Here is a 72089-nt window from a genome sequence, read left to right as displayed (position 1 = left end):
ATAAAAATAATAAAAATAAAATATTTAGGAATCGGGCTATCCAACACTGTTTCCTGCAGAATCAGTTGGTTCCTATCAGGAACTGTTGGTTCTCAATATATCATGGGAACCGTACCAGTCCTCTTAGAAATCATTTTGAATCTAGCAATTCTTATCCAAACGTTTTTCAAATCACTGATAAAATTAAGTGAAGAAACAACCCACGACAACCATCTATTCCTGACATCAATCGCACGAGGAATTTTAGCATGGAAATTTAACAAGAATTAATATCATATTTGGGCTTGATTGGTCAAGCCATGGAGGACGGCAACACCAACTTCTGAAGTTTGAATTTAGTGTTGAACTATTAGTATTTTTTGTTTGAAATTTGGCGATAACTTGATCTTGAAATAGTTTTATTTGTGCGACGCAAACTAGCGAGTCATAAGATGCTCCCACTATCTTCAAAGTATTTGTTTCCCTCGACACAACATTTGTATATAATGCAATCGAGTTTATGGCACATGTACTTTTAGGATAAAACTGAGCCAAGTGAATAGTTGTTCTCAACATAGAGCTTTGTGGAGACTATAGAGCCATGTATCAATCTGTCTTTTGGCTGAAACTGACTAGTGTTTGAGTTAGAATTATGGAGAAACATTGGTTTCTAAATTAACCTTGGTGACCACTCATGGGAGTAGAGCCTCCGTTTTTTTTAAAAAAAAAGCCGAAATTTCGATTGAAAAATGAGTTATTTATAGATATCAGATCCATTATTCATCTATTATGGCTATAGAGAAGTAGGACTGGTTCACAATCATCAGAAACTGAAAATACATAATAGGTGGGGTCAGGCCACTATAACCGCAAGAAATAATAAGAGCCCTTGTCATAATGATGGTTGATCATCATCAGTGACATTTTAATGTTCTAATTGCTCTCAGTGACTTTTAGGTGAGAAATTTTGATTTTGAACAATTCAAACTTCCTGTAATTCACTGAAAAACTAAAAGACTGATCAAAATATTTGTTTATGTTACAATTTGAAATCAAAATTATCAAGTTCTGTTTAAGTTTGGGTAATTCCTTTGTATCTATTCCCTCTCGAAAGCTCATAAACTCTCGAGCAAAAATATAATCTACTCTCCAGGAAGTATACCATCTATTTGGGTAAAACCCACCTAGGATTAGTTTTTGGACCTCAAATTTTCAGGATATAACGTCTTTAACGCATAGATTGACCTCAATAACCCCTTAATTACACTGTTGAAAATATACAACTAGTGAAATATGATACACAGATGATATGGTTACCCAAATCCCATATTTTGGGTAACTAGACATGAAGAATATCATGATGATATATTTAGGAGATATTTGGGGATATCAATTTTTTTTAGTTGTTATCTTGTATTTTCTATTTAATACTTGATGAATGAAATTATGGCACAATTGAGTAGCCCTTCAACTTTAGCTACAGTTCAATGAGACAAAACCACGTAAACTTGGTTTTTATTCTTCTTTCTCTTCTTGCCTCTTCGTCTTAATTTTTCTACACCATTTAAGCACTTCAAATAAAAAAAATCTCAAAGATTGAATAGAAATTGTCTAATTTTTAGAGAATGAGATCTAAAGTTTTACAAAACTCAAATTTCAAATTTTTTTAATCATGTAGTGATTATAACGTGGTTACCAAAATTTCATATTGAAACTTTTTTTCCAAGTATGTCATGTGATCAAGGGAGTAGAAATAAATTGTGCTCCCGAGGGAGCACAGTATACGTGCTCAACTCTCAAATCTCATAATCAATACATAGGAGGGAAAAAATGAATATTTGTGAGGGGGGAAGTTATAGTGTCGTTTATAAATTTGTGAAGGAAAATTTATAATTTAAAAAGAAACACACTCTTTTCTCACCAAAGGATAAGAGCCCAAATCCCGGACTTAACCTTTTACTTTACCCAAAAAAAACATATAATATGTTAGCGTATGGATATCTTGTTAGTATTGATTTATCTCATTATGAATGCATATCTGTATGCATATATATCTGTATGGGCATATATCTTTTAATTAGATGTTTTTTATTATGATAAAATTAGTTAGTAATTTTTTATAATCATTAGTATTTATCTTTAATTGTTACTGACCGTATATTTATACGGGTCTTGTATATTCTTAATTAGTTAATAAAGAGAGTCTTTGAGTTTCTAATAAGTTTGCTTACTCATATATATATATATATATATAATTGTCTTCTCTTCAAGATCCATATTTAAATGGATTTTTGCCTATTTTTTTAGGAATACACAATCACTGACATGGAAATTATTAATATATAAAAAATAAATGTTTAAAACTAAAATTTATGATATTTTTAGGATATTTTTTACCCTTGGTTTTTGGCTTTTTCTGAGGAACCATCACCATCAATATTTAAGATGCAATCGCTCGATGCATAATACACTTGCCAATGCTTTTTAATGTTGCCATGCAAGGGAAGTATAAAGAAAAATTTTGATGGTCAATTTTTCTAAATATTGGGTTATGCCTATTTTAAGTTTTCAACGATATAGCAGCTGAATACACCGTAGTGATCTAAAATGGCAGAGATGCCATATTTTTACTTTTAAAAAAGCTTTAAATTCTCAATTTCTTGCTGTATGTCATTTTCCAAACATTGCAAAGTTGGTCTATCGAGAATATAGTTTTATTTTTATTTTTTAAAAAAAGAATATGGTTTTAGATTTAGAAAGGTGTTGCTAGATTTAACATTCTAGTTATGAAAAAGGTTTCTATACTTCCCCTATTACATAGAAGGTACTTCCCCCTCATCCAGCTATCCAATTTAGATCAAATGAGCCATTGGCCGTTTGATCTATAGATCCGACGCCTCAGGATATTTTATTTTAAGTTTTTTTTTTACAAATCATATGAATATGAAATTCGGTACGTGTCGTCTTCTCATTGGGGTGCACTTAAAAAAAGAATTAAAAATATATTTTTGATAAAATATAATGACCAAAGTACGTATTGAATCTTTCAGGGGTATTTTGATTGTTTTATTTTACATATAATATTTTTTTATATTTTTTATAAGTGAGAGTTTAAGAGAGAAGTGGACGCCCAAATTTTGGTGGAAAAATATTTTGTAGAATAAAAAATTGAAAATAAATTGGAGTAGAGACGTGACATTGTGATTGGGGCTCTATTAGCTGTCCATTCAGAATGGACAGTTGGATAAGGGGAAGTATATAAGTTCTATGCAGTAGGAGAAGCATAAAAAACTTGCCCTCTAGTTATTTGCAGCCCAATAATTACTCCAAAGTCCGTTAAACATAGACTTCCTTATACAATATTTCAAGTTACTGATAATTGAAGCATAGAAGCATTATATGTTCACTGAGCTAATGTTAATTATTTTTGCTTATAGGAAACTCAAAAAGAATATAAATGGTAAGGGCGCTTGGCAAAATTCAATTGGAATCATCATCATTATTAAAGCCTTTTCCCAAATAATTCAATTAGCAAAATTCAACTGGAATGTAAAGTCCGAATATTTCACCAAAGAAATTTCATTGAAACTTAAACAAATTTTACATTGGCTTAACGTCTTTGAACTTGGTCGACGTGACCGAGCAGTACAATGTAACAACAGTGCATGACACACTAATACTTGAATTGCAATAGAATCAAGTAACAGAAAAATTAAATCATGTATTAATATTGTCAATCCCTAGTATAAGAAGGCTATAAGCACTCTTAGCCATCAGAATTGAAATAGGTGGTTGAGGTTGTGTTACTCACATTTGAGGCAGTCAGGGTTGCATCTCCCACATTTTATGGTTATTGAAGATAAACAATCTCATGACATACTTTCTAATAAAAGATAAAAAATATCAACTTTATTTGATAACTAGAAGCTGGAATCTCTTGAGATGTTGAAGATCTGTCTCTATGGGGGAGCAGGCAAATACGACGTTTGATAAGCTTTGTCTGGAATTTTTAACAAGTCTGGGAACCTCTGTTTGATAAGTTGTTTGAAATTTTTTTAGAGTCTGGGAAGCTGTATTCACATTCAAACAACATGCCATAGAGAGAGTCTAACTATAAAAAAAAAAAAAAAAAAAAAAAAAAAAAAAAAACAAACACGCTCACACATACAAAGTAGTCACATATCACCACAAAATAAGTGTGCATGAAAAATATCGCCAATAAAGAGACACCAAAAAATCAGAAACAATTTGATGACTCCAGTTATTGACATAGGCAGCCACATTTGTTATTTTGAAAATTAATCATTTTAACATTAAATGGGATGGTTAATGGTTATGTAACATATAAAATATGAGAGATATTCTTCCCAAAAAAAAATAAGTAAAAAAATTTTGATACTTATACGGGAGCACATACTATCTATTGGCTCCCCGGGCAAAACTCAAGCTATGAATACTTTATGGATCCCAAATTATGGGGATGTAATCTCTAGAACCCCATGATCAACTGTAAAGAAGAAAGGAAATTAATTAGCACCTTCTATGTGCCTAAGGGACCGTTTGGATCAATCTTGGGAAAAGTTAATCTTGGAATTTATATTTCTTGGAAATGTCAATTTCCTGTTTGGATCGCATCTGGTAGAAACAAAAAAAATGTAAATTTCCTGTTTGAATTATCTAGAATATTTTCTTTTTTGGAAATGCAAGTTCTTTCTTTCTCTCTCTCTAAAAAGTTTGAGATAGTTTTTCTCTCTTAAATTTTAATATACTCTCTTTCAAGAACTTAAAATTTGAAATAGTTTCTCTCTAAAATTTTGAGATAGTTTTTCTCTCTATAAATTTTATATACTTTCTCTCTAAAATTTGATATAGTTTATCTCTCTAATTTTTTTTAAGATACTTTATCTCTGTAAAACTTAAAATTTGAAATAGTTTTTCTCTATAAAATTTTTGAAATAGTTTATCTCTAAACAATTTCATATAGTTTCTCTCTCTAAACAATTTTCATGTAGTTCATTTTTCTATCTAAATTTTAAATTTTAAGATAGTTTATTTCTAACAATTTTAAGATAGTTTCAGTCTCTAATAAATTTTAGGTACTTCCTCATTCTAAAGTTTGATATAGTTACTCTCTCGAAAGTTTTAAGATGCTTTCTTTCTCTAAAACTTAAATTTTGAGATAATTTCTCTATCTAAAATTTTCAAATAGTTTGTCTCTAAAACTTAAAATTTGAGATTGTTTCTCCATTTAAATTTTTTCACATAGTTTCTCTCTCTAAAAATTTTAAGTACTTTCTCTATCTAAAATTTGATATAATTTCCCTCTAAAGTTTTAAGATATTTTTTCTCTCTAAAATTTAAAATTTGATATAGTTTCTCTCTCTAAAACTTAAAATTTTTGATAGTTTTTCTATCTAAAATTTTGTTAATAGTTTCTCTTTCGAAATATTTAAAGTACTTTCTCTATCTAAAATTTGATATAGTTTCTCTCTCTAAATATTTAAGATATTTCTATCTGTAAAATTTAAAATTTGAGATAGTTTATCTCTCTAGAAATTTTATGATAGTTTCTCTATAAAAAATTTGATATAGTTTTTAATCTCTAAATTTTTAATATCCTCTCTCTCTAAAACTTAAAATTTGAGATAATTTCTCTCTAAAAAAATTTAAATAGTTCCTCATTCTAAAATTTAATCTAGTTTCTCTCTTTAAAATTTTAAGGTACTTTCTTTATCTAAAATTTAAAATTTGAGATAGTTTCGCTATCTAAAATATATTTATATTTTCTTTCGCTAACAAATTTCATATACTTTCTCTCTCTAAATTTGATATAGTTTATCCTCTCTAAATTTTTAATGTGTTTTTTCTCTTTAAAATTTGATATAATTTCTCACTCTAAAATTTTAATATTTATTTTGTTCTTCGGTAGCAAAAAATGATTATTTCCTTGATGTCAAGTCTACCTATTTTGGTAGAATTGAGATTTCCAAAATTTAGGTTTAAAATGAGCACTATGGAATCCCACAAAAAATCTCAATTCCAATGGAAATGTCAATTCTAAGCGAACCAAATACTATTGTTCCAGCTTTTCTAGAAAAAGTGACTCCTGGAATCTAAATCCAATGAGCAAAATGATGCCCTACAAGAATATGATTTCCCAAAATTGAACAAGAACCATATATTTTTTTGAGGGAAAGATCTCGATATTCAAGAACCGAAAATCCATTTTTTCTTTAAAATAATAAACTGGTGATACTTAAATGAATCCCAAAATTTTGGATAAAACACAATTTCTCCCAAATGTCTATTTTGCTGAAGGGCGTTGTTGTTTAGTATGGTCCCTCAAAAACACACCATGCACGCTCAAAAAATAAAACACATCTATTTCTCTGAGGAGCATGTAAAGTTGGTCTTTAGAAAATGGTCAATGGAGCTTTATGCTTGGGTATCGCATGCTATGTATAACTGTTCTTTAAGAATATATTCCAAAAGATTTCATACTCCCACGAGACTATATGGTTCATTCAATCCCCAAGATAAAACCTAATTTAGGAGTAATTTTTTGACCTTGGGAATGTAATATTTGTGATGCATGGACAAACCCAATAAAAATAAATAAATGCTAAATTGCACTCCCTATGTACTTAAACAAATAATGTCTCGAGATTTAACATAGACAGTCCAAATTTTAAAGGGTGAGATCTAAGTGTTAGAAAACTCAAAGTTCATTTTTTCTTTTTTTAAAAAATAATCATCTGGTAATATTTAGCTGGTTTGAAAAATTCATATTAAAACAAATCATAATCTCCGAAGTAAGTCTTAGGACTGAGGGAGTATCTGTACAAGGCTCCCGTAGGTGCATATTATACGTGTTCAGGTTAAGCTATATATATCGGTCCCTTTTTGCTTTACTTGTGAATAGTGATTTAAAAAATGGATATTAAAATAAATATTTATTATATATTTTTTTGAAAAATTTAAAACATTATTAATATTTTATATTTTACATTCATATTCCACCTTTTAAAATCATGTTTAATAATTCAATTTTATACTTTTTTTCCTATGCATAAGATTGAACTCGAATTTTGTGTGGGTACACTTCTTACCAACACGCATTTGTAAAAGATATGAAAACGAATTAAACTAAAAACAAATGGCCAAAATATATTTACAAATCTTAGGGTATTTTGATTGTTTTAGTCTTTTTAAAAATTATTATTTCTGGATTTTTAACAGGTACATATTATAAGAAGTATGGACTCCAAAATTCGAGCTTAATATGATATGTAAAGGAAATAAATCTAAATAATAGATTTTTAAGAAGGGACTCATTTTTACAAATGAGCCCAAGGACAAGTAGAAAGCATGTCCAAATATAGTAGATATTTATATAACTTTGCCTTAAAAATGCCGATTGGGACAAAAAATCTCTGATTTGATTACGAACCGGTTGTTACTGACCCATCTCCTAGTATAAATGAGGAATCAGTTCGATCTTGATAGACTCGTCTAATTCTACGCAAGAACTGGTGGGGTCTAGTTGATTCAAACCAAATCACATGGTTTCTAAAATTTGTATTTTTATTAATATTTTAAATTTCAAATATAAAAATATATGTTTTACTAACCGATCCGGATGCGAACTAATCCAACCTCCATGTCCGGGTGTTGAATCACTGGTGGTGAACGACGTTGAGATCCAAAATTGGGAGTTTTTAGGATATCAATAGGGTTTGTATCACAACATTGATGATTAATTGAAGCAAGTCACGAGGTTTTGTTATGTCAAAAGACATGTACATGTGCCCAATTGTTGCAAATAAGGGACAAGATAAGAACTCGTGCGATATCCATGGGGAAGTGTGTAAGGAGCACATTGTTCCTTTACTCTGTCAAGGAAATGACCAAGATTTTTTTTATTTTTTATTTTTGAAAAATTTGCAGCAATATTATACATTACTCCACCTGTAAAATATTTGTTTGGGGGATTTTTTAGCTATAAATTTTTGGGATTCATCTCAATAATTTCAGATGGGCATTTCTAAGATACGAAATATATTTAAATTTCTCAATATTTAGATCTCACCATCTAAAAATTTGGGGTGCCGTTGGCATATGGATGCATCCTGTAGAGGTAAGGTGCGCCTTCAAATTTTATCATGGTATACAATTTTGATGTAAAATGTTCTTAGGATTATCTCAAAATCTATTTTTATATTTAATTATAAAATTTTAAATTTAAAAAATGATTAAAATCATGCAGATCTATAAACATATAAAAATCTTGAAAATTGACGGTGTATGTAATATGTTGTAAAATACACTATTTATGATACTTAAAATCTTTTTATTTTTTATGGTCATACATCTCGATATCGAGATGATCAATCAAAGGGTTTTTCAACATTAAAACTACCTTTTCTGATAGATTTTTAAGGGGCATCTGTAGTTCTACGTTATCAGGTCGCATCCTAATATAAACTTTTTCCAAGTATAAATTGAATTCGTGACTATGAAGAATTAACCTATTAACAATGAACAATGAATTGTAGCTCATAGTAAGGAAGAAAGGGAATAAAGTAAGGCAAGTGTGAGAGGACACGATAGAGCTAGGGGATAAAAGAACAAATGAATGTATCTTTGAACAGCTCCATGATCCTGTGGATTCTACAGGTAAGGTTGTAACCTTATTTAAACTTTTTCCTTCTAAGAATGCATATTATAAAGGATATGATTTTCGTAACTTTTCTATTTTTATGGTCGTAAGTGACTTTTCTATTTTTATGGGGCCCCTTATTAGTCAAACGTCTGTCTCTAAGATAGGAATGGCGCCTCCACTAAAAGACATAATTGATTGTGGACAAATTTTTTTTTTTAAATACCAAATTTATTTTTCAAAAAAGAAAAATCAAGATTCATGATTATCGTCGTGGTTGGGAGTCAGACTAACAAACCCTAAAACCTTGGAACCAAAAAATGTCTTTAAGATCAATTTTGGAAGGGGGACGCACATAAGTAGATGAGTCCGCTGAATACTTTTCCATTTATTGCACAAGTCCTTGTGATTTTAGCGAAATGTTGAATACCATGTGAATTCGAGTCTCGAAGAGTTATCACATTTATGTACAAAAGATAAATGGTTTAGTTTTTCAAATATATATTTCTAAATATATGGCGTCCATTCCTCTAGTTTTTATGCTCGAATGAGTAATGACTTGATGGTTTTCTTATATTTTTAGTCTCTCAAAGGTTTGGATAAGGTATTTAACATAAAAAGAGATCTTTTAAAAATGGTTTTATTTTACAAAATACTCTCAAATTCCATCTGCAAGACTATCATCATCATCATTCAAACCTTATCCCAACTATTTGGAGGTGGATACCATTCGATCCGGATTCATGGTAGGGATGTAGCAAAAGTTGGTTGCCAATCTAGCTCAACCTCCTCCATTCTCATCTAGACTTTGGACCAGCAATCGCGGAGTAAAATTCCATCTAAAAGATGAATTTTACATTTTAATTTATATTTAATTAAGCGTGATTTAAGCTAAGTGAAGTAATGAGTATGAAATATCCATTATCCCAAATAAAACCTCATAACCTATATCATTCCACATGTAATATATTTATTAGGGATTATTCATATGTGACTTAGTTTTTATCATACAATCAATCAATAATTGCCCATCATGCTTCATTATATGAAGGACAAATATCTAGTGGGTATATTTACTATAATGAAGTTAGATATTCAGGGCTCCATATCAAATTATCTAAATTTCTCAAGTTCATCTAAAGAGCAATATGTATGGAGAAATGATCCTATAGGACCTTCCCCCACCTATGTGTGTAGGACCCCAAAGGATCATCATTAAATTTGACATGGATCTATAGAAAAATTAAGTCCTACACCCATGTGATAACTTCTCTAGAGATCCGTACCAACTTTAATGGTGATCATTTAGGGCCTTACACACATGAGTGGGGGAGGGTCCTATAGGATCATTCCTCATATGTATGACATAAATATGTATTAAGTTACTATCAAGTTTCATAATACAACATATTTAGCCGATATGTCTGTAGTGTGTGTTTTGAACTATTAGTCTATAGAGAATATCAATTATACTCCACAAATGGGGTGTATATAGAAATAGCAGAACATCTATGGTCTATATATATATATATATATTATTTTATTTGAATAGTATAAAGGGCTATAACCCGGTGTTGGTCTCGCCTAAGCAGTATCACGAGAGGGATGGGCTGAAAACGCTCCTAATCGTTGGCTTATACACAAAGTGGCCGCACTCAAGACTCGAACCCACACTCTTGAGCCAGCTACCCGAGCCTTTTACTATTACACCAAGTGACGACACTTTTTGTTTATGACCGGCCTATGGTCTATAAATAAGTTATATATAATTTCAAGCTCATTTGAAGTAATGAATGTGAAATATGCATTATGTCCAATAAAACTTCATAAAACTAGGGAAGTGACTAGGGCCGTGGTGGTAGCACCCTGCATCCTAGTCATCACATTATGGTTTCCATTCCCAATACTAACACCTTCAAAATGCTAACTCCTATTCCACTTAAAAAAACGGGTAGGGGCTTGTCTTCTCCATTGAATTACCCAAAAAAAAAAAAACTTCATAAACCAATGCATTTTACACACAGTTATTGTATTAGGGTTTACTCAAATGTGACTCGGCTATTATCTTGCAATCAATTGATCACTGCCCTTCAATCTTCATTATATAATAGAATCTTCTAATGAATGAAGTGAGATATTTAGGGCATCCCATATCAAGTTATTTTAGTTTCGCATGTCTTTATTTACTAACAAATTTCATAACAAAATATAGGGAGAGATTTACAAAAATATCCCTTATATTTTATAGAATTAAAAAATATTCTCAATATTCTATACTTTATGTTGGAAAATTATCAAAGATATTCTTAATTATTTTTCATTATTTTAAAAATATGATATTTTTTAATTTACATCCATGCCCAAACTGTCATGGTTCTTTTTTTATACTAAAAAAGCCCATCATGGCCCTAGGCACCCCCTTGGGTGCTTCCTAGGAAACACCCATTAGGCATCATAGTCCCAATAGAGCCATGGTGCACTAGCACCCTAATGAGGACGTGATACCCAAGATGCCTTGGGGTACCTATTAGGGTTGTGATGCCCAAAGCACTCCATTGGGTGTATTGGGTGTTTCCTAGAAATGACCCTTCAAACATCATTACCTGATCAGAGCCGTGATAGTGGAGAGAGACATTAAAAAGACAATCCTACTCAGTAGCACCGCTCAACAAAAGGTGGTTGTTCCTTACAAATAAGTCACTTCAACTGCATGAAAAAACGCAGAGATATGCAATGATCCATCCCAACTTTTCATATTGATTGTGCTCAGGTCTACGACATATGGGACGTTGCGCAGGACGAGACATTCAGATGTTGGTTTTCTTAGTTTCCGAACTCAATGGCAGCTTCAGCTTCTTCGACGGCCTTCACTCATGGGGAATTTGACGAACAAAAGCGAACCCAACAATGATTCGCTCTAGGGCAAAAGAGTGTGATTCATTGCCTTGGGCATCATGACCCTAAGCATTTGGTTCTGATAGGGTTGTGATGCATAACGCAGGTGCAGTGAAGAGTATATTGGGGACGAAATTGTAAAAAATTGGACATGATATAAAATTCAAAAAAATTGCCGAATTTTAAAAAAAGATATTTTTTATATTTTATCTTTACATTTATGTCCCACTTTTTACGAACATGTTTAGTAGTTCAATTTTATATTTTCCTTATATTATATTGAACTAAAAAATCGTGTGTCCATAATTCTCATCACCATACATCTCTTAATTTATGAAAAAATATTATAAAAGTAATAAAGTAAAAATAAAAGGGAAATTTTATATGAACACCCTAATTTGGTGTATGATTTCCTCATAGACCTTGAATTTTGAAAACTTTATAACGGTATCTAGTTTATCACATTCTTATCTTTTAACCCCTTAAGCGGTCACAACCGTGATGTTTTTCATTTAACACTGGTTTTTTGTCCTAATTATAACCTATAAAAATGCACAGGTCCCAATCTCATTTCACTCTTTTGTCATCGCCTCCCTCTATGTCTCTCTCCCTTCCCCCGTTTGCTCTCTCTATGGCCTCTCTCCACCAACTCATTTCTCGCTCTGTCATTGAGCAAACAGAGCGATGGCAGCACTCCATCAAAGCTTGAATAATTTATTTATTAAGGTTTCCCGTAAGTCTAGGTTATAAAGACCATTCCTTTTCTCCAGATCACAGAGAGAAAGGGATAGATAGATATTAGAGAGAGATGAGACCACAAAAACGACTATAGAAAAACAAACAGGGATTTAAAGAGAAATGAGGACAAAGGGAGGTATGAAATAGAAACAAAAGGAAAAAAGTGGAATGCATAAGAAGACGAATTCACAAGAGAAATGACAAAGCAATACAAAAATGGAGCAAACTGCGAAAGAGGACATGGATTTACAATGAAAATGGAGAGGGAGAAAGAGAGAGAGGGAGAAGAAACAAGAGACAAAAGGGATAGAAACAAATAATAGAGAAGAGAGAGAGATATACCCTTAAAAAATAAAAATAAAAACTGATGCAAAAGAAAATTCAAAAGGAGTCTATAAAAAATTAGAAAGTTTTCACAATGAGGAACAATAGAGCGAATGAAAGGAAGATATGAATTTTTAGTTCCTGAAGCCATATTGATCAATGGGAAGAGAAGATATGTTATGATCGAACAAGTTTTTATAATTCTTTATAATGCAATTGATTGTTCCAGTCTAGGACTTAGAGATAGAAAAAAGAGGGATTTGAGAGAGAGAGACGTATGGGCAAAGTGCAAGGTGTGAGAGAGAGGCAGAGGAAGGCGGAGAAAAAAAACGTCTTTATTGATTTTGTTTAGGACGAAAAACCATTGCGATGAACATTTGGATAATAACCATCGAGGTTCGGAGCAGGAAAGTAAAAATCTTAATGGCGCGATAAAGTTTTTAAATTTCAGGGTGCATGGAGAAAATATACACCAAATTAGGGTCTATAGAGAGATTTTTTCAAAATAAAATAATTTAAAATATATAAAAATGATTTTTAAAAGTATTTTGATCATTTTATTTATTTTAAATTACTATTTTTAGATTGTTTATAATACATAATAACAGAAAATATAAGCACCTAAAATATAAGATTAAGCTAATAATAGAAAAATATAAATATTAAAACACAATACTCTGTACTTTATGTGAAAAAGTGGGAAATAAGGGACTGCCTGGGCAGTCCACACAAGTATTTAGGGTTGGGCCGTGTCCTAACTTGTGGCCTAGACCCAGCCAAACCTTGTGACCAGGCCTAGTTTTTGGTCCTACACCCGAACTCTCAGGCCTCAACTTGACGGTCTGGTCCTATTTGTAGAGTCGGCCCACTTGGTCTGTTGCCAGGTTCTCTTGCCATTTAAAATGGAAACAGTTTCTATAGAGCCAAGGTTCTAAACAATAAAAGTAGAGCTCACCTCAAAAATATCACTAGAATACATTGTTTTGATTTATTCTCAAATATTCTCAAATTGATCATCTCGACAACAAGATGCATGGACATGAGAAAGAAATATTCTCAAATTGATCAATTTTTGGAATTAGTGCATCTTGTAGTACATTTTTGGACCGTCAATTTTAAGATAGGCTCGATCTACATTATTTTTGAAGCTTTAAATTTTGTAATTAGAAATAAAAATATATTTTAGGGCTATCACAAAGATTTTATGTATTGAACCCACATTTCTTAATACTATTTGAAGGTGTGCTCTACTTTGATTGTTTAGAGCTTCAGCTCTATACAAACCGTACCTTTTGAATGATGGAAAAAGTTTATATAGAGCCAGGCTCTTAACTATCAAATTTAAACGTACCTCAAAAATTTCATTAGAAGTGGTTGTTTTGATTCCCAAATATCTTCAAATTGATCATCTCGTCATCAAGATACATGTAAAAAAATAGATTTCAAAGTTTTGAAAATAATGTATTTTACAAAACATTTTTGGATCATCAATTGTCAAGATTTTCAAATTTTTACATATATGTCCATTTATACTGTTTTTGAAATTTTAAATTTTATAAATAAATATAAAAATATATTTTAAGACAATCACATATATTTTTAGTAGTGAAACCACATTTGTTGACACTATTTGAAGGTAGGCTATAATTTGATTGGTTAAGACTTAAGACCCTCAAATATTTTGTTTTAAGGTATTACGGTGGGTCATAAAGTGTAGCCGCCCTCGTCTCCTAACCATGGTCACGACACGAGCAAATGTCCCTCTCTTACACGATTATATTTTAAAGGGGTTGTTGCCCAACCATCCCTGGTCTTCGGTTAAACCAAATGCAATCTCAGCCATTCGATCTTCTTGATCCAACCGCTGTCATAACCCAAAGGATGGATCCCTATAAATTGTCCAATTCCGCTATGATCGTTGTTAATTGTCTGGTTTCAGAGACAGAGGGAGACGGGTGCAATATCAGTTTTTGCAGTGGAAGCATTTCTCTCTATGAAAGATTCTCTATTGACGATTTTCGATTTCTAGGGTTTGCTTGAGCCAGAAATTGTCATAAAAAAGGTTGAATTTGCTAGAGAGATTTTTGGGTTTAATCTGGCAATGGTCCTGGAATTGGGGTTTTTTGCGCGCAGAGAAAGCTTATGAAATTATGGGCCTTGGAGAAGGGGAATTGACTGGAAAATTATCAAAGGGATCGCCCTCTGTATCTTGTTCGATTTGCCTAGAGGTAGTAACAGAAGGTGGTGATCGATCTATTGCAAAGCTCAGATGTAGCCATGAATTCCATTTGGGTATGGAATCAAACCTCTATTGATCTATTCGAACTCCCATCTTTAATTTCTGAAATTTTGCCTCTTTTTTGGTGCAATTTGATATTAATAAATGGAATCTTGATTGATAAAACGGGGTCCCAGGGCCTCTCACTGGAAAATTAGGTAACCTGGATTCATGGGCATTTTTTGCTCTGGTTTTTGGGGTCGTTTTTGTGTAGATATGAGAAATTCATCCACAAGGAAGGACTTATATAGGGAAGAGCAGGAAATTTTGGTAATTGGATCAGTTGGGCTACTTTTTATTTTCTCAGTGGGTTCATCTTCTGTGCACTTTATGGAATAGAGGATGAATTACTGATGAATATTTTGCAGAAGATGAATCCTTTAAGGAAGGATAGGTGCACTTCTGGAATGGAGATTGGGTTTTCGTAATAAGAATAAATGCATGCGTTAACAATATGGGAGTTTTGGGGTGTCAATAGTTGGAAAATGTTGCATTTTTTTTGGGGCTAACCTTATGTGACTTTTGTTGATTTAATAGTTGGCAAATGTTGCAATTTGTTTGGGGCTCGTTGTGGTGTGGGCGTCATGAAAATGGAGTTTGAATTCCTTCAATAGAAGAAACACACATGGGACGTATTGTGTGTGGACGTTATCAAATAGAGATCTAATTCCTTCAATATAATAGACACGCATGGTCAATATTGTTGTATGGACATAACCAAATAGAGATTTGAATTCCTTAAAAAAAAAAGAAAAGCAATGTGGGGAACATTGAGATGCTGGATATTCCCTCTCCCTCTCTCCCTCTATTGTGGAGAGTTAGGATATTTTGTGGGTATGTTTTTTATTGCAGGTTTGTTTCATGGTAGAAATCAAAGTCATGCTTACCATATCAACTCTAATTAGACCATGGGTCAAAACCATTGCAATAATTTTATAATTTATCATTATTGCAGTGGTTTTGAGGCCATTTAAAAGATTTCAATCAAGTTATAGTTTGTCATCATCCTAGAATAGGCTGTATTCTGGACAAGAATAAATTATAAGCTCCTTGATAGCTAAGCATATATCATATTTACATGTCACAAACATGGTCACCCCCTCCCCCACCCCCTCCTCCCCTCCTCCCCTCCCCCACCCCCCCCTCATCCCCCCATCCACTCTCCCAAAAAAAATAAAATAAATCACGGATAAGTGATTCACAATTTTCTTCCACCCTTAAATCAGATAAACTAACTTAACCTTGCATAAAAATTTGACAATTTTCCTTTGGTTGCTTCAACACCTTATCTTTGTCTACCAAATGACCACTCCTTTGGAGAAGGTGATGTACACTCTTCTTCTCTCTTCATTTTAGTTTTTAAGTGTTTTTATTTTAAATTAACAAAGAGGACGATGGTTATATCAAGTTTCGTGGTTTGAGATTAGAATCTTCCCTCCTGGTGTATGACAGTATCTATTTGGGCTTTGCTTGATATAATAAGGTCTGTTGGGATTTCTGAAGAACTGGATCAAATAGTGAATGTTTGTTATGGTTCACGTCAAGACTGAAAGTTTCTCATGACATGGATTGTTAATATTCTATTTTGATGCTCCTCACTTGGTATCCAACTAGACGTTGACAGATTGACAATTTATTCTTTGGGCTTGTCTGGTTAGTGGTTTATTTTGGAGGATGTTGTATCTCAAGGAACTATTGAACTTCATTTGCTTGTCCTTGTGCATATAATTTTCAGGCTAGTGCTTGTTTATTGCATATTTGGTCTATCACCTTAGTACAGAAATCAGCTGTTGTTCTTCCTAATTTTGAATAGCGCGCCCACACAGACGTATGTAATTGGAATTGTTTATTTATGTTTGTCTTTTATCTGTTTCAGATTGTATTGGTTCAGAATTCAATGCCAAAGGGGTAATGCAATGCCCGAATTGTAGAAAGGTTGAGAAAGGTCAATGGCTATTTGCAAATGGATACCGCTCTTTTGAGGACTTTGCCGTGGATGAGTGGGCGCATGATGAAGATCTATATGATCTAAGAATTTCTGAACTGGTACACAAATTCATATCATATAAAGATTTCATATGGTCGTAGATTTTTTATTTCCATTAAGTATGGGTGTAAATTTTGGAAGGTCGGTGTTGATTTCTTTGAGAATTCCTATATTGACATGGTCTTTGACTTGTTATGTGGTGAGTTCACTAGAAATGTTGTGTACCATCTATGCCAAATAAAAATTGGGATTTTGTAGGGAACTAGCATGCATGCACACTTGAAAAAAAGTCTTGCACACTTGAAAAAAAGTCTTTCTGCCATTTTTTTTTGTCTTTTGTTTTCTACTCGTGAGATAAAAAGCCTCTCTGTTATTTTCTTTGCCAATCTTTCTTAGCCCTCGTGACTACTGTCATAGCTTTGGTAAGTCACGCGTAATTTTTGTTGCCTAAGTTATTGTTGATCAAATTAGACCCTAGTTACTCATAAGAGTTATTTTATTGGAATTATGGGACAAGTATTAATCTTTTATTTTCTTGTTGGTACACTTCTGATATCTTATTACTTCCAGATAATAATAACGACATTATATTTATTTCCTCTTCATGGTTTTGCAAGGAGTGATTTTTTTTAAGGAAAATGTTTAGGGATACTCAAAGTACACCCTCCCCTAAAACAAGGTGTCCAAAACAGATCACCACTAAGACCCCAATAGGCTGCCCCAACTACTCCCACTAATCTTACATTCTAACCCCTCCGATACTTTCTGAGCCAGTCAAATTTTGATCACATACAGTTCTGTAGTTTTTGGTCCTAAAAGTCCCCAATCACATAAGGAAGCTCTCCCTGTCCTCTCTCTCTCTCTCTTTCTAATCTGTCCCCACTCCCTCCATCAAGAATTCTCTCTTATCTTTCTCGAAAACATGAATGAGTGATCCTATTTAAAAATGTGGGTACCAATGAGATTGAAATTAATTACTAGTAGAATTCTATTTAACATTTTAGGAGGTCTTTATAGTGTGGCTTACCTGGTAATCAAACATTAAAGAAAATGGGTTCTGAAGGATTATGGGTGAGACTCAATTGAACTCAGAATGACAGAAATTTACAAAGTGGTTGGAGCAGTCAGTGAAGAATGTGTGAGGACTGCGGTTTTTGTTGAGTTCCCAAATTTTATGAATTTGAGTACCACTGAGGTTCCCAACCCTGTAGCCTCAATTTCAACGGTTTTTTACGCTAATAATTGCTCATGCATCCTCCCATCTATCTTGTTACTTCCTGCAAATATCAAGCAATCATCATAACCATTGTCAGACAGTGTTTTCATGGTCATATACCTGCAACAAGGGGATGCCCAAGGTTTCAAAAACAAATTATAAATGGAAAAAAGAAGATTTCTTGGTCATGGCTTCAAGTAAAGGCCGAAAAAGAACATAAAAGATAGTTGAAGGCATGCTTCAAAAGAATCTTCATGAAGGAAATTTATAATTATGAAAAGAATGGTCCTTAGTTATTTGAAACATTAGGATATCATCCAAGAAACATTAGGATATCATCTAGGAAAAATGCAAAAAGACAGAGAGGGTGAATAAAACCTGAAGGCCTCCATAATTACACCAAAATTTACTAGAAAAAGAGCACAACTTTGTAAACTGAAAACAAATGACAAATCAATAAAGGAGAAAAGAGAAGTTGAAATGAAACAAGAAAGAAGAAGAAAGAAGGGATGAAAAATAACCAGACATCCTGCACCAGTGAGGATCACTTTGGGAGAATTTGCAATAACATGCTGATGTTGGGTGAGGAAGAGAGAAAAAGTTAAGAAGAAGAGTGTGAGAAGATGGCCTGACACCATCGATTATTTTCTCACTCTTCTTCATGGTGAGTTCAGTTATTAGGTTTAGAAGAAGCAAAAGAAGGTACAATGAGGGAGGGAGGGAAGGAGGGATTTGTTTTGCAGTTGGGAACTTAGTGAATTTGGAACCAACAATAGGGTACTTTATGTCAGTGTTTTAAAATGCGGGATGCGGCCAACAGCGGTAGGGGGGTCGATATGGTGATGCGGCTCGATGCGGTCAGGATGCGGGTGCATCACGACGATGTGATCAATAAATATAAAAATATTCTAAAAAATCTAAAATAATAAGTTAATGCATAAAAAAAAATATGGAGGTGATATATGTGATAGTAAGTATTTTAATTTATTAATTAACTTCAAAAGTATTAGCTGTCGGAGATTCTGTATCCACTATCCCCGAATAGAAACTAGAAACTTGAAACTAGCTTAAAAACACATTCAACAATCAACAACCATAAGCACAAATTTGCAACCACAAACTTTAAACTTTAAAGTTACAAAATAGTGATACTACAAACCAAAAGTCCATGTCTCCATGAAGATTAAAGAGTTTTGAAGTCGAGCTCAAGAAGAGTTAATACAATCATCCATTCATCATAGAAGTCGTCTTGAGAGTTTGCATGTGCATCATCATCAATATCATCCTCGGTGCCCTACATGTATTCTTCTTCCTCGGTCCTCCATGTATTCTTCTTCCTCAGTCACCTTTGAGTCAGCCTCCTCCTCGACCTCTGAAGCTGATGTGCGAGTGCGACTAGACCCAGCTCCTCGACTCCTTTTAGCTCTAGTGTTAGGTCAATCTTCTTCATTAGCCCCTGTTGCTAACTCGACATAGAGCTATGTAAGATCCTCACCCTCAAACACACGCTCTAGTCTTGGATCTGTGGTCCACTCACTTGTGGAATCACCATCTGCTTCATACAATTGAATAGGGTTGAGGTTCATGCGATTTTGATGCCTCTCACTAAGCCGCTCAATATACCGCACATAAACCAAATCATTCAACTTCTTCTGCTTCAACCTATTTTTTTTTTTGGTATGGAGCTGTGGTAGAAAATTGAAATTAGATAAATTAGATTTTAGATTAGAAAATTGAAAATTGAAATTGAAATTCAAGAAATAAGGATTAAGGAATAAGGACTTACATGTTCAAATGCACTCCAATTGCGTTCACAACCAGATGAGCTACATGTGAGATTCAACACTCGAACAGCGAGCTATTGTAGATTTGATGTCTCGCTTCCATATAATGCCCCCCATGTAGCTGTATAATATTTTATAATTTAGGTTATAGATAAAAATTAAGGTTAAACAAACAAACAATTGAACTATACATAAAGTCACAGGCAAGTACGGGTACTTTTGGCCTTTACCTGGATTTGTAGTATCTCTATTTTGAGTAGCAATCTCTCTCCCAAAGTTTCCCAAGCCTAACTTGAATTTAATCAATTCATGGCTCTGGATCTCATCTTGGATATCTTTATCAGGCACCAACCTCTCAAGAACATCTAAGAACCCACCATTTATTATACGATTTGACTCAATGGATCGGTGCTTGTAGTAAAGAGATGGGTTTAGAAAGTAATCAGCTGCATGGAGGTGCCTGTGAAGCTGGGTATCCTATCTCCTATCAATAATTTCAAGTATAGATTTGCGTTATTTTCATCATCCTTTAAACATTTTTTTATCTCTACTCTTGCCCTAGTCATTGCCTCATGTATGTAGCCCATAGCGGGCTTCACATCACCATCAACCAGTCGAAGTACTCTCATTAAAGGGCGAGCCACCTCCAATGCAAGAATTATTTGACTCCAAAAAGATGTATTAATTTGTTTAGCTTTTCTTCCATCCTTATGCTTTGACCATTTACTTTGACTCCATTGCTCTGAAGCAAACATGGTTCTCAAGGCACTTTTTTTGCTTGGCTAGGCTTCGAAGAGTGAGAAATGAAGTGGCAAATCTAGTGATACTCAGTCTCACTAATTCTCTCTTCTTTGTAAAAGACCTCATTGTGCTTAGCATTATGATGTGATTGTAAATAAATCCAACAACAAACATAGCTCTTGAAATCACCCCACTAAATATGTTGTACCTATTGCCTTAAGCATAAGATTAACACAATGAGCTGTGCAAGGAGTCCAAAACATATCCGTCATCTTCAAAGTCAAGAAATGCCTAGTTGCAGCATAATTGGCACCATTGTCATAGACAATTTGTACCACATTTTTCTCTCCAACAAACTCTACAATCTCATCCATCAAGCCACATAAGTATGTAGCATCATGTGACTTATCTGATGCATCAACATACTTAACAAAAAAAATACCTGTTGGACAGTTAATTAAAAAAATTAATGAATGTCCTCAACTTCCCTTCAGACCAACCATCACACATAATAGTGGCCCCATATTTCTCCTACCCTTCTCTTTGAGAAATCAAAATTTTGTTGACATCAAATACAACATCCTTCAATAAAGGGTTCCTAACTTCATGTAGTGAAGAGGCACAAGTCCTGGGCCATATTGCTCAATTGCCTGGACCATACATGCAAAACTTTTGAGGGTTATAGTATTGAAAGGAATGCTGGCCATGTAAAACCACTTTGCAATATACTTACATACCGACTTCCTCTGTTCTTTCTTGTATCTATTTTCAATTGTGGTTTGTTTTTTTTCTTCCTCTCCTGAACCACAATTTGGGGCTAGAGGTGAAAACAACATCCATTGGCCCCTTAGAGAGAGGTGTTATTTTCTCAACATTACCACCAATATTTATAACCCTCTCTCTTGAGATTGGAGTACCCTTTTGCCTTATCGCAACTTCTGATATATCATCATCATCATCAATATCATCATCAAATAATTGCATATCATCAAGTAATTCTTTCTTTTCATTTTTTTTCTTCTCTTTATCTTTTTTCAAGCTATCAATGTATTCTCTAATCTCCTTTTTTATTTCGTAGGTAGCTTGTGGGCATGCTCATACATTCCCAGAAATTCTAGCTTAGTGTTATTTTTGTCGAAAAATACCAACCATATAAGTATTTCCATAGAGCTTACAAATCACAATTTCGATCTTTCGGATTTTTTAGTTTGGCATATTTCCAAGACGGATCCTTATTACTAGAAGATTGGGAAGAAGACATTGCCTCAAAAAAAAGTGCTACTGTGGAAGGAAAAAAAAGTTACCGGTTTTGAAAGCAATTATCGATTTCTTCACGGCCTTTGAAACCTTCGATTTGTCGTCACAAGTTCACCTAAATTTTCCCAAATCAACAACCAAAAGGTTCAAATCAATATCCAAGTATCAAAAAATCTCCAAATCCAAGATCTCAACCAAAAAAGATTTCCGCCTAATTTTTTTTTTGCTCAATTTGATCACAAAAATTCCACGAATGTGGCTCAAAATGGTCATTTAGGGGGTTTAATGCCCCCCCCAAACCATTTCCCCCAAATTTCAATGGTCAAAAAGACCATTTTGCCCATCCCCGAGGGGCAAAGTTTAAAAAAAATCGTGGAACTGTATGCGGCTAGATGCGCCTAATGCGCTATGCGACTCTGATGCGCCGCATATGCAGGCGCATCCCTCAAAACTGCATATGCGGTGAATTCTGATGTGGTGCCCAGCGCATACCGCATGATGCGCCCGCATATGCGGCGATTTAAAACACTGCTTTGTGTGATTAAAAATTTAACTTTGGTTGAAAAGGTATGGAGGTTGTTGGATGTAGAATAAGGAGGAGTATTTGGGGTCGCCTGTTGGGGTTCTAGAGGTGGGGTGCTCTTTGACACTTTGTTTTTGCGGAGGGTGTGTGCTATGCAAATTTCCCAAATGTCTATTATATCTTTTCCTTCTGTGTGCAATCCATTTGGTGCTTTCTTAATATGAAAGATGATACCTGTGGTCTGTCTGTTAGATGCATATCATAATCTTCGTTGCTTCTGTGGCTGATGGTTCCCTCCTAATTTGTTGTCAGAAATGTTCATTATACAATTGTGAGGCTTGAAAATAAATCTGTTGATTCTAAAACATTTGATCTGTGTACTCTTTGGTATGCTAGAGCTCCACAATTTGATATCTAAAAAAAGGAACTGCAAATTGTAATGCACACAGGAGGACGAAATTTCTAAGGCCAGTCACATTCAAATAGGAGGACAGTTGTTTGTAAAGGATTGTTTGCACAGACTTGAATGTCTAGCTTGGGTGTATTGGCAACAATAAAGTTCTTCTATCTCAATTGGTGCTTTGTGTAGAAACTTATAATATGGCGAACCACGTGTATTAGAAATTTTTAGATATTCTCCTTTGGTGAATGGAGCAATATTGGAAACTTTTGCACTCATGCTTGTAAGGCAGTCATATTGATTCATGGCAGTCATATTGAATCATTAAATGAATAATGTGAATCGTGTCCTAGTTGTTACCAACTGGCTGCATTGAGTCATGCCAAGTTTGGCAAGCTTGGCTGAGTCATTGATCTTATGGTTGTACTAAAATGTATCTGAGCAAAAGACAAATGGATGGGTTAAGATGCACTTCAGACTACAAACCTTTTTTCATGTTTGTTATAGTCCAAAGACGAAAGGGATATTGTAGTTAGAGTGTGTTGGTCTTGCATTTTAGGCAAAAGGGGGCAAAACATAGCATAAGGATTATGAAGGTTTTTTTGTTTTGGCTGAATGTTAGCATTTGTATTCAAAAGAATGTGAGTTGTCAAATCTAAAGACTTGAATTGTTCGTTATCACAGGAGAAATAAAATGAGTGTTTACTAGAGGGTGGGGATTGATTGATATCCGTTATAAGGTTATGATGATTGTATATAGGGCTCAATAGATTGCCATAGAAAGTTCATGTCACATGTGATTGCAGTTATTCTTCTCTAGGATGCCATTTGATGGGAGCAAAGGCGCATCACGGTGAAGGAAACACTGATGGGTGTCGTGGGTGTTCATTGGTGATTTAGGGATGCAGCGGTGATGATGTTGCAATTTGATGATTCCCCTGGCATCCTTGAGTCTCATTTGATTAGCTGGTCTTTGAACTCAACTTGTAACAACTGGGGCATGTCACGAATAGAACATATCTATTTGGATATCTTTATTTCTAATATCCAAGCCCTCTTTTTTAGCCTTTGTACATGGGCCTTGTTCCATTTCACATCGTAAAAATCACTGATGCCATTCTGAGAATTAAATTGCTTACAGGTCTACGAATGTGTCCCTTCTATATAAGGAATTGATTAATAGTAGAAGGGGTTTGCTAAATGTCATAATATGGGTCCATAAACTCTTTGGGGTTTGGCTATGATATTTGGTGATATTTTCAACAGTTGTGATACTAAGAATGTGACTTTTTGCACATTCTTATGGGACCTGACCTCTTGTTTCGCAAATCTTGAAGATTCACAAATGTGTTCAAAATCTCTCTGGCTTTCCTACCACTGCTGTCAACAATAACATGCCGTACACTAGCATTCAAGGTGGGGTAGGGAAATGGATGATGGGGTTATACAAGCTGGGTCGTCTGGCCTATACTGTTCTATGGGCCGGTTAGCTCACAAAATCTTTATATATATATATATCCATATGCGTGTTTGTGAAAATATTTTGCACGATATGTGGCTCTGGCTCTGTCTTTCTTTTTGCCATTTGATGAATATGGATGGCACAAGATGCATTGAGACAATGAGTGTTAGTGCATCTTGTGCCGTCCATTTCCATAGGACGGCACTGGGGCATGGACCCACTGCTGTATAAGAACCTTACAACACACACACACATACTCATGTGGGTTTTGTTAGGCTACTCCTTTAACCTATTCATCATTTGTTGGACACTTAATACCCCTGTCTCTTAATACCAAGCTTTTTGAGTAAGGATGCTTTTTGTCATTAGTGTGGTTTAGATAGATAACTTTGGAAGAGGATAATATGACATTTTATTAGCCTTACATAGGTGATGTCACACCCTATGTGGATGATATTGAATCACACATATGGGATGTCATTCACTAGAATAGTTAGTAAATGTTTCTCTATAGAATATTTCTACTTTAGCCTTGATTGATTACCTAAAATACCTACACTACTAACAAGAGGTTACTTATATTAAGGGTATCAAGTCTTCAAAAAAGTCGAGTAGCCTAATAAAACAGCACACGCATGCTCACGCACACACATATCTAAGGAGATTTGGTCCACCTTGGTGCAGACCGCTATAAAGTTGCCCTACAATGCCTACATCATTTTTGAGGGCCTTAGAGACATTTGTTTTAAGTCCAAATTTTGGACACATACTCTCTAGGATACAACAACAAATGAGATTGTGAAAAAAATGGGATATAGGATGAATGATGGTTTTCCCTAAAAAATGGGGTCCAAAGGGTCTCCCTAGCTATGGTTTTGTTGAGCTAGTTGGGCACTGTAACGGTCTGCACTTGGGTGGACCAAATCTTTTTTCATATATATACACACACACACACACACACTCATATATACACACACACACACTCATATATACACACACGCACACGTGTTTTGTGTGTGTGTTTGTGTTGCTTATGTTTAAATTATGGTTCCTTAGTAGTTTTTGGTCCTACATTGCATATTCGGTGCTTCACTCAATACCCTTCCCTTGATATGCTTATATGCTGACCTATAGTGACTTAGGAATTTTGTTGCTATGTTTTTGGAGTATACTTATATAAAATCAAAATCCATACTTAACAAGCTTTTAAGTTTGTTTGCAATATTCTGTTCCTGTTGTGTTTGCAGCCATTTGGGTTTCAATGGTGCCCATATCGTGGATTTTCTCAATTTTCTGCATCATTTGAGTAAGTCTCATAACTTCAAATTGAAAGCTATTTTTGTTTATTTTTTTTTATGGGCCTGTCTGTGATAGTAGCATTTTAGCTTTTTCAAGTCAAATGAGATGGGAATTGTTGACTGCTCTTTTTTGTAATTTGATGTTTTATTAGTCTTCTTTTAAAGGCTTAATTTGATATTTGGAGTTCCCTCCTATTTCATTATCGGATTTTTAGCCTATATTAGTCTCCAGATGCTCTTATGGGGCATTTGGATATTTATGTTATATCTTAAATAACTTCGATGGTAATCTTCCATGGCGAATTACTATGAAGAATCAGTAAATGGGCCTATGCCACCAAGGGGATTCCCTTTATTTCAAGTAATACTTGGAAATCCTGAAAAGTCATGGGGCAGTGAGTTATATTGGTCTAAATTATTTATTTGGTAGTATCTCAGCATTTCAGAGTAAGGAGGGAGTCTTTTGCTATACATAACTTAGTCACTTGGAAGGAATTCATGGAATCTACATTGTGTTTGGTGTTCTTTTATGTAACTGGGGAATCCTAACCTTATTACAGTTCTTGCTCTCTGTTTTGATTGATGGTTGACTTAGGTGGCTAAAATGGTTTGTAACACTTGTTAGAATACATTGGTATCAATTTTTCTTAAAATTTCCAGGTATGACTACTTTGTGAGGTTTGTGCTTGATTGTTGCAATTGCTACAACGAACATTTTTTAATTGATGTGGTCCTTTTATTCCATTTGTTAATTCATGGATTCTTCTACTTTCTATATCTTTCTTATAAATTAGAAGTCAGTACAACTTCATGATTATCTGATAAACTCAGGAATAACCTATCTGTTCTTCATTATGTTGAAATTGATTTAACAATTGCCCCAACTTTGTTTAATACTGTATTTGATTCTGGTGGTTGCCACTGCTTGGCTTTAAGAATTTGCGATTGGAGATGTGTGGCTTGAGGAGTTGGAAGGAGAATGGTGGAGCTTGTTCCAGGTGGAGGGGTAGGCCGGATGTAAAAGTGTGATAAGTTTCAAAAGGTTTAGTTGCCAAAGATTTCAGCACGGTACCCTGGGCTAGGTTGCTAGGATTGCTGCCAACAAATATGTTTCTAATAGAAGAAGCTATAAGGAATAGATAGGCTTTAAGGATCCCCTGATATGTAGTTGCAAATTCATTGATTTCATAACCGAAAAATTAAATGAATGAGCTAATAACCAAGGATGAAGACAAGCCAAAGTTCCAGCTAAGACTTTGGCTTAATGGTGAGACACACGGTGTACAGCGGGGAGAGGTCTTGCGTGTCGATCTCTCTTAAAAAGCAAGCTTTTCTACCCCAGAACAACGCAGGGAATACAAACCACAAACATGCACATGAAGTATGTGGTTCACCACAATTTATGGCTATCTCTACAGGGCAGTGATATTGGGTTCCGAAAGTGTTGAGGAAGAAAATATTGAAGTTAAAAGGCTAGAACTGGTGCTATGAGAATTGGACTAGACATGGAATTGGACTGGTTTTTTGGTTTTCTTTCAAAATTAAGAATTTTGTAGATTTTTTTTTGAGAAGGTTAACCTTAATTTTGTAGAATAAATAAAAAAATACGAGAAGAACAATCACATGATATTGAAAGAAAAGGAAATTTACAGATGAAAAGAGGGCTTTTGACAAATTTTGGAGGGGAAAAAATATTTTAAGGCCATATTAGAGAGTGATTAAACTCACAAGGGAGAGGATGAAGTAGATTAGTCCCACATTGGTCATGTGAAGCAGTCTTACTTATAGTTCAGAGATACAGACCCAGAAACGAATGCAATCAACACCAGCTTGGGTAGATCTACAACTAAACAGACGTGTGGACCATTCACTCCAAACAATAATGATTCTCAAATTTTTTAGAAGTGCTAAATATAACTAGAGAAGTAAGAATAGTTGGAATAAAAAAAAAAAATTATTGTCATACATTCAATGGTAAAAAGGACTTAAGAGTAAATCAGATCCTTATGGCTCCGTTTTATGGAGAACACCTGTCTGCGGGCCTCTATCTTCCTCCCCTCTGTCCCTCCAACCTTTCTTCCTTCCCATCAACCTCCATGTCCATCCCTTCCCCTTCCATCTCTAGCTACAACAGTCCTGCCAGCCTTCTCACATCCGCCGGATGGTGGACATCTGTCCACGGCCCTTCAACCCCCTTCCCTCTATCTGCCCAATCGTTTTCCATCTCTTCACCCTCAACCCACACCTGTCTCAACTAGCTCGCCAGCCTCGTATCCCTCATCATCCCTATTCTCTCCTTCCTCGAGACCTTCGCCATCTAGCTCACCCTCTTCTATTCCTCCTCTTTCCGTCATCTTTACGAAAACTATACCCATTTCATTCATCCCTCTAAGCCTTTGCCCACTCTTCCCCCATCTTATCCCCCTTCCCCCTCTCTTCCTTCTTTGGCCTTAACATTCTCCCTCTCCCTACTTCCTTTCTCAGGGTGGACTTCGGTCAATCACAAGCGCCATCAGAGAAATCATTGCAACCGTCAGTTCCACAATCATACGGTTCAATGAGATGGTCCACAAGGAAGATCACGGTTATCAGTTGGTGGCACCCCTGCACTCTAACTAGGCACCTCACACCCCCATAGCCAGCAGCCCATGTGATACCACCCCACCTGGTCCCCACAATTGTGCCACGTAGTACACATGCTCTTTCGCGTGCTTCACAAGCCACCGCCCAAACCCTCCCGCCTATTTCCAAATCTCATGGAGGTTTAGCTTGGTCACCTGACCACCTTTGCTGTACCCATCCCTTGACACCTGGTGGACCCCTACATTTGTGTACACAGCTCGACCCTTCTTCATCCCATCTTGAGACCGATTGCTTTGCTCCTAGACCGTCCATCTCTGGAGATCGCCCTTCCACAACTCCATCTTCTCCATGGGCTCACCATTGCACAATCATTCTCACTCTTCTCCTTCTCTTGTAGCCAACCCCCCTCCCCTCCCTCCATGACCACCCTTTCCAGGTCGGCTGGAGCTCCTCGCAACCCCCCTCTTCCTCCCAGGGCGGGTCTCTCCATCCTTCCCCGACCTTTGTCAACCTCCATCTTGTACCCTCTCCTCCCCTTCTTCTTTGGCCCCCACCCCTCTTCACCTCTTGACCTCCTCTCTGCCCCACATACCTCCTTCAACACGACCAATTTTGTGCCACTTCTTTGCACCTCTTTCGACCATCATCACCTCTGCTCCCATGCAACCCTTGACCAGGCTCGCCTCTCCTCCAAACCCTCCTCGGCCCCATCCCTATACCCCTAGTCCCCTACTTTTCCTCGTTTTGGGCCTAGCCGTTACCCTTCACCTCTCCCATACCCTTCTACGTTCTTCACCCTTCTCCCTCCTTTTGCCCTTACCATGGCTGTCGATATGCCATGCCCAACCGCTCCTTTCTGTCCCCTCCTTCCCTTCTCCTTCTCTGGCCTTTCCCTCTATCCTCTCACTAGCTCCCCCTCTCGGGCACTTATCCTCTAATCAGCTCCCCCGCTTGTCTTCACCACGGTGCAACCTACCCAATGTGACTCTCCATCCATCACAGTTGGCTCCCCTTCTCAGCAGGAACCACCCTACTCCTCCCTTCCTGCCCCCCACATCTCCATCCCCCCCAACCCCTCCTTGTCTCTTGGTTTGGGAAAAATCTTGGCCCAGCCACCTTCGGAATCCAACAGAAGTCCCAAGCCTCCCCTCCCCCCCACTCGCCCCTCATGGGGTGAGTACCAGCCTTGTTTCCCTTGCAGCCTAATCGACAACCTTCTTGCTCATTACCATTTAGATCCTTCGGCCTCTCCTCACCCTTCTGGCCTCCCCTCATCCACACCACCAGGATGCCATTCGTTCAAGATTTCTCCAACCACAACCTCCGTCCCCATCTCTGCTACAGCCCCTCCCTTCCGCAGTACCTCGCCAACCACTTCAGTTATAGCCTCCAGACGTACTCATCGGCATCAGTGGACTCTACTTTCGTCCAAGACATGGATCAATCCCAAGGGGACATGCTCGAGGTCCTTAAAGTCATGGGCATTGGCATTGAAGAAGCTTTGGAAGCTTTCATCTCATTTAACCCCAACAATCAACACAAGCATGGAACTAAAGAAAACGTGAGCTCTCCAATTTAGTCTTTGCGATGAACTGCGACAAGGGAACACCGGTGGACATTCCCTCCAAGTCCTGTGCCTCTTCCTCCTAGCCAACCAGGCACTCTTCTAGGCGCTCCTCAAGGCACACCCGACCCCTCCCCTCTTCATCATGAGGATACTAATCTGGAACATCCATGGCCTGGGCTACTACAACAAACAAAACTTTGTTAGAGATCTATGCTCCAAGTTCTCCCCTTCTATTCTTCCACTTGTACAAACCAAGCTCCCTTAACCTACCCTTCCCGTCATCTGCAAAAGCTGGGGCTTCAGACCTAGCCAGTGGGTTGCCCTCGGCGCACAAGGAACCTCTGGGGGAATTTGGGTACTCTGACCCTTCCATCCATGTCCTCGTCACCTCTCGGACTGGCTTATTCTCTGTCACCATGGTCCTTTCTAAAGCCTTTGATGGTATGCTCTGGAAGGGCACTATAGTTTAAGGTCCAAATTTTGATAATCTCAAGGACTCCTGGCCGAACTCCAATCCTTGGTCTCTTTGACCCCTTTTGGGCCGAACTCCAATCCTTGGCCTCTTTGGCTCCTCCTGGTTGGTGTTTAGGGAGAGATTTCAATGTCACCAGATGGTCCCACGACCACAACTCCACCCAAAGAATCTCCCTTGTAATGGTCCAATTTTCCGGTTTCATCTCCCAGAATCAACTCTTCGAAATACCCCTCGAAGGGGCTCAATTCATGTGGTCTAACCATTCCATCAATCCCTCTCTTTCCAAGTTGGACACGTTCCTCACCTCTTTGGAATGGGATTGGTCTTTTCCCAAGGCTCATTCCTTTGCCCTTTCGAAACCCACATCTGACCATTTCCCTATCCTTCTCGACACTCAAGCCATTGCAAGGGGCCCAAAGACCTTTCGGTTCGAGCTTTCCCGGCTTGAGGAGCCTAACTTTAACAATTTAGTGCGTTCCTGGTGGGACTCTTACACCTCCTTGGTCCACAGTTGGGCGGCTTTCGACTTCAGTGGAAGCTCCAATTCTGAAACTCTCTCTCAAAACTTGGAGTCAAAATCTTCTTAGTAACTTTTGGTCACAGGACGCTGATTTGCTCCAGTCTGTCCAATCTTGGGACTCCATTAAAGAGTCTAGACCTTTAACCTCTACTAAACTTGACCTCCGATCCAAAGCAAAGTTCGACTACCTCACTCTTCTACTTAAAGAAGAGATCTTCAGGGCCGAAAGAGCCAAGGTCAAGTGGCTCAAACTCGGTGATCTTAACACTCGGGTACTTCCACAAGAAAGCTAACTGCATGAGGAGAGAAAAATCCATCTCCCACGTCAGAATGGGCAAAACCATTCGAGACCAACCTGCTCTCATCAGCCAGGCAGCGGTTAACTTCTTCTCTCGCCTTCTCTCCTCCACCTAAGGGGCCAGACCCACTATGCTAGACCTCTCCTTCCACACTATCCCCTGACCAGTTAAGCTTGTTGGGATATCCATTTTCTGAGGAGGAGACTCTCGAAGCTTTGAACGACCTCAACTCCGATAGAGTACCTGGCCTTGACGGATAGAAATAAAGTAGAAAGAGGAAGACATAACCATAACATATATATGCCTTGATAGAAACTTCTTTATGGAAAGGATTAATGCATGATATCATACCCAGTCGCGCTTTTCAAAACTTTCTTGGACATCATCCGACGAGATATACTGGCCTTCTTCTCTAAATTCCACTCGGGCGGGGGGGGGGGGGGGGGGGGGGGGGGTGGGGTTAACAAAACGATGAATGCCACATTCATATGCTTTTATCCCCAAAATAGAAGGAGCTGAAGAACTTTAAGACTTCAGATCCATAAGCCTAATCAACAACTTTTGTAAGTTGCTGTCGAAGGTTTTGGCTACCATACTCAAGGCTGTCCTTAACCATCTCCCCCACCTAGGGAATCTTCGTTAAGGACCGCCAAATCCTTGATGGGGCACTAATTGCATTGCACGATTGCATCCACACTCACTACACCTCCAGGATCCCGGCATAGTCATTAAACTCAACTGGGACAAAGCCTATGACGACATAGATTGGTCTATTATAGAAGAGACTCTTAGCCGGATGGAATTTGTTTTCCTTTGGAGGAAATGCATCTGCAGCTGCAACTCATCCCACGTTTTCTCCATGCTCATAAACGGGTCCCCCAAAGGCCGCTTCCCAGTGACTAGATGGCTTCGTCAAGGAGACCCACCGTTTTTGTTTGCCATCACGTCTGAAGTCTTTAGTTCCTTTATCTCGAGGTTGTATCAAGCGGGCCTCCTCAAGGGGTTCCACTCTAGTAGCCACGGTCGCATCATCTCACGCCTTCAGCACGCAGACAATACTCTCCTCTTCTGCGATCCCTACCCCCAAACCAGTGGACACCCCGCTAATGTTCCTCAAGTGCTTTGAGATGGCCACAAGTTTTGGGGGTGTGCACTGACCCTCAACAGGTCCAACTATTGGCATATAGGTGGGGTTGCTCCGTAGGCAAATTACCATCCACTTATTTGGGACTCCTGCTGTGCATCGGAATGCGCCGTCTCTCCCATTGGAGCCACATAATTGACAAATTTGATCTCAGGTTTGCAGGATGGAAAGGTTGATTTCTCTCTCAAGCTGAAAGGCTTGCCTTGATCAAGGCTACCCTCTCCAATGCCTCAGTGTACCAAATGTCCCTCTGCCACCTTCCAGCCTCAGTTGTGACCAGGCTTGAGAAGATGATGCATGTCTTCTTCTAGTTGGGCAAAGGAGGCCACAAATAGGACCTTATATCGTGGCCTAACCTGTGCATGCCCAAAGCCAGAGTGGTTTGGGTATCCGTAATCTCAGATCCCATAACAGTGCTCTTGGCAAGTGATGGTGGAGGTTTGCCACTCAACCCAATCAGCTCTGAAGGGAAGTTATACGTCACAAATATTGCGATGATGTGGACCTTTGGGCCCCTCGTGCAGGACTACTAGCAACATATTCGGCTTTTGGAGGTCTCTTCTCCACTGCTGGGATCTTTTCCTTTAACTCATTCGGTTCAGGCCGTGAGAGGGGAACATGGTTCGCTTCTGGTCAGATATGTGGTTAGGTCACACACCTCTTAGGGAACAGTTTCCCAACCTCTTTTGCTTAGCTCGCGATGCTAACTCAACCGTGGCAGACAACTTCAACACCATGTACTCAGCTAGGACCTGGTCCCCTAACTTTAGAAGGAACATTGCCGACCATGAGTTGGGAGAGTTCTTGGCTTTAGCTGACATTCTCCACTATGTGTACCTTCCCCCGGCAGGGGAAGACAATGTCATATGGTCACCAGCAGCCTCAAGAAAATTCTTGGTCTCCTTTCGTCCCCCTCAACCTACCCGATCACAGCCCATCACCTTTGTTATTTAAGGTGTGGACTTCTCCCCCTCCCTCCAAAGATCCAAGTTTTCAATTGGATTGTGCTCTATAAAGAGTACTTCCCATTGATCAAATTAAAAAAAGAGGGGTTCCTCTACCTAACCGATGCGCTGTGTTGGGAGGCCGAAGAAACAAATGAGCATCTTTTTATTCATTGTGAGATCGCTAGAGCTCTCTGGAGCGACCTTTTCCTCCTATTCAACTGGTCTTGGGTTACTCCATAATTGCCCCCCAACTTTTCCAAGTCTCCCTCTTCATCCCCTGGCCTGAGGCAAGAAAAATCCTTTGGAGGTAGCTGCCACTCTCTGGGTTATTTGGCTAGAGAAAACAACAGGATATTCAGGGGCTACGGAACTTCGATGTTCTCATTGGTTGATAGAGTCAGATTCTTAGTTTTCCTTCTGGGCCAAAAGCCAGAAAATTTTTAGACTTCTCCTACTCAGATCCTTATAGTAATTGGCATTCTTTGTTGATTTTGAGACCTCCAAGGGTTTCTCAGGCTTCCCTTTGGAGGCCACCGGAATTAGGAACCTCCAAACATTAAAAGTTTATAAACGATGGGAAAAACTATATAATTGGGAGAAGGCTATGATGATGATGAAAAGATGTGAAAGACTATATAGAAGATGTGATTTTGAAAAAAATTGATTTTTAACTGGAATCAATTCAGAAAAATCTAGAAAAAGAGAAAGCAGAAAACAAAGCATATTATTATAAAACTCACAGATCATCATTAAAAAATAAAACCATATATAAACATAGTATAGTATAAATTCTACACATTTTTCTAGATTTCCAAGTTTGTACCCAGGAACTCAAGTCACGAGGGTGCCAATCCGATCGGCTGAGTCTGAGGCGACTCAGCTAATCTTTGAGCACTGCATACATTAAATTTTAAACCGAAATCTATAAATCTAAAATCAAATTCCATTGAAGAGAAAAGAAACAGAGATAGAATGAAGGCGTGAGACTGGAAAATAGATAGCCATGAGGTAGCAATTCACATTACTTTTTTCACATTTGGGTTTCTTTTAAATCTGGCATAAAAGGAAGGTTCCCTTTCTAGTTTTTTTTTTCTTCATTTTATTAAATAATAGTTTGGTTGGGATTGAATTTTAATTGAAATTTCTTATAGAAAACTTACATTTTTATTTAAAGAATGCTTTTCAATATTTTGGATGGTTTTCGGAGTACCTGTCTTTCCAAAAATGAACTAAGATGGTCAAGGCAAACCGGGTTTTGATCATACTGAAACTTGATCTGATTTTGGATTTGGTCGAATTGGCCTTGTTGAGTCATGGTTCAGCCCATTGGCCTTTTGAGCTATGGTCTTTACTTTTTGTTTTTTTTTGGTTAATTCAGTGGGGAAGACAAGCCCCTACCCGTTTTTACAATTAGTTTGGGAGTCAGTTTTTTGAAGGTATTGGTGGGGTGGTGTCAGTGGGAGTGGAAACCACAACATGGTGACTATGGTGTGGGGGTGCTACCGCCACAATCCGAGCCCCTTTTCCACTATGATCTTTACTGGTTTATGCGTTTTGTTTATCTATAAATAAGATAGCCTATGAATAAAGGCTTGCATCCTATCAACAAAGTTTTGCAGTGCAATTAAGAACTAATAAAGTAGGCCAAATTTGAATGGCCAAAGTCAATAACTAAGCCTATCCATTGGATGGTAGGCTTGGCAGAGGTTCCCCAAAAATGTGCCAAAAAAGGCAACAAAATATCTTGGCTGACTGTAGATCAGGTGAACTGGCCGGCCCATCCCATTTGCTTCTGGCTGTTTCAAACCATTTTCCATGCTTCTTCCTTGGACAGGATCAGTTTTAGGTTCAGCGTTGGTGTAAGTCGGTCATATTGACCAGTCTGGACCAGATTTTGTAATACTGCCTCAAACCTCCTAGACTTTTTGTCCATGCATGAGCCCCAGCCCCATACTTCTTTTATCTTGTACTGAGGAAAATCAAGGGCCCAAATTCCTTGAACATAAATTGCCAAAACCACATTGTGAGGGCATAAGAAAATTTATTGAAAGATGTATGCTTGTATTATAGTAATCAATAAATGCCCCCACAAACCTTCCTAATTCCAGAGGTGACATGCTAGAAAAGTTATTGAAGGATGCCATGCATTCCCCCCCCCCTTATTTTTTTGAAAATGAATGCCTTTATCCTTTTTTTTCTTAGTAAAGTATTTGTCAAAATGGAGAGAATTAGATCCGGAATCCTGTCTTCTGAATATTTTATTTCCATTTGACTTTGATGTGAATTAGGCATGTGCTGGGTAGGGTAGAAAAAGACTCTCCCTCTATGGCGCATGTGCAAAGCACTTAATGTGGCAATCATGGGCATCAACTCACATATGTTACAATACATGGTTCATCCGGCATGTGTGAAATGAATGATAAATGTTATATTAAAGTCAAAGGATTCAAGTGGAAGTGCATTTATCATTCAGCGAGGCTAAACTAAATAAATAATTTCCCTGTGAGATGGGATGAGAGAAGTTGGAGGAAGAAGTTGGCAAGGTGGTTGAAAGTAGGGGATAAGAATACCAATAATGAACAGTAATTAATATTTCTCCAACCAAAGGGAAAAAAAACCCTATTAGGAATAAATAAAGAAGGGAATAAAAACACTTTACGGACATTTTAGCCTATGTGAACCTTCCTTTTTCTGTTTTTCATGGTTGATGAAACCCGATGAAGGGACTTTTCGGAAGAAAATGAAATGAGGTATCTATGGCAATTGTAGTGGTCCTTGGTGATTTTAAATGTTAGGTGATGTTTGATTTTTTTTTATCCTGATAATACGTCCTATTTTTCCCTCAAAAAGATAATACATTTTATTTTGAATAGTCATTGGACGAACTTAAGTGAACCCAATTGTCGATAACCTGAGTTGCATGTTGCAATTTCTTTTGAATCTATTTGGAATGAATTTTAAGGGCTCAGTTCTCCATTTCATGTTGTTATGGAGCCTCTTTTTTTCATCAGTCCAGGTGTTTTTTTCCTACCCAATTTGTTTGAATAACTGATGTAAGAAAATCACTAGAAACTGGAAATATATGTTGATATACAGTAATTATATTTTAAATGGAACTGCATCTAGGAGTGGTTTTCGATTTGCAAAAATATGAGAGTTATCTTGTGAAATTACATGGTGGCATCTGTGCTGTTCGATATTTGTACTATGATAATCGCATATACATATTTCTTTTACGTATATATTTGTTGGAAAAAAAAACTTCAGTAATTATATTTTAAATGGAACTGCATCCAGGAGTGGTCTTCGATTTGCAAAAGATATGAGTTATCCATCTTATAGAATTACATGGTGGCATGTGTGCTGTTCGATATTTGAACTATGACAATCACATTACATATTTCTTTTATGTTTATATTTGTCGGAAAGAACTTTGAAATTAGTTGTTGGCTCATTATTTGGACGAAAACTTGGATAAGAAAGGAAAAAGCTGGGAAGTGAACCTTAGCTTTACTATTTGGAGAAACAAAAACCAAAGGAAAGGGGATACAAAATAACAGAGCTAGTAACTACCATGGTTCTTGTGTGTCATGATCCCTTTGGGTGAATGAGTGCCATGATTCTTATGAGTTATGATTTGATTCAAGCAGCCTCCCTATGCAAATGTCTATTGACTTGGTTAGGTCTCCTATAAGTCAGCCATGTTCTTATATATTGTATGGAAAACTGAGAGTTGTCACAATAAAAGAAGTACCACAATATGCGAATGTTCAGCTAGGTTATCGCTTGCTGCTCTGTTTTTAGTATGTCACCTCCTCTTTCATATTTTTCAGGCCATCTTAAAGTTATTTGTGGATTGGACCTCTTAGCTTATCGAGCCCGTAAAATTCTTATACGAGTTGTTCTTAGTTGTTAGGTGATTATGTTCAGTGCAATACCGTGTATGTAATTAGATTGAATGTCACAGTAGGAATTATTTTGTTTCACATTCCCCAGCAAGAGGAAATCTTTGTCTCCAGTTTCTAATTTTTCTCCAGAGGTTGTAAGTGTCTGTATGTATGTACAGTGTTGCCCTTGTAATGCAGCCAATTATTTATCTACAGGATGGGGGGAGAGGGAGAGAGAGGATCCGTTATTAGGCATTTTGTGTTCAGTGAGTTGGATTTTTAGCTGGTGATCTTCCCACTAACTATTTCACCGTTCCATTCTGCAGGGATGGAGAAGAGCCATTAAATACCCGTAAGTTTGTTATTTATGCTATTGCTCTTTTCATTCACGCCTTCAAGGGAAAAGACCATCCCATTAAGTAGTGACATATTGTGCATTCAACAGATCAAGAGCTGCTTGGGCACCTCGCTGCATTGGGTGAATACTCACATGCTTCCTCTTCATCTACCCATGCTTGCCCTCATCTGGCCATGGATGGTTTCTCCCACCCTGAAATTCTACACCACAATTGGCAACACCACCACCACTCTTCTTCTACCCATTTCTCTCCTATGAGTAGCCAGGCTAATGTGCCGTCACAAGGGGTTCGTATGAATAATGAGATGGAAAGTAGTGCTCATTTAAGAGGATCTTCATTTTTGCAGCCATTTCCTCTTGGCCATACGTAAGTATCAGCACTATTCATCTAATTGCTCTTGAATTCTGCATTTTCTGATAACTGATGAAAAAAATCTGCTGTTTTTAATCATTAGATCGATTATGATTCATGAGTCATCAAATCCAGATTTTAGTTAGGTACCTTGTCGAGGGGGTATTCCCCAATGTGGCAATTTCTCGAAATTTATGAAAATCAAGCGAGTAATTCTCTGAGAATCTTGTCTTCATTAAGAATGGCAAGATCCTTCCAGCTTTTGAATCGTATCACCTCAAGAGATGAAAATTTGGTTTCAACTGGCATAAAAATTTGCTTGGCTTGAATGCCTTTCTCACAGGGGTTTGACTCCAATGTGAAAGAGATATGATTTTCACAAGGATCATTTCCCTCAGAATTAATTCTATAGTTTAAGATTTATGCTTATGTTCGTGTGTGGGGGGGGGGGGGGGAAGAGAGAGAGATTCATCCATCTTAATTAGAACATTGAACTTGAGAACTCTACCTCACCTCTTGCTCTCCCTCTCTGAAATAATTGAGAATCATAACCCTAACCTTTGACTTATTTCTACAGATCGGGTCCCCGAGTTAGTGCAGCCTCTAACCCCCGGGCTCACCATGCCCGTGTCCATGCCTTCATTCAGCAGCAACATCAGCAAGCTGGCGTGGGTGTGGCCCCACCACCGGTTCATGGAGGTGGTCCAACCCCAATCTTCCCCCAAGGCAGAGGTGCTGTAACCCTAGTCTCGGCTTGGGAGAGAGAGCGCTATGCTCCTTTCCCGTGGGTCCCACTTGATGGTGAGTCCCATTGGCTTGGTGGGCCCTTCTATAACCCGGCTTCACTTCACCGTCTGGAGAGACCGGGCCACAGCCAAAGTGGCTCGAGACCAGAGGGTGCTCATGCTACCCAAATGACAAGAATGCACCCCTTCACATGACCTTTATTTTGGGGAGTTGTGTTGCTGGAACTGTAAACACCGGCATATAATGAGACAAATCGATATCCGAGAATAATTTGTCGGTGAGAATTTGGGTGGAAACGATCAAATGGGTCTGTGCGGTTTAATTTTGTTGATGGGCTTTTTTCTTTGTTTTCTTTTTCTTTTCTATTTTTGGAGGTATTATTGAATTTCTTTCTTGAATGTGCTTTTTTTTTTTTTTTTCTTTTTCTTTTTCTTCTTGTCTTTGATACTGATACTAAGGGAATGATGAGAGGAGGATCTGGCGTTTTGCATGTCTTTGAGATGATTGGTTCGGCGTGCATCTTGGGAAACGTTGGGGCGATACTTGGTTTCATTAACAGAATAAGTTTTGCATTGGAGCAAATTAACAGAATAGGTTTTGAACTGGGGGCAAAGTCTCCTGTATATATATATAATCTAGGTAAGGTATATCAAATTATCTGTAAGATATAAACTATTTAGCATTTTCCCGATATTTGATTTTATTTTAAAATACCAATGAAAACACAAATAATCATATGTTGATAAGTTGGAATAGTTGCAAATGTATAAAATGTTAAATAATGCAGCTTTTATAGGTATTTTGATCATTTTTCACATAAGCTGTCTAAGAGACGGATTAATTGGGGCCGCTATGATGAACAGTGATGTCAAGAGGGTGAGACCGAATTCATGATCAATTTTCTGGCCCAACTTTCCACTACAAGCTAACTCCCCTCCTTTATCCCTGCCCCTCCTCGCGTCTCTCTCAGAAGACTCTCACTTTCCCTACCAAATTCCTTGTTGGTCGCTTCCACCCTCCTAGGAGTGACTTCAGAGCTATTGAAATATGGGGGTGAACCTGAACTTGCCTGCCGTAGACTTTGCTTCTTTCCACCTTCCCTTATGAAGATGGTGCCCATCCGCTTCTCAATTGGCCCTCTCCTGTCTTCGAGGTGGTGGAACTATCCCTCACCAAGTGGAGCAGAGCTTACGAAGCAGGTTGGCATGAGTTCAGTCATAATGAGGCCAAGGGAACGAGTCTAAGGGAGCGGGACAAAGGGGCTTTCTCGGCCCAGAAGATGTGGCTGCAAGTTTCCAATTCTTTGTTTCTATCTTTTGGAAACACTCAGAATTTCTCCCCCTGGGGTCACCATTCCTATGGTTGGAAATGGAAAGGCAGTTCTAGTGCCTCCAAATCTCTCTTCCCCACCTTTCCATCACCATTTCCAGGCCCACGGACCTCCTGACTGTGTAATCCCTAAACATGACCGCAATGTACCAGTAGTCCACAACGAGTGGACCACAGTGAAGCGCAAAAACCGCAGGAGGCCCATCCCCCACCCCACCCCACCCCTCTGCTTCCCCCCTTCTTTGGACCCTTTCCTTCTACAGACTACAATGCCCCTTCCTCCAAACTCAACTCTTTCCACCTCTTGGACCTGCTTCCTAGCCCATACCGTTTTCCCATCCCAACCCAGGGTTCTACTCCCCTCCTCCGCTCGTGCCCATCCCTTTTTCCCTTTGGTCACCACCTCACCCCGCCCTTCTCCCCCCCTCGCTTGTTACTTAACTGGGAACACCTCCTAGCAGCAGCAGTGGTGCTCATCACTCTGTCTTGAATCCAGAGTCTGCCTTTCTAGCTTGCTCAGGCCCTCTGGTCCGCCATCTTGAGCCACTTTGGATGGTACTGGGTTACCCCTCCATCCATTCCTTATGTCTTCCAGCACCTTTTCTCCTCTTTGCTCAAACTGATGCAACTCCTCTAGAGAACAGCGGTGTTTGCCCTTATTTGGACCATTTGGATAAAGAGAAATCGAATGATCTTTTTCACACAAGAAAATCATCGACCTGCTTATTTGCTGGGCCAAGAATAGCAAGTTCTTTAGGCTCGTTTCTTACTTGGATTTCTTCTACCAATGCGGCTAGAAAGTTCCTCGCTCTTCCCTTTGGTAACCACCCAACTGGATCAAATCAAACTTAGCTTCGATGGCTGCTCCCCGGAAACCCGGGGCCAGAAGGTGTCGAAGGCCTCTTTAGAGATCCGCGCATGCTGCTCTCTTACTCCATACATACATATACGTGTCGTGGATTCTACTAAAGTTGAAGCCACTGCTAACCCCACTCTTGGCAAAGGCCGGAGCCACCCAATCCACTACGTCCCAGATGCACATTTTCCGGACCCGTGAGGTTTTTTGCACAGGGCCTTGGTTGTTTTGGGGGCCCTCTCACACACCTTTGTATTCTTTTCTCTTACTCGATCCAAAGGTTAAAATAGTCAAAATTAAAATAAAATTGTGCCAAACAATACTTTCAACATGGTTTTTGAAAGTACAGTTTTCCTATATTACCATAAATCAGTCCATGAAATCACTCCTTTTTAAATTTAGTGATTCTGAAATAAGCCGGTAAGAAAGAAACAAATATTCAAGGTAAATCTGACTGATTCTCTTATGAAGTTTTTTGATTGGTCTCATAGCCAAGTTTTATAGTCACGAAAGGGTTGTGCTAGAATATATTACACTAATTGTGAATTTAGAATTTATTATTAAATTTTTTTTGACCATAAAATACCCTTGTATGTTCAAAAATCTTTTTAACTATAAATAGTTGATGCATTTTAAGAAGGGTATTCTTCTCCTTCTAAAGTCCTTCCAATACTCAAGTTCAAGTTGAGAAAACTTCCTTCCGCTTTTTGAATGACGGTTGGAGTTTTTGAGCAATTTAAAATTATAAAAATGCCCATTTTTTAATAATGTAATTTTGATATTTGTAAGGGTATTTTATTGTTAAAATTTTTGGAGTAGGATATTATAAATTCACTATTAATGTAGGAAAAGCTTTCTATGTTCCCCTACAACATAGAACTTCCCTCTACCATCCAACCATCCATTTTTATCAGGAGAGCCACTCTCCGTTTGATCTTAGATCCGACGTCTCAAAGTATTTTATTTTAGTTTTTTTAATACAATTTTTTGATTATGAAATTTGGTACATGCCATCTTCTCATTGGGGCGCACCTATAAAAAATATTAACAATAAGTTTTCCAATAAAAATAATGACCAAAATACCCCTTGAAATTTTCAGGGGTATTTTGGTAATTGTAATCTATTGAAAATATTGTTTTTATATTTTTCGTTAGTGCGAGTTTAATATAGGAATGGACGTCCAAAATTTGGTGTCAAAATAGTTTATAGAAAAAAAAATTAAAAATAAATCAGTGTAGAGACGTAACATTGTGATTGGGGCAATCTTAACCCTCCATTAAAAAATGGACGGTTGGATAAGGGGGACCATAGAACTTCCATGGTGTAGGAGGAACATAGAAAGCTTTCCCATTTTCGTTAGTGCGAGTTTAATATAGGAATGGGCGTCCAAAATTTGGTGTCAAAACAGTTTATAGAAAAAAAATTAAAAATAAAACAGTGTAGAGACGTGACATTGTGATTGGGGCAATCTTAGCCATCCATTAAAAAATGGACGGTTGGATGAGGGGGACCATAGAACTTTCATGGTGTAGGGGGAACATAGAAAGCTTTCCCATTAATAATGTAATATATCCTAGAATGGGCTCCCTATTGGATCTCAACACTAGTTTATTTCCATATAAACTCCTCTTCTATTCTCTCAATTGCTTGGGTGTTTAGAATGAAGCACAAGCCTTAAACCAACGAGATTACATAATTAGATGCAAAGTGGCAAAGGTCACAAATGCAAATCTGAATCTACACTGAAGAGTGAAACAAATCAAGCAGACGAGGCTCTATTTCTCGCCCCTTAGTTCTCTTTTTAATGAAATTAGAGTACCAATTTGCAGAGAGCCTGGGGTATCTCTTTAAATCCTTGTCTCCAAAATCCACATGATATAGACCATATCGAAACCTGTAACCTTCCAAGATCTCGAAAAGGTCGATGAACGACCATACAAAGTAGCCCTTGGTGTTGGAACCATTTCTGGTACACAAGGAAAATATATTAGTGCATGAACAAGAAAGTCTTCTCTCTTCATGACACAAATGGACACATGCCAGAAGGCTTTTCTTAGTTTTTTAGAGTAAGTTGAGTCTTTCACAGAGAGAGAGAGAGAGAGAGAGAGAGAGAGAGAGAGAGAGAGAGAGAGAGAGAGAGAGAGAGAGAGAGAGAGAGAGAGAGAGAGAGAGAGTACCTCACAGCATCAAGCAAGCCTTCAATGTAGTTTTCCAGGTATGTCACTCTAGCAGTGTCATTCAATGCTTCGGACAGAGGAGTCGAATTATTACATGGAATTCTATAACCTGTTTAAGAAGAAGGGTTTCAAAGCCAATTGACCCAAACTATGGAGTGTAAGACAACTGCTTGAGTGGGAGATACTTGCCATTTTCATGGATAAAAACCATGGGGTTATTATAAGTTTGTTTGATGTACTCCAGAAGTCTTCGTATTCCCCATGGTACAACTGGAAATGCGATAGCCGGCTAACAACAACAGGCAGATAATTATGATGAACTTCAAAAGAACTTCATCGGAAATATGGAGAGGAAGAATGTGATGATACACAACCAGATAATAGGATGTTATGTATAAACAATTGAAATAATGCCACATATATTGAACAACAGTAAAAGAACCAAACAAGGTTCTTGTGTTTCTGCCGAGTATTTGGAGCTTTTCAGCCTTCCTTTGTTAAGTCTTACCTGAGTTGTGGGCTCACCATCCTTAGACACTGTAAAAGTAGATGCAATTATCAATACCATGAAATTTGTTTTAGCAGCTATTAAGATAAAGCCCAAGCCTTCCATGAGAACCATACCCATAAACTTAGCAAACATGTCTAATTGATAATCTCTTTGATCTGTTTTTGTACGGTTTGAATCATCTAATACAAACAGAGATGCATAGTGGTTCACTCCAATAAAATCGAACGATCCCTTAACTATTTCAGATCCTTCCTCAGTAAAAGTTGGCAATCTTGAGCCAGCAATTTTCTTCATGATATCAGGGTAATCCCCAAAGAACAGGGGGTTGAGAAACCTGGCATTTAAAAATCTTAGAATGAGAGAGTAAGCAAGAGGAACCGTCTTCCTCTTATTGCTGAAATAAAATGCAGAGTTTGATATATACCACCCAATATGAAAATCAAGGACTCTTTGTCTTGCTTTTATATCTGCTGTTGAGTTTGTCACTGGAGTGTACCAATAGCAAAAAATTGTCAACCCAATGAAGCCTTTTTGTTCACTCTGCATAAGAGACATGATATTAAAACTAATGAAATCAAAATTAAGAAGAATTCAATTTTTTTTGGCAATCACTTAAGAGAGAGAGAGAGAGAGAGAGAGAGAGAGAGAGAGAGAGAGAGAGAGAGAGAGAGAGAGAGAGAGAGAGAGAGAGAGAGAGAAGTAATCACTTGAAACTTCTCCTTGTATAGTGAGGCAGCAGCTGCATGTGCAAGCAATGCATTGTGACCAGCAATATATGGCTCTGTAGTTGAGTCACCAGCCGTACAATTTACAAAGCCAAAGGGTTGAGAGCATCGTTGTGGAGGAAGAGTTCCGTAGTCGTAGCCAGTAGGTATGAGCACATTGGGCTCATTGAGAGTTGACCAATACTTCACTCGGTCTCCAAACCCTCTAAAACACACCTCTGCAAAAGCTTTGAAATCATCCCTGTATGGAAATCACCTTAGGAATAGTGCTTCAAATTCTTGACCAGAAATGACCTTAGCGATGTATTCAAAGGACTTTCTTTGGGTTAGTCTGGCTAGGATTAAAAATCTTTCAAATAAACATAAGGAGTGTGAAGTTTAGAATTTTACACTATCTTTGGGCTTAGCCATCCTTTGTACTCTTCCTCGAGTGCAAGGGGAAGATCATAATGGAAAAGAGTAACGTGCGGCTGAATTCCTGTTTAGACAAAAATCCTCAGTATTAATAGGATTTGTGGAATTCATTAAAATCAAATTTAAAAAGGCATCACATGAGAAATACAGACCATTTATTTCTAGAGAATGCATCAGCAACTTTGAAGATCTAGGAATGTGCAAGCTATTAATCTTTGGCGCCTTTTAAATCTTTCAGATATTCAAATACTTGTATCCCATATTTGTCCAAACGTTTTCACTCTTTTATTATTATGTTCTTAATGCACTTGCCTATAATTTTGCTTCATGTTGTTTGGTTTGATTGTTATAAGTTTTAACAAAATGCCATCAACTGAAATATGAATAGTATATGCTAAGTATCATGTACCATGGCTGATGAGATCATTGATGAGATTATTGTAATACTCCAGGCCCTTTGGATTAACTGCTCCCCTTCCATCTGTAACAGAAAGCCAGGATAACTATGGACATGAGGTCACCAAGGGATTGAATTATGAGGATATTGTTGGCCAAGAGCCAATTGAAAGAGCTGATTACCTGGGATAAGCCTAGACCATGAGATGGAGAACCTGTAGGCATCTAGACCTGTTTCTTGCATGAGTTTTACATCTTCCTGAACATTCATAGATAAAAAGCTGAGAGTTCCACATTAAGGTAAATGCAAAGAAACACCCCCACCTCACCCTCTCCCCCCCCCCCCTCCCCCCCAAAAAAAAAAGAAAAAGAAAAGGGAATGCAAGGAATTAGTCACTGGGCACCAAATGCATTATAAATTACAAATACAGATATAGACAATTAGGCATCTAACGGATAGAGCACATGAGCATGTACAATGTACCTCTGCTGGAGCACATTGTACTGTACACTGCACCAATAGCAAAATAGTTGCTTAAAAGGATTTTTCCTGATGCTCTCAATAGAAACGAAACTTGGGACTTTGTTCGAAAATCAAAAGGGGTGGAACCCGTTTCTTGTAAATGGGTATTTAAGGTGGGTGTGACCATTGAAAGGCAGAAAGCCCCATTAGTTGCACATGGTTTTAGATTAAAAAAGGAATGGATTTTGAAGAAACCTATAGTCCTGCTGCAAAAATGACTTCAGCTCGCATCATCTCATTACTTGCTAGTATGGGCTGGAAGATGTGGCAAGTTGATGTAAAGAATACATTCTTTTATGGAAAGATTGATCAAGAAATCCATATGGAGTAGCCACCTGGATTTGTTTTTGAGAAGTTCCAGGACTACATGTGCTGCCTAAGGAAGGCTTTATATGGCCAAAAGCAAGCCCTGTGGGCTTGATATGGTAAGATTTCCTAATACCTTTTATTTTGCGGTTATATTCTCTCAAATTCGGATTGTAGTTTATTTACCAAAAAACAATGGAGATTTATTTTGCATTATATTACTATAGATTGATAATATGATTCTAACCAGGAACAATGAAGTTGAAATTGGAAGACTGAAAGAGGGGTTGGCCGTTTGATTTGAAATGAAGAACTTGAGAGTGAGCTAAGTCACTTTCTTGGCTTCGAGGTTGAAAAGTGTGATAAAGGAATATTTATTTCTCAAAACAATATGCAAGAAAATTGGTCACTAAGTTTGGAATGAGGGCGAGTAAGCCTATTTCAACTCCTATTGATCCAAATTTGAAGTTGAAGGGAGATGAAGGCAAAGAGTTAAAAGAAGTTAGTTGTTGTCTTTTGTACTTAATTATCACTAGACTAGATTTATGTTATATGGTTAGTGTTGTTAGTCAATTTATGTAAATTCCTAGAGAGCCACATCTTGATGCATATAAAAGAATTTTGAACCATGTGATTCAATTGTATGAGCATAATGGAAAATTTTGGCATGGTGGTTTTACTTATGTGGATTGGGGAGGCAATCTAGACATGCGATATTCTACTTCAGGTTTTTGTTTTAACACTGGTTAAGCCGTTATAGTGGTGTGATAAGAAGCAATCAGGAGTGGCTCTTTCATCCATCGAGGATGAATGTAAGGCAGCTACTCTAGCTGCACAAGAATGCTCATGGTTGAAGAGGGTTCGTGGAGATATCTTCAAGGAAGATCAAAATCCAGTTCTTATATTTTGTGACAATGAAAGTACCATCAAGTTAGCATCTAATCCACTATTTCATACTCAACCAAGCATATAGAAATTCAACATTATTTTGTTTGAGAGGAGGTGTGATCAAGCTGAGAAGGATTGGTACCCATGACCAAGTACCACACTTCTTTATAAAGGCGTTGCCAAAAGTCAAGAAGCCTTCCAATCAAGTCTTGGATTGTTTGATCTCAAGCACACCCAAAGATTAGGATGTGCTTGAATAAATTTTGTAATTTTCGCTATTGTAGAGATTAGAGCTGGCAACAAACTGGGTGGCTTTGGCCCGACCCTGGCCCTTGTCCCTAGAGGGCCAACCCTAGCCCGACTAGGACTGAATCAGGCTGAAGGGACCTTGGGCCAAGCCTTGGCCCTATCCAGGTTGGGCAGAGCCAGAGCCAGAGCCAGAGCCAGAGCCAGGGCCAGGGCTGGAGCAGAGTGGAGCGGGTCTAATTTAAAAAAATAAAAGAAAAAGAAAATAGGGTCGAACAGATTTGGCCCTGTCATGGTGCAAGCCCAGGCCCCAACCTTGGGCCACATTGTGGGCCAGGCCTTACTTTTTCAGGGCCAAGTCGACCGCTTGGCCCTGCCCATTGCCAGTCCCATAGATTTGATGGGTAAAATATACATAAATGATTAGGGTTGTTTAGTCATAGTGATAAAAGTCATTAATTATGTACAAGAACTAGTGTGGATTTTTTGAGAATAAGTGATGCCAATTAAGTGTTAATATCTAGTAAATTTGTTCACTATTCCTTGGGCCCAAGAAAAGGGAATATAACTCATTAGAATGTGCTAGATTTGTTCTAGAAGTCACACTATGGTCATATATACATGTGTGCTGTAAACTTTGATGTGTAAGACAGTAGAAAAGAATAAATTATAGTTGATTTGCCTACACTTTTGGTTATTATATAGAGTTTTTAATTTCTTGACTTCATATTTTTCTTTTTTAATTTTTCTTTACACCTAGCTCTTTCTTTGATACTTTTCTAAAAGTGATTTGCAAGAACTTAATTATGACTTAGAATAAACATACCTTGTATTTGTGGTATTCATCAGCGGCTACATCTCCAGTGCTCTTGTCTGGCATTTTCCCTGAAAGAAAAATTATTTTAATAAAAATTGCTTTCCTTCATATCTATCAAAAAATAATCAGATTTAAATTTACAATTGATAAATATAAATAGATATAGATTGGAAAAAAAAAAAAAAAAAAACACGCACAAATCTTGCTAGATGACCTATTTTTTGCTCAGCATTTTTTAGGCTCTTCTAGTGGACTTCTTTCTCAAATGCAGTGCATAGGCTCCATAGACAATCATCCACCATCCATTCTCGTAAATGGATGACCGAGATGACGTGGAAGGATTGAGAGGGGAGCAATGTCTCATCTCCATCGTCTGCTGATGAAGATGGACGGTGGATCAATACTCTCATTTAAATAATATTCAACATTTAATGTATACAGTATAGGCAAAATTTATTGTAATTCCCCCGAGTGCATGAGTCCACCGTGGTTTTCCATGGATTTAAACCATCCTAATTCACTGGAAACACATTTTCCACCTTAGATCCATCTTTTTCTACCAAAAAAGTTATGCAGATCTGATGATATGCAAAGAACTAAAATGAATACCGACAAAAGAAAAGTTCAAAATAGACTACTTTCACAATGTGTTTTTAATTTTATTTTATTTTCTGGATATGCGATTGTGATCACAATGCGTTTTTTTTTTTTTACTTTCTGGATATACGATTGTGATGATTGAGATTATCGACTTATGAAAATTTGGATCCAATATTCACCTCTAAGATTTGAGGGACCGCATATGAAGAGGTGCGTTGAACAACATTTAGAGTTCAAGAAAATATACAAAGGCTGTCAAAATCGCATGACAATTTCCTAACGGGTTCGGTTTGTATGGGTCAATATATATGTTTTTTTGACAAATATGAATAACCTTTATTACTAATTACCTAAACAAGATTATATCATCAGAAATCAAGAGAGAAGGAAGAGAAGAACCAAATTTAGCTGAAGAGTCAGTAAGAAAATTGGCCTCCCTATAGACGTGATAAAAGGATATCGACAAAATAGAAGCAATATTCGTGAACATATCGGTACTAGCTTTCAAGGAATTTGCAACTTCTTCTTACACCATTGAATGACATTCAAAGAGTCTCCCTCCACTAGTCAACAAAAGCCCAAGTTTTTGCTTTGTAGAATCTTGAAACCTTGTAGGAGGGCAAGTAATTGAGCATTATTTGATGTGGTTTCCCCTACTGGCCTTGCGAAACTAAAAAAGACATTTCTAGAGCAATCCCGCCCAACTCCCCCAATGCCTGTAGGGATTGGGTTCCCCAGCGAACAACTATCAAAGTTCATTTTCAAAATCCCCTGTAGAGGAGGGGTCCAAAAGCTCACCGGCCTACTTTTCACCACTCCCATCATCATAAGATTTGGAATGTTAGTGATAACATCAACCTTCAAAATGCCTCTCTCTTCCTTGGAAACACCAAGAATAGACCATAAAGAATGAAAGATTTTATCTAGAATTTTCTCAACAAGAAGGCAGACTCCGTCAGAAGTACGTCTATTCCTTTCCTTCCAGATATTCCAAGGAATTAAGCTATGCAGAATCTTCCAAATTACAGACCCGCATACTCTTGGGGCATTGTCAGCTGAAAGCCCAAAAGCGAAAAGAAATGACCCCATATCCTTGATATAAAGGAGGAATGAACATCCTCCTTTACACATAAGATTATCAACAATAAGTATTCTATTTCGGGCTGTCAGCCATATAAAAATTTGGATTTTGTGAGGAATGAGCCATTTCCATGGAACATCAGGTTACCAATGCCATCATCATGGAATATCAGGCAGTAACAAGATTTTATTGGAAATGGTCCATCGCATTCTACATCCCAGATAAGATTAACTTCCACATTTGGAGGGATATAGACCTTATCCATAATTTCCATAAGAGATTAAAATTGGTCAAAGACCTCCCCACTAATCATATTAAACCGCAGGGTCACATTCCAGGTAGCATTATCTCCTCGCCCCTCAACAATATCTGCCACCTAAGCATCTTGATCCACCACTCTATTGAAGACATCTGGGAAACTCAATTTTACAGGATAGTCTCCCACCCAAGTATGATGCCAAAATGATATATGTTCCCCATTGCTAATATTCCACTGAAAATTCCTCGCTATGAATGGCTTACAAAAGGCAATAGCCTTCTATACAAGTGAAGCATTAGCACCTCTATTATTACCAATCCACATGCCATGTCTATCCAAACCATATTTGGTTTCCAAAACTTAATATCATAGATGATCCTTAAAAGTGAAGCTACACCACCACTATTTACAAAGTAAGGCATGGTTAATCAATTTTATCCTCCTCATACCCAAACGCACCTCATTCTTTGGAGTACAAACCCAATCCCATTTTAACAAATGGAATTTCCTTGCCTCTTTTGACGATCCCCACAAAAAATCCCTCATCGTCTTTTCAATCTTTTTGCAACTGAGGTGGGAATTTGACATATTGACATCTGGTAGATAGGTAAGTTTGACAAGCAAGCTTGGAGTAAAGTAACTCTTCCATAGGACGAAAGATACTTATACTTCCAAAAGTCCAAGTTAACTTGAATGAGTTGAAGTACCCTATCCCACATCGAAATAGGGAAACTCCTATTTGAGATAGGCAATCCAAAATAGATGATAGGGAACGAATCAACCCTGCAGTTAAACACTTCGGCCAAATCCGAGAGTACCAATTCATCATAGTTGATATCAATCATTGATGTTCTTTCCAAAATTTAGCTTTAGTCCCATAGCCATCTCACAACATCTTAAAAAAGTAGCTATATTTTTTATTTGCTCCAACTCAGCCCTATGGATAATCAACGTATCGTTCGCATATTAAATATGCAAGATACTAAGTTCACTGCTAGCAATCTGAAAGCCAGTGAAATTGTCTCTACTGGTCGCATTCCTTATCATAAGGCTAAAAAACTCTACATAAAGGGTAAATAAAAAGGGTGAGAGAGGATCACCTTGCCTTAAACCCCTCGATGCTCTAAAAAATATTGTTGGGCTACCTTTATACAAAATCGAAAAGTGGGCAGTCGACAAACACCCAAAGATCCAATTTTGCTATCTAGCCCCAAAACCCATTCTTCTCATAATTTCAAGTAGCACCCCCTCACTCAACTCTACCGCAAACCTTTTCCATGTACAATTCCAAGACAATCCCAGAATCTGACTTAAACACCTGGAGTGGATATATTATTGGGCCACAATAACGCTATCGATGATTAATCTATCCTGAATAAATGCAAATTGGGGGCCCAAGAGCACTTGAGGAAGCACATATTTCAACCTTTATGCCAAAAGTTTAGCCACAATTTTGTAAAGTCTTGTAAGCAGACTAATAGGTCGAATATCTAATAATTCCACAATAACATATTTTTTGGGGATAAGAGCTATATAAGTGGAATTCACCCTTTTAAAGAATTCCTCTCGAATAAAAAATCCTCTAACCATCTCAAGCAGCTCCCCTTTGATGAGGTTCCAAAACTTCGAAAAAAAGATTAACGGGAAACCATTCAAGTGTGCGGATTTGTCCCCTAGCAAGGCAAATACCGCTTCTTTTAGCTCCTCCATCGAGACCTCCCTCTCAAGCAGCGTTTAAAAAATCGCCGAGTCGAACCGGACTCGCCCGGTTCGACTCGGAATTCACGAAAAAGGTATCGGATCGGTTCAAAAACCGGGAATCGTCCGGTTCTAGAGAGAACCGGACGATTCCGTACAGTGACTCGCCGATTCACTGTGCGGAATCGGCGAGTCCGTGAAGAACACGGGTTGCACAGTGTTCTTCACGGATTTTTTCAAATTTGTCATTTTTTGATCATTTTTTTTGTTGTTTTCGGCATGTGATCTGTTTTGCAGGCTGTAAACAGCTTTATTCAGCTTTTTCAAGGATTAAATGGTGGAAAAATTGGTTGTTTTTGGATCAAGAAAAATTCTGGGTTTAGGGTTTCCGCCATTTCTGAAATTTCATGCCAAATAGGGCATGAATCTTTCAAAATTTGTAGGCATATTGATCTTAAAGCTGTGAATCAAAAGCTTTTGTTACTAATTTGTGATAATCGTTGAGAAAAACAGAGTTTTTTGGAGATTGAAGGCTTCGGTTCACAAAAACAGGTAAGAACTTTGGGTTTTTTTTTTTTTCCGCCATTTGATTTATTTCACGGCATATTTTGAACAAAATGAGTTCAATAATTAGGGTTTTTAATCTTTATTGTGTCTAGTATGATTTAAAATTTTCAATTTTACGTAATCTGATCAATTACAGCAAGAAATTTGATATGAACAGTGAGATGTCTGCGGAACCAAATTCTGCTGTTTTTTTTTTTTTTTTCCGCCTTTTGATTTTGTTTTCATGATATATTTGAAATAATGTGTTAAAAATTTAGGTTTTTGATTCCTTATATTGTTGTTTATCAGAAAATATAGTCAATTGGATGTAATTTATTCACTTGGAGGTGAATTTTTGAGTTAAAATCGCTTATGTAAAACGACTCTGTGAAGAACAATTTTTATTTTTTTATTTTTTTTATTTTTTTTTATTTTTTTTTTTTTTTTTTTTTGTGTAGCCCATGATAGAATTTTTTGTAATCTATGATCGAATTTTTTGTAATCCATGATCAAAATGTTTGTTTTTTTTTCTTGTAATCCATGATCGAATTTTATTTTTTATTTTTTATTTTTGTAACCCATGATAGAATTTTTTGTAATCCATGATCGCATGATAGAATTTTTTGTAATCCATGATCGAATGTTTTGTAATCCATGATCGAAATGTTTGTTTTTTTTTGTAATCCATGATCGAATTTTTTGTTTTTTGTTTTTTATGTAACCCATGATAGAGTTTTTTGTAATCTATGATTGAATTTTTTGTTATCCATGATGTAATTGTTTTTTTCTTTTTTTGTAATCCACGATCGAATTTTTTGTTTTTTTTTGTTTTTTTTTTTTGTAATGCATGATCGAATTTTATGTAATCCATGAACGAATTTTTTGTAATCCATGATAGAATTTTCTGTAATCCATGATCGACTTTTTTGTAATCCATGATCGAATTTTATGTAATCCATGATCGAATTTTTTGTAATCCATGATAGAATTTTCTGTAATCCATGATCGACTTTTTTGTAATCCATGATCGAAATGTTTGTTTTTTTTACTTGTAATCCTTGATCGAATTTTTTGTGTTTTTTTTTTTTTTGTAACCCATGATTGAATTTTTTGTAATCCATGATCGAATTGTTTTTTTCTGTTCTTGTAATCCACGATCGAATTTTTTGTTTTTTTATGTTTTTTTTTTTTTTTGTAATCCATGATCGAATTTTATGTAATCCATGATCGAATTTTATGTAATCCATGAGCGAATTTTTTGTAATCCATGATCGAATTTTTTGTAATCCATGATCGAATTTTTAGAAAATTTATGATTTTTTTTTTTAATCCATGATCGAACTTTTTGAAAATTTGTTAATTTTTTTTTTTAATCCATGATCGAATTTTTTGAAAATTTGCTGTACTTTTTTTTTTTATTTCTTTTTATCCATGATCGAATTTTTTGAAAAATGATGATTTTTCGAAAAGATGTGAAAATCGTGATAAAGTTTTGATTATCATGATGTATTAAACATTTAAACCCAATTTTTAATTTTTATTGTTTGAGTTTGCTGTAATTTTTTTTTTTTTTTTTCAAGATCGAATTTTTTGAAAATTGATGATTTTCCGAAAAGATGTGAAAATCGTGACAAGGTTTTAATTATCATGAGGTATTAAACCATATTTTAAATTTTTATTGTTAAAGTTTTTGTTGAAAAAATTGCATGTTGATGGATTATTTATGCAAAAAAATGTATGTTATTATATTTTCAATACAAAACTGTATTTTTTTTATCTGTTGTTCATGGATTTTTTAGTTGGAATGACTGATGTTAGCCGGCTCTTTGAAGAATTGTTTTTATTATTAATTTTTTAATGCAAAAAATGTATGTTCTTGATAATTGAGTTGTAGCCATGTTTGGAGCTTGCATTTTGTATTATTCTAAATGTTTGTAATTGATATGTACGAAAATTTTATTGTCAAAAAAGGTATTTTGCAATAACAAATAACAACGAATATGACTACATGAACTACCGCAACATATTATCACTACATATGGTGATTATTTTTCTTTTTGAACTGTCAGGTTAATTTAAACTTTTTACATCTTAAAACAGTTGAATCATGTCAAGATCTACAGAAGACCCTGCATGGCAACATGGGGTCAGACTTGATCCCAACAAGAAAGACAAAATTATTTGTAATTACTGTCAAAGAGTGATAAGTAGTGGGGTACATAGGTTCAAGCAACACTTGGCAGGGGTTAAGGGAGAAGTTTCTGCATGCACTAGTGTCCCTAGTAATGTAAAAAAACAGATGGTGACAATTCTTAATGCTAGCAAAGGTAAAAAAATTGCCAAACATAGGATGAATGAGGAGATAGCTAGTTTATATACACCATCAAGCAGGAATGATACAGAAGAGCAATATAATTATGACCTAGAAGAGCAATATAATAATGAGCTGGACATGGCTACAAGATTGAGTTTACATGAACAATATCAGAGGGAATGTGGGTTTAGAATGCCTAGTGGGTCTAGCTCAGACATGCATGGTGGGCCTAGCTCCGATATGCATGGTGGGCCTAGTTCAGATATGCATGGCGGGTCCAGCTCGAGCATGTATGGCGACCCAGCTCAAATATGTATGGAGGGGTTGGTGGCAATATGTATCAAGAAGAATCAGTTGTTGAAGAAATTGTTTCTAAGTTACCTAGGAGTGCCAGTATTGCAGGTCATGGTCGTAAAGACCCATTTCTCTCAAAGCCTAAGTCACAACAGATGACCCTAAAAGGCATGGTTAAAGGTACAAGAAACATGTTAGGGAGATATGTTGGTAAATGGTTCTACGATAAAGGGATTCCCTTTGATGCAGCCAATAGCCCATATTTTCCACCTATGGTTAGTGCAATCCAGAGAGTCGGGCCCGGGGTAAAACCCCCGACGGCATATGAGCTCAGTGGGCCAATATTAGACGAAGAGGTAGAGGAAGTTAAAAAGTGGATTGAAGAATATAAACAGAGTTGGCCAAGGACAGGAATTACTCTCATGAGTGATGGTTGGTTGAATAAAGTTAGCAAAAAGGAGTTTTTAAACTTCTTGGCCTATTCCCCAAAAGGTACAGCTTTTTTGTGTAGCAAAGATGTATCAGGGACGAAGAAGGATGCAAACTTCTACGTACGACTATATGATCAGATAGTGGAGGAGGTGGGGGATAAGCATGTAGTCCAGTTTATTACGGACAATGCGCGTGCATGTGTTTCTGCGGGCAGCAAGTTGATGGATAAGAGGAAGCATCTAGTATGGACCCCGTGTGCTGCACACAGCATCGATCTTATGTTAGAGGAAAGCGGTGAGATCAAAATTGTGAAGGAGACTCTAGATGAAGCAAGGTTGGTGTCGAGATTTATATACAACTACTCGAAAATATTATTTCTGTTTAGAGAACACTCTAAGAAAAAAGAGATAATCAGGCCTGCCATAACCCGCTTTGCGACCGATTACTTAGCTGTGGACTCCATTCGACAATCTGAAGGTGCATTAAAGAGATTGTTTACTTGTGAAGAGTGGTTAAATGACCGCCTCTCGAAGTCCAGTACCGGTATAAAAGTGGACAACATAATCTCAAATAGGCTGTTCTGGTCTCGATGTTCCAGTGTTGTAGAGGCCACTGCCCCTTTGGTCACGGTGTTAAGAATGGTGGATGCTGATAAGAAAGCTACCATGGGTATCCTTTATGAAGGTATTGAGAGGGCGAAATCAGCTATTGGGGAGAAGTGTAATTTTGCTAGCAAAGTGATCGAGATTATAGAAAAGAGGTGGAACACCAAATTCGGACTTCCAATTCATTATGCTGGTAAATATATATTTATATCATTACAATGTTTCGGTTTAAATCATTTTTTTATGAAATTGTAAATGACATTTTTCTACCTATATATTTTTTAGGTTACTACTTCAACCCAAAATTTTTCTATTTGACACCTGAACAACCCCACAAGATTATGGAAGGGGTCAGATACATTATTGCAAGGTTGGAGAGAAGCCATCGAAACCAAGTAGCAGCAATACAAGAGGTATTATTTAATGTTTGGGTAAGAACTTCATTGAGTTGTTATATTTGTGAGGAATAATGCACTAAAACGTAATATATTTGTTTTAGCTTGCTATGTATAGGGATGCTATAGGATCCTTCGGAACTAGACTTGCCAGAAATTCTCGAACTATGATGGATCCAGGTTATCCCCTCGCTAATATTTTGTTTATTCATATATTTAATCTTATGAATTGTTCTTGCCCTTACAATGCTTTTTACATTTTAATCCAGCTGAATGGTGGGAGATATATGGTACTGATGAACCTCACCTAAAGAGGATAGCAATCAAGGTGCTCTCCCAGACATGTTCTGCTACTAGCTGTGAGCGCAACTGGAGTACGTTCCAATGGTTGCACACTACTAGGAGGAATCAACTCGCTTCTGAGAAACTTCATAAACTAGTCTACGTTCATTATAATTTAAACCTTAGAGAGCGACAAATAAGAAGGAAGCTTGAAGACTATAGGCCGATAGACTTAGACACAATATTTGTCACAGACACAGCAGACCGATGGTTAGTAGAAGAGGAGGAGCCAGTGTTGCACAAGAGAGCGTTCCTTGAGGCTATCGGTGATGAAGATATTGAAGAAAGTGATGAGCGGCATGAAAGAGGAAGCAGCCAGCCAATGTATCCACAATATGTCGGTGATATTGCACCTAATGAGGGAGAGTGGGAAGGGGGTCTAAGAGAAAATGAAAGAGATGATGATTCTGAGGCCACCCTATCCCAGCCATATTATTCACATATCGCGTCCCAACAGCAACAGTGTAGGGATGGGCACGACAGTGCAGGTGAGCATGAAGGATGGACAAGCTTCGAGGATTTTGGATTGGGAACACAACAAAACACTAACACTCAGGGATTTGAATATAGTCAGACACCCGCTAATATCGATGATTCGTTTTTAGATCGAATCAATGAATTGTCAAACGAATTCAATCAATGGCACCAGCGTGACCAAGAAGAACAACAACGTCGTATATCATTTTATTTTTAGATCGTATGTTACTAATTTTATGCTTTATTGTAATCCATGTATGTTGATATACTTATTCCATGATAATTCTATGTTTATCCTTTTGTGTGATGTAAATTAAATGTTGAATGGCGGTTCATGCAGGGGAAGAACATATCAATATTCGCATATTCATTCAAAAACATGAAAATTCTTAATGGAGTACCCTCATTTTTTATTGAATTCCTAAAAAACAATATTTATAATGAATTTTAATAATTTTTTCGGATTTTTTTGAAGCTTTATTCTGACCGATTCACTCGATTCCGATCCGGATCGCCGATTCGCCGATCCGGATCGGTTTTTGGAAAGCCCGATCCGGGTCACCGATCCGGTTTTTAAACCATTGCTCTCAAGAGAAGACACAGAGATAAGAGATAAAGCCAAAAAAGGAACACGATCAAATTTCGGAGTGAAACACATTTCTGAACTAAAAGCTCTTTTGAAGTGCTTAGCCACAACTTCTCCCATTGCCACCCCATCATCCTGATCAACCCTTTGGGTCATCAAATCTGAGGCATCATTAATTCTTCTCCTGGAGCTAGTAATTGCATGGAAATATTTGGTGTTTCGATCTCCTTCCTTAAGCCACTTAGTTCTCGACCTTTGTCTTCAATATATCTCCTCTACCCTTTGCAACTCATTTAAAATCCCCAACTTATTAGCTCTTTCTACTCTTGTCTCTTCAGATAGAACGCCCTCATGCTAAACAGATAAGTCTAAAGTTTTAATCTCAAGCAACACCTCATCAATCTTATTTTAATGTGGAACCTGTTTTCCCTCATCCACACGATAAACTTGTGTTGAATACATGTCAATTTCTTATGTAGCTGGTAATTTAATTAACCAACTGAGGTGGCATTTTCCCACATACTCCGAATTAGATCTAGAACTTCTTTTTCGTCCAGCCACCCAGTCTCTATCCTAAAAGGCTTCGGACCATCACTCGTAAACTTGCAAGAGAGTAAAAGTGGAACATGTTCCGAAGATAATCTAGGAAGAGCCCGAATAATAGCTAAAGGAAAGGCATCTACTCACTCCCCAAACACAAAAAATTGGTCAATCTTTGACATACAAAGGTTGGACGTATAATTGTTATACCATGTAAAGGTGGTACTAGCAAGCTGTAAATCAACCAACGAATGTCTTTCAATAAAATTGTTAAACATATGCATAGTCCCATTCAAGGTTGTACTAGAAGAGGAATCTTCTGGCCAACGAATAAGATTAAAGTTCCTCCCTCGAGACGGACAGGAAAGTGAGAGCCATTTAAAACATCTGTCAGACTATTGATAAAGCACTCCTTAAAAGCATGTAAAGTAGGACCATATACATTCACCATGCCCCAAGAAAAACCGCTAGCAGGACCATGAAAGAAACCTTTCCATGTAAAAAAGCTATGCAAAACCTGGGGGTCCCACAAAATCTAAAGACCCCCAGATGTTCCAATAGAATCAACACCAAAAAAACTAATTGATTCAGATCCCCAAACTTCCCTCACACCCAACACATCAAAGCTAGGAAGTGTCGTCTCTTGAAGAACCAAAATAACAGGTTTATATTTCATAAAAAAAAAAAAGGATGTCCCTTTTTCGCTTGGGATCACCAAATCCCCTAGTATTCCATGAAATAAAATTCATTTAAAGGGATAGGTTAGAAAAAGAACCTGGACCGTCCACTCATGGTCCAAAATAAACCTCCTCTAGTATCAAGGCTTCCTGTAGAGCAGCATTCTCCGCATTAGAAACCTAATCTTTAGAGACCAATTGTTCACTGCTCAAATTCACCACTTCTGGCTCTAGCATCGTCAAAGCTTAAGAAGCTGCCTCACCCGTACCAAACTTCGCTGCAAGCTGAGCAGATAACCGAGAAGGCTTAACAGAGCCTTTAGCTTTCTTTGTGGACTCCATCTTCTTGGCAAGGGTGGCTTCCACCTTCCTCTTCTTCTTAAGCTCAACATCCTCCGTTTTTTGCAATTTCTCCTCTTTTTGCTTCGCTTTCAACTCCTCCAAGACAACCCCAATCGGAACATTGAAGTCGACTCCCATGTCATCAAACATAGTCGTAACTCTGTCATTAGCAGCATCTTCAACAGCAGCCTCAGAAGGTCGCTTCTCCTTGCAACGGAATTCGCCACTTTAGGCTCTGCACTATCACTAGCAAAATCCATCTCCGCAGAGTCCTTACTTACATACATAGCAAAGTAAGCATTGAGAGACTATTGAGAAGGTTGAGCCACCGAAGTTAATGGATCCTTTGCTACCCCTTTAACCACAGTCGAAAAAGGGTCAATAACGCCATCTTCCTCCAACTCCATAGGGTACTGTACCTCCTGATCAAGCACTTGCAGGGGTTCGGTGTCTTGGTCAACAACCACTATAGCCAGAGGATCGACTAACTGTGGATTGAAACGAGGTCTCGGACGAGAGGCTTGCCCTCTGGTCGCTGCACTTCTTGCCAGAGGAGGATACATCTTCAAGGTCACCGAGATCACCAGCAACAGTCTCCACACCTCACCCCAGCTATGACAAAGAACCACCGAGAAGTTCAAACCTGCACCTTTTAAGACAATGCAAAGAGAGAAAATGGCCTCCAAATAAATCTTTCCCATTCCTTTCCAAAGATATGGAAAGGAAGAAGAAGGCAACTCCACCCTTCATAAACACAACATGGGTAGAGCCCTTGCCATTCTCGAGGAGGTCATCATAGTCCCTAAGGACCTCATCCCACCGTTTTGAACAATTCAAAGCAGAGTTGATCGGTGAGCCCACCTGACCACGAGAGACACAATGAGTTTTGGATACAAAAGGAAGGTCCACTCTAGTATCAGAATCTGTTACCACTAAATTTAAGCGCTCCTCCCCGACCCTACTCTGATTAACCATCTTTAAAGGCACAGAGGATTAAAGGATATTCCAATCCGTTTTCAAAAATCTACCCACCGATATCCACATTTTTCGTACTTTCAAAATTTGAAAATTATGAAACCGTCCATTGTTGACATTATGAAATTTCCTCGTCATTCTACGACAATAGTTTCTAGTAACTCCTGATTGAATTCCTCCATACTTCAGCATCTGTTTACGAAAAGGAACCTCATGCTACTCTTCCGTATTTATCGTCTTCTTCTTTACTTCCACCTTTTTCATCATCTTACTACCATCTTCACTCTTTACAATGATCAAGAAAGATTGATGGGCCACCTGTAAATGAATTCTTTTGGGAATAGCTAGACCCGAGAGCCTCCAAATTTTGACTCGAATTGAGGCTCGATCTTTACTAAAAAAAGAATCTCAATCTAAGTCACAATATTGCCTACCTGATTTTTAGTAGGCAATATCACAAAAACACAACTGCTAATTTTGGTCAGATTTGGGCCCCCTTTGACCCCCAAAATGAAAATTTGGCTGGCAAATTTGCTTGAAATTGGTATATATCCATTCTGATACGATTTGAGCATTTATATAAGCCCCATTTAGGGTGGGATTTTTGTGAACCCGTAGGCTAGAAAATCTGAGAGATAGAGCGAACTTAGAGAGAAAACCTGTGAGCAAACCCTAGATTTAGGAAAACCTATGCTTTAAACATGCCCACTTTAGGTTAAGAAAGTCATTCAACCAAGCCAAGGTTTGGTCAAACCTGAAGAGAGACAAACATAGAAAGCTTTCCCATTTAAAAATATAGTACACAGAGATAGAGACAAACATCGTACATTTTACGTTTCTCTTAGGAAAATATTTTCGAGCTAAAAAATCCTTGTGAGAGATCAGTAAATAAATGAGCTTTAGAGAGAGAGATAAATACATTGTTTTCTCATAGGATAAGGTGGGGCATGGTAGGCTTTTGGGCTGGGGCGTGATGCAATGCATAGGGTATGGTCAGGATAGCTCTGCTGGTAGAGCAGAGGACTGAAAATCCTCGTGTCACCAATTGAAATTTGGTTCTTGGCATATGGTTAATGTTCTAATCCATTTTCATTTCTTTTCTTTATTTTCTATTTTCATTTTCCTTCGCTCTATCCTCCATTGCTTTTTGGGGCCCATGGCACATTACCTAGCCATGATACAAAACAAGAACTCTTTTGATTCATCCTATCAGCTTGTTCATCCTAAATAGGTATCTTCCAGATAGAATAAATAAAAAGAAATGAAGGTTTTTTTATCCCATCATGATTCAAATAAAATGAGAGACCATTGAGAGGATGGAAGAGGTTTTTCCTAAAAAGATATTTTGAGATGGAAAAATTGAGAGAGATTAAAGGAGAAAGAGATGAGTGAAATAAGGGAAATATTATAGGAGAGATTTAAGATGAGAGTTATCACATACAGTAATAGAGAATTAATGGTTTCTTTATTGGGAAACTATCTCCATATCCTCTATTTTTAGATTTCAATTTTTAATAAACCCAATGTTTCAAAAGATCTCTTCCAACTCTTGGTCACTTTAAACCTATTTTTTAACCTAAATAAATGTGAGAAAGACATACTTTTTCTAAACCCAATCCCTTTGCTCTCTTCATTATATACCTCAAACTTCTTTCTTTCTCTCTCTTGTTGTGTCTTTCACTCTCTATCTTCTCGTGTTTATCCAAACACATTTTTTCTCGTCTCGTGTTTATCCAAACACCTCTCTCTCTCTCTTCCCATGTTTATCCAAACACCTTTATATCTTTTTTTGGTAACCTCTCAGCACTAAGCATCAATTGATATTGCTGAGAGATATAGCACAACAACTGTGTAAAAGAGATCACCCCTGAGAAAAGTGTGTGAAGAAGCCTTCTCTTATGAGGAGCTTCTCGTTGGAATGAACAACATGACTGGAGTGTTAGCAACTTGAGATTATTTCTTTGGAGTTTGCAGGGCTTTATATATGGATTGCGATGCATTTTTTGCTCTGGTTTGGGAATCTCTCATGACAATAGTGAAAAAATAGGATTGCCGCAGTTGATAGCATGGATATATGTATGATTTGGGTATTCATTTGATTTGTAGAAATGTTCATGTTATTTTCTTGTTTATATCAGTTTTTTTCTATGAAGACCCCTTGGCAACCTTCAACAAAGAGAGCAATCATCTGCTGTATTGGTGAACACAGGGGGAGACAGAGGATAGAAACACAGAGAAACAAGGGTTGAAAAAACACATAAAGAGAGAGAGAGGGAGGGGTTTGAAGAAACACGGGGAGAGAGAGAGAGAGTGGGGGTAATACGGAGAGAGAAAAGGGGTTTGGGGGAGTCACAAGCGCGAGAGAGAGAGAGAGAGAGAGAGAGAGAGAGAGAGAAATTTGGGAGGATGGAAAAGATGGAGAGAGAGAAGGGGTAAGGTGTGGGGAGAGAGAAATAGAGAAGTTTTGGAGGATAGCTTTTAGAAAAAAACATGTCTTTTTAGATTTGTTTGGCCTAAAAAAACATGTTTAAAGCAGCTCAGGGGATTAGAAGAAATAAAATCTATAATTTTTATGCCCTAAGATATCTTTTAAAACCTTAAGTCTATTGTGAAATGAAACCTAAAAATATGGGGTATAGAGATATTTTCCCTTCTCTATTATATGGTTTTTAGAGGTACTCTAAGATAGAGAAAATAAAGAGATAGAGAAACTATTGAGAACCTTTGAGCGGGAGAGATTTTGGGAAAATAAATGAGAGAAATATTTTATTGAAAAAAGGAGAGAGACAGAGATCGAAATGGTAAAGATGAAACTATAAATGATATAAATAAAAGATAGATATGAGATTTGGGCAAGCTTTCTATGCTTCCCCTACATCATAGAAGTTCTATCCTCCCCTTTATCTAACCGTCCATTCTGAATGGAGGGCTAAGTTTGTCCCAATCACAATGTCATGTCTCTACACTATTTTATTTTTAATTTTCTTTTATAGACTATTTTGACACCAAATTTTGGATGTCCATTCCTATATTAAACTTGCACTAGCGAAAAATATAAAAAAATAATTATTTCAGTAAAATAAAATGGCCAAAATATCTCTGAAAGATTTAAAGAGTATTTTGGTCATTATATTTTATCGAAAAATTATTTTTAATATTTTTTATAGCTGCGCCCCAATGAGAAGATGGTACGTATTAAATTTCATATTCATACAATTTGTATAAAAATAAATTAAAAACTAAAAGTAAAATACTTTGAGACGTCGGATCTAAGATCAAACGGTGAGTGGCTCTCTTGATCAAAATTGGACGGCTGGATGGTAGGGAGATGATAAAACTTCTATGCTGTAGGGGAAGCATAGAAACCTTTCCCATGAGATTTTAGGAAAATAAATGGGAGAGAGAGAGATAGAAACAGTAAAGAGGAAAACCGTAAATCATATAAATAAGAAAGATAAGAGATAAAAAAGATGTAAGATATTTAAGGAAATGTGTAAGAGCGAGAGAGAAAGCTAAAAAAAATAGCTAATATAGAAACATGGGAGAGATGGAGAGAAGATGAAGAATCATTACACAATTAAAAGAGTTGCCTATTTTTATATATTTGCATGTATGTAAGATGTAGAGAGAGAGATAATGAAGAAACGTATGAGAGATGAAAAGAGTAAATTAAGATAAATAAAAGAGAGAGAGTGTGTGTAGAAATATAGGAGAGAGAGATGGATAAGAATTGAATAAAAAAGACATATAATGCGATAATAAGAGGGGTATTGCTCTGGCTTAATATATAACTTTGATGTATTTGCATGTATGTAGGATGTAGAGATAGAGATAATGAAGAAAGTTAGGAGAGATGAAAAGAGTAACTTAAGAGAAATAAAAGAGAGCGTAAAAATATGGGAGAGAGAGGGATAAGAATTGAATGAAAAAAGACACAGTGTTGCTCTCGCTTAATATATATAATAGGAAATAGACAGATATATTGTAATTCCGGCATCTTGTGATCCAAACTCTCACTCTCTCATTGGAGAGTCCAAACGGAAAACACACTCTTTCTCATTCAATGATTTGCGTCCAAAACTAACTCTCTTTCTCTCTCTTAATGATGTGAGTCCAAAAAGAACATTATTGAGTAAAAAACAAACTGTCTTTTTCTCTCTCTTGCATTATTCAAATGATTTAGTTAAAAAATAATGGGAAAAGTTTATATAGAGCCGAGGCTCTAAACAATCAATTTGGAGCCTATCACAAAAAATTCAGTAAAAGAGGTTGTTTTGATGCCCAAATATCCTCAAATTGATCATCTCAACATCTAGATGTATGGACAGAAAAAAAATGAACTTCAAGTTTTGGAAATAGTGTATTTTGTAATACAATTTTGAACCATCAATTTTCAAGATTTTCAAGTTTTTATAGATCTGTTGATCTACACTATTTTTGAAAGCTTTAAACTTTATAAATAAAGATAAAAATATATTTTAAGGCTATCGTAAAGATTTTCAGTATTGAAACCACATTTCTCAACTCGATTTGAAGGTAGGCTCTAATTTTATTGTTTAAAGCCTAAGCGCTATACAAACCGTACCAAAAAATAAGTATCTTTTTTTAGGTAAAAGTTCGAAAATATCTGTGTGTTCATTGAATGCTTGATTGTGTAGCCATCTTCTCCCAGGTTTTGGAAAACTTTGGCATCGGGACTGTTTTTTGCTACTTCTTACCCTTTTGTTTGCCAAACAAAGAGAGTCCAAAACTGCTGCATTACTTTTTAAGTGAATTATGCACGGACACATAAATATTAAAATATAAAATGAGTTAATTTTGGGTTAAAATTGCGTGGAAGGTCTGTCAACATGATGTTTTTTATTTTTTTCAAAATTATCTCTCGGACCACAAAGATTGTCTTTGTTTAGCATTTAGAGGCGGTCCGAGTTGCCCATTTTCGAACTGCTTCTAGTGCTCTTCAAGGCATTTTGAGGTTGGTATCCTCATACCGCATTAGTTTATTTATTTGTTAAGAAATAAAACGGACTAAGGATGCCAACGTCAAATTACCTTTTAGATTGGGCACTATCTTCACACTAGGGCACTGTCCTGTTAATGACAAAATTGAAAAAAGAAAATAATTTAAGAAGCAATTTGAGGATGTCATCCTCATACCAAAAGACAATTAAAAATAAAAAAAACATTTGACTGATCTGCTGCATAATTTTTGTCCAAATTTAGCCATGTCTTTCTCTTTCTAAATTTTAAATTTATTCATTCATTCTTTGCGGACATCTTGCATGTGTTACCAAATCCTAAAAATAATAACACATAAAACTCTACTTCATGGAAAATATTCAAATAATGCCTCTTGGAAGAGAGAGAGAGATGTGGGGGGGAAGAGAGAACAAACCGGCATGAGTGTGAGCATCCCAAATGCTGGGCTTCCTTCCATCCTCAAAAGCTCCTCCTTCAACCTGAAATCCTCTTTCTTTTTTAGTTTTTTTTTTTATTTGTATTTACTTCTTTAAGAAGGAAAAAAAAAAGAAAGGGTTATATATATATATATATATATATATATATTTCTACTTACTTGATATGCTGAGGTTCCAGCCCCAAAGATGAAATCTGTAGGGAAATCACTCCTAATTTTATCACTCAAACTCTTGTGAGTTGCTAAACTTAACATGAGAAACATAGATATCAAAAACCCCATCTTTTCCTCTGAACTCAATCTCCAACACAAAATAAAATGGACAGGGAAAGAGAGAGACGTTACAATTTATCAGTCGCTTGAGAAAAAAAAAAAGTTAGTTTCAATCAAGAAAGTTGGAGAGATATGGACGTGCACAAGTTGTATAGTGAAGATAACTTTTTGCTATTCAGTGGAACGGATGGACGAGGTGCATGCTATGCTTTGTATGAAAGAGACCCTACTGTCGATTGTTAAAACCAGTGGTTTAAAAAACGGATAAGTGATTCGGATCGGACATCTCAAAAACCGATTCGGATCGACGAATCTGCGATTGGGATCGAGAATTGGGCCGAATTGATCGGATTAAACCTTAAAAAAATTCAAAAAAAGTATTAAACATCATTATAAATGTTGTTTTTTAGGAATCCAATAAGAAATGGAGGTACTATATTATTAACTTTCATTGTTTTCATCGATTTATGAATATTGAGATGTTCTTTCCCTGTATAAACTTATGTTGACCATTAAATTTACATCACACAAAAGAAATCATAGAATTATCATGGATTAAGTATATAATCATATATGGACTACAATAAAGAGTTGACTAAATTGATGAAAAATTGGCCACTAAAATCTCGAATTGACAAAAACCCTAATCCGCTAAAAAAACCCAAATTATTACAGCCTAAATAACTATAATATTATATACCAACAATATTTTATAATTATTTTATTATATAAATCATAACAAATCCAAAATATTTTATAATACAATCTAATTTAAAATGTATTATTGACAACGGTGATAAAAATAGTAAACTATATGTTTTATAATACAAAAATTAATAAATAAAATAAAAAATTTGGTTATCAATGTAGAAATTATTAGAATGCATACCAATTTTCTTTAATTTTTTAGTTTTCTAGAATAAATTAGTGGAAGAGATTGTTATTAGAAAGAGAGAGATTTCAAATGGCCTCATCGTATGAACCCTATCTTTAAATTAATATTACTAAATTTATGTTAAAGACCATCATGTTATAAAAATAAAAAATATAATTAGACTATTTATTCTTAGGTTGTATTAAGAAATACCATTTATTTTTTAGACAAGAAATACTTATTGTGTTGCCTTTTATTTTTTTTTACAAAAAAAATATGATACTTGTTGATTATCTTTTTCTTCTTTTTTTGACAAAAAAAGAATTATGTATTACATTTTTTTTTGCTTGTTGTATTACTTTTTATTTTTTTTTACAAGAAAAATAAAAAAATGATGCTACCAAAGTACATTTTATTTTTTTATGCCTTTTTTTTTATTTTTTTGCAAGAAATACTTGATATATTACTTTGTATTTTTTTTACAAGAAAAATAAAAAAATGTTGTATTATCTTTATCTTGAAAAGCCTTTTATTTTTTATATTGTTTTACAACAATATTTTCTGCCTTTGTTTATTTTTTTTTACAACAAAAATATAAACGAGGACGCGCGCTAAGGGATTCGAACTCTAGATGTCCACCGAAAAATCGAAGATGTCAACCAACACCACCACATCGCCTAATGCGATTTTATTAGCTTCTATATTAATATATATTCAATCGTCTTGCTTTAGTGATTTTTTGTGGGAATTATCCCACATTGAAAGATGAGTGTTGCTTTGTTCTCTATAAATTCCCGTGTAATAAATGTTGTATTGCGCGTGTAGAAAAGCGATGGGGTCGACATGTGAGGTGAGTTACCACGTGTGGAGGATTTTTAAGTGCCACGTGTTGCTTCCATGAGGCGGCCACGTATAAGACTTGTGATTCCCTTAGGTGCCACGTGTTGTTCCCGTGAGACGGCCACGTGTAAGACTCGCGATTCACTATTGGGAATCGCCCGGTTCTCTCTAGACACGGGCGATTCCCGATTTTTTCATGGAATCGGCTCGGTTGTAGATGATTCTCGTGTCGAACAAGGCGAGTCCGGCTCAACTCGACGAGTTTTCAAACCCTGGTTAAAACATTGTAGACACCTTATCTTTTGTTTTGTTTTTTTTCGACATGGTATTACACAAAGATGTTACAAGTTTATAAAAAAATCTAATGAAATATTGAAGAAAAAGTTATTGAGCAACCAGCAACTCATCCAACCCAGTCTTTTTTTTGCTAAGTCATCCGCCATCGCATTTGCCTCCCTGTAGATGTGCACCAATTGATAATATTCATAGAATCCCCTTCAACAACTCAAGGCTAAATTTTAAATGGTTGAAAAAAAATACGCAATCCTCGAAATACGGCTTCCATCTCTATACAATTTGATGTTGTTACCCCACAAGGTCCTACATAACATGAAAGAACTTCACCATTTGAATTCCTTATAACCCCGCCATAAATAATAAGTCCCGGATTCCTAAAGAAACTTCCATCAAAATTAAACTCTAATGTTCCACCAACCTTAATCATCCTTTGGACGATCAAGTTAGAGAGATTGACTGAAACATCTACTTCCAAGACTCCAAAACCCTCTTTTGTTATTGAAAGGCAACTCCAAATATTTTGGCTTGTCGAAATTTTCACGTAGCAGCAATAAAGAACTTTAGCACGACAAATACGATGAAAAAGCAATAATACAGATGCTGTCAAGTTCACTGTTCGAACTCTTTTGCAGAAATAACCATATTGTGCTAGTAAACAAGTGCTTTGCTCTTGGCTCGAGAGCTAGCAAAGCTTTGCTCTTCACTCTTTTCTCTAGTGCAAGTAAAGAAGTGCTTTGTTCTTTCCAATGCTTAGCAAAGAGCAACAAACAATTTAAGACTAGGCTTCCAGTAAGTCTATTTGCGAGCGAAACAAAAGATTACACTGTGAAGAAGTCGGAAACAAAAAACAAACAATCAATCGACACAAGATTTAATGTGGTTCACCTTTTGGGGCTACCCCTAAAGGAGAAAGAAACAATCTACTAAAACTATAAAAATTACGAGGAACAAATCACATTCTTTTAAGATACTATTTCTCCCTAATGTTCCCTTGTTTCAAGAGGCTTCCCTCTTCTTTGATCACATGTCTCTCTCTTTCTAGGCTTTTTTCTCTTAGGTTTTCTCTCACTCCAAGAGGCGCTACCTTTCTCTCTTAGGGTTTTTTTACCTCTTTAAGATGCTTCAATTAGAGAGCCTCCAAATCCCTCAATGTTGGGTTATATAAATAGGCCTCCCAATGACAAAGTCATTTTCTACCATTTGGGCTTATGACAAGGGTTTGAATCCCCCTTTTAAGGAGTGAATATTCTTATATTCATAGATGTTTCATGGCCTATGTTTAAGCGATGGCCTATGTACATTAAGAATATTTACTCCTTATTCTAGATAATGATAAAAGTTTTTGTTAAAGGTAGAGTTTTTGTTTGCAATTCGATTTCTTATTACATATTTCAAAATAAATACCTAATTAAAATAGGAAAGGATATAGATTGAATTGAATTAAGAGGTAAGCCACTCTTAACTCCCACCTAGATCCATCATTAGGTACACTCTAGAGTCTCTCTCTCTACATGTTCATATATTCAAATTTCACATGATCATGCCTCAATTGTGATTTAATATATTTTGAATATTAATTAATTATGGTGTAACATAGGTAACACTTACCATGAAAGCAACTAAAGCTGCATAGTTAACCCTTTACAAAGTAGTTTACCAATATGGAACTAAGGTATTCATGGTTATAAACAACGTTTTAAAACGGATCTGTAACTCGGATCGTCCCTCTGAAATTCCAATCTGATTCGGCAAATCCGTGATCCACATCGGCGATCCAATTTACTGAACCACATATTAGAAAAACTAAGAAAAAATAAGTGCGATCGGCAGGTTTCGATCCGAATCACTGATTTAAACACTGTTAACTTTGAATCATCTGCCTGTGATGTGATTGCTTATCATTTTCATGGACAAAAACCAGAGGATTGTTGTACGTTTGCTTCATATATTCCAATATTCCTTGTAGTCCCCGGCAACAACGGGAAACGCACCACTGTGCTGCAACGATCTCCGATAACCAGAGATGATGATGGTGGTAAGAAAGAGAGAGGAGTCCACTTCAAAACACCAGTAAAATAACTTAAGAGAAAAAAAAAAATTAGAGTTTGAGTTCTCAAATACTTAGATTTGACTACTAAAACTTAGACAGTTGTTGTTCAATATAAAAAGATTTTTTTTTTTTGTTCCAGCACTTATGAAGTTCTTATAAATTATCTTTTTTCCTTTTGGAAATTGATATTTTTTTTTTGGCCTTTTTTGAAAATTTAATTGTTCTGTCCCAAAAAATTTGATATCCTAAAAATATCCCATAATACCCATGGTTTTATCCAATGGTTTAAAAAACGGATCGGTGACCCGGATCGGGCTTCCAAAAAACCGATTTGAATCGGCAAATCGGCGATCCGGATCGGGAATCGGGTGAATTGGTCAGAATAAAGCTTAAAAAAAATCCGAAAAAATTATTAAAATTCATTATAAATATTGTTTTTTAGGAATTCAATAAAAAATTAAAGTACTCCATTAAGAATTTTCATGTTTTTGAATGAATATGCGAATATTGATATGTTTTTTCCCTGCATGAACCGCCATTCAGCATTTAATTTACATCACACAAAAGGATAAACATATAATTATCATGGAATAAGTATATCAACATACATGGACTACAATAAAGCATAAAATTAGTAACATATGATCTAAAAATAAAATGATAGACGACGTTATTGTTCTTCTTGGTCACGCTGGTGCCATTGATTGAATTCGTTTAACAATTCATTGATTCGATCTAAAAACGAATCATCGATATTAGCAGGCGTCTGACTATTCCCAAATCCCTGAGTGTTAGTGTTTTGTTGTGTTCCCAATCTAAAATCCCCGAAGATTGTCCATCCTTCATGCTCACCTGTACTGTCGTGCTCATCCCTACACTGTTGCTGTTGTGACTCGATATGTGAATAATATGGCTGAGATAGGGTGGCCTCAGAATCATCATCTCTCTCATTTACTCTTTGAATAATATGGATTAAAAAAAAAATAACAAATTTTCAAAAAAATCGATCATGGATTAAAAAAAAAATCACAAATTTTCAAAAAATTCTATCATGGATTACAAAAAAAAATTCGATCATGGATTAAAAAAAAAAAAATCACAAATTTTCCAAAAAATTCTATCATGGATTACAAAAAAAAATTCGATCATGGATTAAAAAAAAAAATCACAAATTTTCAAAACATTCAATCATGGATTACAAAAAATTCGATCATGGATTACAAAAAATTCGATCATGGATTACAAAAAAAAACAAAAAATTCAATCGTGGATTACAAAAAAAGAAAAAAACAATTCGATCATGGATTACAAAAAATTCAATCATGGATTACAAAAAACTCTATCATGGGTTACAAAAAAAGCAAAAAACAAAAAATTCAATCATGGATTAAAAAAAAAAAAACAAACATTTCGATCATGGATTACAAAAAAAAAACAAACATTTCGATCATGTATTACAAAACATTCGATCATGGATTACAAAAAATTCTATCATGGGTTACAAAACAAAAAAAAAAAAACAAAAAATTCATTATGGATTACAAAAAATTCTATCATGGGTTACAAAAAAACAAAAAATTCGATCATGGATTACAAAAAAACAAAAACAATTCGATCATGGATTACAAAAAAATCGATCAAGTATTAAAAAAAAATCTATCATGGATTACCAAAAAAAAAAAAAAAAATCCGTACGTGACTCGCCGATTCACTGTTCGGACTCACCGATTCCGTACAGTGAATCGGCGATTCACTGTACAGAATCGTTCGGTTCTCTCTACAACCGGACGATTTCCGATTTTTTAACCGATACGATCCACTTTTTGCGATTTCCGAGTCGAACCGGGCGAGTCCGGTTCGACTCGACGTTTTTAAAACACTCGTTTTACCCAATAGAGTGAATGCCCAGGATGGTCCCATTGGACCATATAATCTCTTTGTTTAAGACATTTAAATAACTTGGGGTGAGGTTTGTTTGAATGCCCACTTATACTATACAAATAAGGACCCCCTCTACATTTTGCTTAAATATGTTGTTCCCATGTCATAAATCTTACAATGGCTTAACTACCTGAAAAAAAAAAAAAAATGCAATGGCTTGCAAATCCATGTCCAACCCTAATTATGAATTTTAAAATTATAAAACTAAAATTTCTCTTATAATTTTGCCAGCAAAAGTATTCCAATTTGAAAAACAAAAGAAGAAGAATAACTCCTACAAAAGTTGTTGGGGAGGCATCCTTCTTACCTGTGCCCAAAAATAAAATAGTGGTACAGTGATTCACCCCAATAAAATCAATAGAGCCTTCTTTTGTAAAAGAGGGCAATCTTCCTTCATGGTTTAGGGTAGTCCCCAAATGTCAAGGGATTGAGAAACCTGTCATACAAGTAAGCGTGAACCAAGAGACAAATATGAAAAACTAGCCCACTATCCATATCTTTTGGAAAAGGTTTCTATACTTCTCCTATAGCATAGGAGATCTATGCTTCCCCTACCATCCAGCCGTCCAATTTTGATCAACAGAGTCACTCACCATTTGATCTTAGATCCGACGTCTTAAAGTATT

The 72089-nt window shown here is 36.7% G+C and overlaps 2 protein-coding genes and 1 long non-coding RNA gene across 6 annotated transcripts; 2 read left to right on the top strand and 1 right to left on the bottom strand.

Annotated features, from left to right (window-relative positions):
* The first annotated feature begins 14515 nt into the window (after window positions 1–14515).
* RFI2 (RING/U-box superfamily protein) lies at window positions 14516–38910 on the top strand. 2 transcript variants are annotated; one of them, XR_016050125.1, is made up of 6 exons: window positions 14516–14887; window positions 16750–16919; window positions 25491–25549; window positions 37180–37315; window positions 37409–37688; window positions 38251–38910. XR_016050125.1 is itself a non-coding variant. In XM_011623631.3 (6 exons), the coding sequence occupies exons 1-6, from the start codon at window positions 14746–14748 to the stop codon at window positions 38612–38614; spliced, it is 1041 nt and encodes a 346-aa protein (XP_011621933.1). In that variant the 5' UTR covers window positions 14516–14745; the 3' UTR covers window positions 38615–38910. The 2 variants fall into 2 exon arrangements, 1 of the variants encoding a protein (XP_011621933.1); XM_011623631.3 differs by having other exon boundaries at window positions 37290–37315.
* A 3303-nt stretch (window positions 38911–42213) lies between these two features.
* Window positions 42214–65692, bottom strand: LOC18430350 (beta-glucosidase 22). Of its 3 annotated transcripts, XM_088859450.1 has the most exons (14): window positions 65348–65692; window positions 65168–65231; window positions 64825–64863; window positions 47619–47677; window positions 45013–45088; window positions 44843–44914; window positions 44410–44497; window positions 44002–44260; window positions 43719–43834; window positions 43408–43628; window positions 43292–43320; window positions 42973–43072; window positions 42784–42892; window positions 42214–42572 (listed from the first exon to the last, which is right to left on the bottom strand). In XM_088859450.1, the coding sequence occupies exons 1-14, from the start codon at window positions 65468–65470 to the stop codon at window positions 42344–42346; spliced, it is 1584 nt and encodes a 527-aa protein (XP_088715576.1). In that variant the 5' UTR covers window positions 65471–65692; the 3' UTR covers window positions 42214–42343. The 3 variants fall into 3 exon arrangements, with proteins under 3 accessions (XP_088715576.1, XP_006840571.3, XP_020520610.2); XM_006840508.4 differs by lacking the exon at window positions 64825–64863 and having other exon boundaries at window positions 65348–65689; XM_020664951.2 differs by lacking the exons at window positions 64825–64863; window positions 65168–65231; window positions 65348–65692 and adding an exon at window positions 47807–47985.
* LOC148783427 (uncharacterized) lies at window positions 45639–46339 on the top strand. The gene is made up of 2 exons (XR_016050126.1): window positions 45639–45777; window positions 45909–46339. It is a non-coding gene; the product is annotated as an uncharacterized LOC148783427 (long non-coding RNA).
* Window positions 65693–72089: the final 6397 nt, after the last annotated feature.

This window comes from Amborella trichopoda, chromosome 2 (genome assembly GCF_054954075.1).
Source record: "Amborella trichopoda isolate Santa Cruz 75 chromosome 2, AtrichopodaSantaCruz75HAP2 v2.0, whole genome shotgun sequence".
Lineage (NCBI taxonomy): Eukaryota > Viridiplantae > Streptophyta > Magnoliopsida > Amborellales > Amborellaceae > Amborella > Amborella trichopoda.
This window is presented reverse-complemented; position numbering and strand designations above follow the sequence as displayed.

Coding starts and splice junctions, on each gene's coding strand:
- RFI2 (XM_011623631.3), top strand. CDS start 14,746: ATGGGCCTTGGAGAAGGGGAATTGACTGGAAAATTATCAAAGGGATCG. Junction 37,316..37,408: donor AGAAGAGCCATTAAATACCC/GTAAGTTTGTTA, acceptor TGCATTCAACAG/ATCAAGAGCTGCTTGGGCAC. Junction 37,689..38,250: donor CCATTTCCTCTTGGCCATAC/GTAAGTATCAGC, acceptor TTATTTCTACAG/ATCGGGTCCCCGAGTTAGTG.
- LOC18430350 (XM_088859450.1), bottom strand. CDS start 65,470: ATGGGGTTTTTGATATCTATGTTTCTCATGTTAAGTTTAGCAACTCAC. Junction 44,498..44,842: donor CAATGATCTCATCAGCCATG/GTACATGATACT, acceptor TTGTCTAAACAG/GAATTCAGCCGCACGTTACT. Junction 43,629..43,718: donor CTTGATTTTCATATTGGGTG/GTATATATCAAA, acceptor TTTAAATGCCAG/GTTTCTCAACCCCCTGTTCT.